This window comes from Haliaeetus leucocephalus, unplaced genomic scaffold (assembly GCF_000737465.1).
Source record: "Haliaeetus leucocephalus isolate CR32 unplaced genomic scaffold, Haliaeetus_leucocephalus-4.0 Scaffold741, whole genome shotgun sequence".
NCBI classification, from domain to species: domain Eukaryota; kingdom Metazoa; phylum Chordata; class Aves; order Accipitriformes; family Accipitridae; genus Haliaeetus; species Haliaeetus leucocephalus.
Genome location: NW_010973177.1, coordinates 3,663,055 through 3,734,724, shown reverse-complemented (window position 1 = coordinate 3,734,724; position 71,670 = coordinate 3,663,055).

Below are 71,670 nucleotides of genomic sequence, written 5' to 3'. Positions count from 1 at the left end.
TTTCATGAAAATGGCTTATTTCCAAAGGTAAAAAATACCAAGAGATACATGTGAAATACAAAAGAACTTTTTTTGTGAAGCTTTCAGAAAAATTTGCATGCCGTAACATTTCACTAAACTGATACACCAGGTTTTAAGTACTTGCAACAAAACCTTTATAGTTACCAGATCATACTATGATAGGAATTCTGGCAACTTGTCCTTTAACTTAATTCAGTACAATTTTAAGTGAGAATTCATAGATCACTGAGGGATTATAAGGTACCCTAGCAGCTACTTAGATGTAATTATTGAAGCTTATTTGAATAAGCAGATTATTGTAGCGTGCTGTGTGTTCTGAATTTAGTCAAGTGAAAACAGTCCAGGAGGCATTTTTTATTTTCATATTCCTTTGCCTTAGGAACAGCTCCATCTTTTAATACAACTGCAACTTTTGGTTTTGGTCAGATATATGTAACACAGTAAGAAACGGAATGAATAATTTCTTACAGTACACTTAAAATACTTATAACGTGTCCACACGGTCTCTTTCTGTGGCAGGAAAATGAGATTTAACTCCTGCCATCAAACCTAAGGCTAAATATAGTTTTATGCCTTACTGAAGAAATACATTTTTTACCTTTGGAAAATGAAATGGCTGAAATTTCAGTAAGCCTGTCAAAAAATGAAACACCTTTTAGGTAGACTTTCAGTACATGTTGCTACTAGCTGGCTCAGTGCCTGTGCTGTGGTGGTTTTACAGTGCAGAGGTGGAATTCCAGGTGCTGCAGACTGGGATATAGATGTTGATAAGGTTTCGTTACTAGCTTTCCTACTAGATTTAAAAAGCTGTCTGAATTTAAGAAATTTTTTTTGCACACCACGAGACTTTATAAACTACTTGTATCCTGTTCAAGTACAATAAAAGCCAGCGATTAGTTTGTGTTTCTAGGCTTTCTGGGGTAACCCATATTACAGGTATAGAGCATCATGATAAGGCTCGTGAGTTTATCTATGCATGGCTATACTTTAGTCTTAATATACTGTAGTGCCTGGTAGAGCAAACGTAGCTAGCAGTGGATTTGAGGGGCTAGCGGGTGTTTACAAACTAAGTACAGTTGGTTGCATGAAACAATTTATCAGACCAGGATTATTAGAGTACAAAATTCTGGTCATAACACTGCAATAAAAAGGGGCATTAGAAAGTTCTTAACAAATTATACTGCTTTGCCAATAAACTTAGTGTAAACCCAGTGTGCTCCTTTTCAGTACGAGTTATCTAATCTGCAAAGCCATATTTCTAGAATAGTGGTATGACTATGTAACGTCAGAAGAAATACCAGTGGTTGGGGCAGCAGGCACTTTGGTGATGCTTTGTCTCAACTTGTAAGTCAATAACAGAGTAGATTTAAGTGCAATTGATTGAACGATAGATGAAGATACTGTAGCTTATTTTGCTCTGCTGAACTCTTTTTAAGAACTCCAATTTGTGCAGCTCTTGAAAATAAATGTTGATGGGGCTAATTCATCTGGGGTTGGCATAACGAGTTGTAATTACAAGTGCGATGCCCTGTGAACAAAAAGGAAATAAGTATTCAAAATTGGCGTGCTACTGTGCAAATTGAGCTGTTCCTTAAAAACTGAAGCAGAAGAGCTCAGAACAAAGGCCTAGTATACTTATATACCGTACTGCATGCTATATGGTAATAGCTGTGTATTATGAAGACCTTTCACCATACTGGTACTATTTCAATTAATATATTTTGGTATTGAAGTAAATTGATTACCTCAATTTTTTTTTTTTTTTTTTAGTTTTTAACTGTGACTTTAAAACAGAAAAAATACCGAAATAGTGAAACTGTGACAATGGTATCCTTTAAACATAGTAGTGCCTTGCAGATGACACCATTTATTTAAGAAGCATAAAATAAATGGATGTCATGGGTTGTATTGCTTGCACCCTCTTTTTTTAAAGGAAAAACGGTTTTGGTGAAAGGACTTAAAATTAACCTAGTGAAGAATATTAGCACAAATGGTTAAACTGTTTAAAAGAAAACTCTTTGAGGACTAAAATGTGTAAATGCCTGATGCTGCTGATAGTTTAATAGCAGTTGCTGATTATTTTGGAGTTACTTCTAACAATCAGCAGCACTTTTTTTTTTTTTAGAAGAGCATAACTTTTGTACTCTGGTCAGAGATATTTATACTGTATCGAACCCCGTCTGTAGGGTAATCTGGTTTCCTCACTGTTGAAGTCGAGGTGAGGATGGAGATACTGCTAAGGATCTAGTTTTGAAAATTTTTTTAGCTACTGTAAAACTTAAAAAAAAAAAGCACCATTTCTAAACCGCAAATGTTTGGATACAGAAGAAGTGCCATTACACTGTTCCTTTATCTTTTACTGTATTTTGAAAATTGGTAACAGTAACTTTGTGTCCAGGCATTTCTGATATTGTGAAGAAGTGCTGAGAGTCCTCAAGGGGTTTACGTGCTTTGCTGACCTTCATGTTAGCAGCTTGTGGTGGTGTTTTTTTTTTTTTCCTCACCGAGAATGAGTGTGGTCAGAAGTTACTGAAGTTATAGGGAGAAAAATGTGATAAACTTAGGAGAGGAACATTTGCAACTTGAACCACGCTGCAATCTCGGAGTATTTTATATTAAGCTGTGCAATTTGTTATTAGTCCAATTTTACACTTTGCAATTAACAAAATTGATTGCAGGGAGGATTTAAGTTGCATGTAAAAGTTCCCTAATAAGTTTTTTTTAATTATTGTTTTTTAATTGAAACTTTTCTGAATTTGCACAGATTTAAGCTCTGGAATACTTTGGTATTCTTAAAAGGGAAAAATTGTAACTAGTATAGTGAATTGTAAACTGTGAGTTGTTAGAACCGCATTGTTGATCTAATTTTAGATTGTTTAAAAATGTACCTCAGAAAGCTAGTGAGAAATTACATCATTTTTACACAACAGTCAAATACTAATGTAACACTTCTCACTTTACAATGTGCCAAAATTCACTTTCATACTAGTTCTCAATGCTTTAATATTTGCAACTTTAAGTTAAAAACTTGTATTTACAAACACTACTGTAACTTCAGTTAAACTGAATTGTGTGATTGAAGCTTTTTGCCTGTTGTATTTATTACACAACTTGATTCAGTAAATATAAAATTACCTTTCCATTTATTTTTGTATTGTTTTACATGTTTATACCTGCAGTTCGTGTGACTTTTACACCTGTAACTCAGATGTGATGGAAAGAACCAATAAACAGTATCCATCTGCTGTCTGTCTTCGACTTCTTTAATAAACTCACTATTTCCTAAACTTGAATTTTTAAGCATTGAGCAGTTTTCTTTTAAAATTTGTTAGTTTTCTAAACTGGCAGAAAGGTGACTAGTTTATATTCAAACAAAAATGTGTAAGATTTAAGGAAATTGGGGGAGGTTAAGCTGTTATTTTAGGTTTAGACCTTCTTGTGTGGATTTCTAACTGGGTAAAACTTAAAACCAGTTGTAGGATGAAGGACCTTGATCGGCTTCCCACCTGCCATCTCCGTCCTTCAGCAGTTGTACTTATGGATAAGTTGATAGTTGCGTATACAGAAATGCAGGAGCTAAATCCTACTCCTTGTATTCATATAAAGGAGGATGCAGTTTCAAGATCAACTTCTGTTGATCTAAAACCAAGCTGCCATTGGGAGGGCAATCCCACTTTACGCTCTTTTTTTCTGCTTTGGTTGCTGAGCGGGAGGCTGTGCATGAGTGAGGTCAGTTTGCACGTTTCTGTCTCAGTTTGACAATGCTTTTGCTTTTTTTTTTTTTGTAGGAAGGTTTGCACTTGATTGATGTTTATGAACTGTTTACGTAAAACCAGCATGTTAAATTCAGCCTGTATTGCATACTCCAGGTATGCACACAAGAAATAGCAGCCTCAGATGCATAGACTTTTGATTGAAATCCAGGAATTTTCCCTTGCTGCGCCGCTAGTTTTGGAAAGCGTGGACTCTTCCACTTGTAAATGCACTTGGGCTGCATCAGCTGCTCTTGAACTGCTGAGTACGTGCAGTTTCCTTTGACTTTGTGTTACATGCCGTCAATGCAACACTAAACAACTTCCCTATCATTATATACTGCTCGTCTCGGAGAAGCAGCCAGTTATAGATTCCATACTAAACTACAGACCCCACAAAATCGTTCACGTGTCAGCTTTGCCAAGAGGGTTCAGATCCTGTTACTGCTCACGTGTGGGCACGTGTTCTCAAAACAAGCCTTTGGGCTAGATCTTACGCTGGCCAAGCAGCTAGAAGGGTTTCCACCATCCCTTGGGTGCTTGAGTAGGGAAATCTGGAGTCTCGGCTCACGGCTTAATTCATGTCTTACCATGTGGTTATTCTTAAGATGCTCATCATATGCAGCTAAATTGCTGAAGGTCAATGAAAGAGAAGCAACTTCTTTTATTACTTTTTTTTTTTTAAGCCTGCCTGGATTATCTTTCAAGTTTCTCTGGTGTGTAACTGCTCTCTGCCTTTGTGCACTGGTTTCTGTGTCTTCCATTCACTTTGGTTTTTCAAGATTTAACCTGAGATCAATTTGTGGTTGATTATTAAAATGTGAAAGTCATCGTCTTCCTAGGATTTTAAGAGATGTTCTTTGCAAAGAAATGCTTTACAGAAAGGCTACAGGAGTTAGACTGTCAGCTCAGGATGTGTCAGTGCTTTGGAGCTCTGGCCAGGAGGAGTACCCCTCTAGAGCTCTGTTCATGACAGCCCTTTAGCTTGAGTGTAAAGAGAAAAATTCTGTGACCAGTGACAAGCTGTTTGTGATTTAGGAATTTCTAGAAACTACTCCAATACACAAGTATTGGGATCTTTTTCTAGAAGTGAGGCGTCTTTTACTGGACTTACTGGAACATCGGTGTTGGGGACCACTGGCTTAACTATCACCCCCTCCGTGAACACGACATCGTGTTCAGCAATTATTTTGGCCTGAATTCAGGATGCTCTCCTCCCCAAAACCCCAAATGACCGGTTTCTTGTGCCTCCATGTGATAGTAGGCACATGTTTGGTTGTATCCTAGAGGTGCAGTCAGCTGTGTGGGGTGCTTGACAAAGTCGAGAGCTCAAAATCTGTTGCTCTCGTGCTTCGCATTGCAGATATCAGCCCTGAGCTTAGCGAAGGCATATGGTGACAGAGTTGTCTGAAGGACTTAAAGGAGGAAACATCACCTACAAATACAGGGCAAGTTTTTTTTTATTCTAGATACCAATTTCTGTCTTTACAGTTTTATTAGTTGCATACACTTGCAACGTACCATAAGATTATTGGTGAGGAAGCTTTTAAAGCAAGCACCGTGTTGCCTCTTTACATGCTCTGCTAGCTACTGATCCCCCAATTCTGTGCTTCCAATATGACACATGTGCCTTTTTTCCTGCTGCTTTTGCCCCCTGTATTGTAATCCTGCGGTGCTCCATCCTATTGGATTATTTTTCCATGGCAAAAATAAGGGAAAATAATTTTTCTCCACCCCAAGAATACTTAGCTTAAAACTTTCCGAAAGTGGTGGTTATAACTGATAAGCTTTGAATCACCCGATGGGCCAGTGGTGCTTCCTCCGAGCAGATTCAGGTTTGATTCTGCTCCTGGTGGCCTCAGTTTTGTGAATATGCGCTAACGCAGCTCCTGAAATCCCTCTGGGTTGAAGTTGCCTGTGAAAGTATAAAGCTGCATCAACAAATCTTGCAAGAAAAGAGGTTTGGGGGAAATTTCTGTGTTATAGGATCAGAGGAAATATCCTTGCGTTGGCATGTTAGCAAAAAATAAAGCAATAAAAGCTTTGAGCAAGAGAGTACGCAAGGTGAGATTGTTTTATCTGCTCCCGATTTTAAAACACTTGCCCGTCCTCTAGGAAAACCGGCAGTGCTGACTCAGTGCTGTATCTCACTCGCTGCCCAGCCCCGTTGCCCTCGCGTTGAGCCCTAATCTACAGCTCTCTTCTTCAGGCTGAGGCTGTTGAAATGTCGATTTATTTTTAGCAGCCTAAAACTTTAGAGGGAGAGCGTGCAACGTGTTTGAACTATTGTGAGCGCACTTATAAGCTTGTTGTTTTTACGGTCTCCTTTTTTAGAAACAAAATATAAAGGTCAAAGAAGGTCTCTTCTGTGATCCAACTCCTGTAAGGGGCTGTGGAGATGAATCCTTTTTCATTTAAGTGGCTTATTCTTCTCCTCTCTCTCATTCTCTACTTACTGTAGAGCAGAATCAAACCTTCCAGCTAATGTACATTTATTCTTCTCTCACTGCCATTTAGCTTCAAAGGTATGGATCCCATTCACCCACAAATCCTCGCTCCAGTCCCCTTAAACTCGAGGTCTCTCTTTTTTCCTCCTCATCAAAGGAGGATCTCTGGGCATTGCTGTGCATCTCCCCGCTTCAACCTCTGTCCTTTCGTTTTCTCTTTCAGATGGGTCATCTCAGCTGGTGGGATCTGCAGGCAGAGCTTGAGTTGTCTGACCCATAGGGTGGATGCCAGACGCTGACCCCCGGGCTCCTGGGCTTCAGCTGCTTCCAAATCTGCCCAGCTGAGAGACGTTCATTTACGTAACGTGTCTTATGTCCGCACATCAGCGCTGACGCGGGGAACGTAACGGGTAAAATTTCTGTTGTGGCAGGGCAGGCACGATCCAGCTGAGACTCTCAAGGTCTTTTCTGCCTTAAAAATCTTAAAACTTAATTTGGTATGGAGTTTTTTTTCTGGTCTGAAATAACTTCTTGCTGCTACAGGCATGGATGCAAGGGATGCACAGGTGGGTGTCCTAGGAGCTGCAAAATCTCGTTTGGGAAAGATCTCATGAGGTTGGTCTGTCCCCTTTATCATTCAGACTGTTCCCTATCAACTTGAGTTGCTCCTTCAATAGTTCCTTTTCTAGGCAAAGGAAACGTGGAAGATCTCATCTACCTGGACTCCGGCAGTATATTTGGTAGGTTTTCAAGCTAGGAAACTGTTAATTTGGAAACCAAGGGGGCTGGTGGAAGAGTCACAAGGTCAGTTAGGAATTGGCAGAAGGTTTGATGATGATGGTCAGTGTTCCAAGGAGAATTGGGCTGAGGAAAGGTTTTGTGGTGGAGCTCATGAGGGACATGCACAGTGAATACTTTTATGAAAATTATCTTAGTCACAGGAGATTTTATACAGTAAATTCACTAAGGATGTGAAGTAGAGAGGACTTATACAGACAGAGGAGGGTCAAGTAATGGTGGCAAATGAAGAAGGACCCAGGGGTAGCACTGAAAATCACATAATGAAGATATTGCTAGAGGGATTTGAGCTCTTGCCACTCAAAGAACCGAGAAAGAAAAGCTGAATGTGAGGCTGGTGCAAAAGCATCTCTGAAAAATGCAAATAGGTTCTGGCATGTGAATGGTACCAGTATTTCCAGTGTGGTAGGGGGTGACCCAGGCACTTGTAGATCACTGGGATAGCTTGTGCTTTTCTGGTCACTTGTGCTCAGAAAAGAAATACTCCAAAAACGTCTAAGCAGGAGTGATCAGGGTGGATGGAAATCCTGTCTCATCCAGGGACACTAAAAATGAGCCTTGCTTTGGCCTGACCACAAAGGGGGCATGCAGTGGCCAAGGATAAACACAGATTAGATGCTGGGAGGAAGGTCTTAAATGACCAGCAGGAACACCGTGCTCCCTTACTAATAGGAGTCAGTGAAGAGCAAACCCCTCAACTGATGTAAAGCTTAAAATCCTTTGAAGGAGAGTAGATAACAGGGATGCCCCAGAGTTTCATTTCCAAGGAGAGATGAGTTAGGTTTTCCTAGATAAATCTGAACATATCCCTTCGGTCAGGGTTTTTAGTCTTGTTCCTTGCTCTCAGTTATCTCTTTTTATTTTGGCGAGTCTGGTAGTTATCTGCAGGGAGAGGTTTCTAGTTCTGCTTAGCGTGTCGTGAGCTCCTCTGCCTTCCAATGTGAATTGATCTGGAATTTCTTCGCCTACGTGTCTGCAGACAAATGGTGCCTTGTTAGCTTCATAAATTGCTAGCCTAATTAAAGTAATGAATTCACAACAGGAATTGCATGAAAATGGAGCACTTGTTAATTGAATAGCCCTGGGTTCGGCTCCCATTGTACACTTTCAACAAGGTGCTTGTGTGATCCCTCCTATTGAATTTGCTTAAAATAAACCTTCGGGGTAGTTTGATGTCTTGGTAGGAAAGAAAACACCCAACGGGCAAGGCCTGGAGGATTTCAATAGCTTTATTGCTCCAGGACAGACAAAAAAAAAAGCATGGAAAGTAAAATCTGAGTGACCCATTCACGGCTAGGAAATCATTAGGCACACAATGTATTGTATAGATCACTGTAAAACCGCCCGACACGAGTGAAACAGGAAATTTATAATAGTTAAAATTGAGCCTTCAGTTAACCCCACCAAAAATCTTCTATTTTTCTGTGTTATCAAAGTTAGTCCAATATTTGCTTTATATACATCCTGTTCCGGACTTTGATTCCTCTATATAGCGCACCTTCCTGCCTTCTAATATCTGATTTATTACATAACTGCTTTTCTTCCAAAGCTTTTGCTTTGCCTGCTTTAACTCTTTATCTTGTCAGCCTAAGAGCTGGTTTTGTCCGGGGTCTTCCCTTGCGCCTCTGCTTGCTTTGTGAAGCCCTGGATCAAAAATAACTGAGGAGCTGGCAAAGAGGGGAGGCTGCGGGGGACGTAAGGTAAGGATGGGTTGCAGGATCTTCTGGAGAGAGATGCAGAATATCTAAGGTGGCTTGTGTGCATCAAGTGAGAAGTCGGGTGAGTTTGTCCAGGTGGTCTTTGAAGTCAAAGGGTTGCAAACCTGCAGGATGTGCTCAGTGTCCTGCTGCTGGAGCTTGGGCTGTACGAGCATGGGAAGGAAAGCAGGTCCTAACCCCACGTGCCCACCCTCTACGTCAGTCTCCTCTTCCCTAAAACCCGGCGTAGGACGCGGAGGCTTCACGCCCTCTCCTGGCTGTGGCGCTGGGTTGGGGATCGCTGCCTTCCCGATGCTCTGGGGCTGTTTGCAGGCTTCGCCACGTCGCGGGGAAATGGGGAGGAAGAGCTTTGCTCGAGGTCAGAAGGGATGTCACCAGGAGACGGGGAAGGTCCCGGAGGCAGGTTTGATGCCGAAGACTGTTGAAAGATGTGTTTCCTGTGCAACAATAGAGAATTTAGTTGTATTTCCCTGTGGAACCTCTTGAGATAAGGGCTGAAGTTCATCCTGTACCAGCAGACACATCCCTTCTCCCTTTGTTGGCACGAAGAAGAACACAAAGGCAGAATTACAAATTACAGTGCCTCTTGTATGCCTTGCGCTGTCAGAGGTGGCCTGCCCCTATTCCATGTATTCCATCCTGAGCGGTCCACCAGGATGACACGCATCTACCTCACACACATCTTCATGTGCAGTCATGACTACAGATGCTATTGGAAGTTGCCTTGGGGAGAACAGAAGACTTCTGCTTTCAATTTTAGGAAGAAAATGAAGAAATTGCTTGCTGTTCCTGGATTTGGCTGGTCCTGAGCCCAGCAGAAAGAGGAGGCAGCAGCCGTCCTGCTCACAGGGAAACATCTTCGCATTCTCCGACCCCTGCGGCGGGGATGCGAGGGTGTCTGGCTCAGGCTTTCTGCTGTTTAGCAATGCGTCCCCAGTGGTGGGCACGGCTCGGATCTCTTTCTTCTGCAGGTTCAGGTTGGCCGGGAGCTCGGAAGGTATTAATGGAGAGTGGCAAAAATACAAACCCCTCCCTTAAGGAAGAAATTTTTTGTGATGAGGGTGGTGAAACCCTGGCACAGGTTGCCCAGAGAGGTGGTCGATGCCCCATCCCTGGAATAATTCCAGGGCAGGCTGGACGGGGCTCTGAGCAACCTGATCGAGTTGAAGATGTCCCTGCTCACTGCAGTGGGGTTGGACTAGGTGACCTTTAAAGGTCCCTTCCAACCCAAACCATGCCATGATTCTCTGCAGTCCCTGCAGCTTTATTTCTTCAGGAGATGAGGTTAAAAAGTTCCTTGAATTATGCCTTTTTTTTTTTTCCTAAAATTAATCTGCTAAAAGGCTAAAAGGCAATGTTGTCCCCCTGCCCAAGGACCTTTGCCCTGGCAGTGGGACAGGGTCATGACGGAGTGGGACTGATAGGAGATTTCTCTTCACAAAGCAAAGGCCTACAGCTTTTTTCTCTCTTTGGCTGCAACACCGGAGAAATAACTAAAATCCCTAAATTCCTCTCCCTAAAATGGGAGAGGGAAGCAGGGAAGGGATGGCTGTGCTTGCTTGATCTGTGCTGCAGATTAAAATCGCTGCTGCAAAGCAAATGAAACACAAACATTTTAGGTTTGGCTTGGTTTGGGAAGGGTGTCCCTTTCCGCTAGCAGCTGTTTGTTTGGTTACGTTAGGTGGGTGCAAGCTCTAATAATAAACTTTCCTGGGAACACGACGGCTCACAAAGAGGTCAAAGCAAAGGAACAAGCCAGCACCAGTGGATGGGATGCCGTGGGGAACGTGAGAGGATGGGGTGGGCACAGAAAGAAGCGTGGTGTGCTCCTTCCCACTGTCCTTGTGTGTTGCCTGTCATCTTGCAGGCAGTGGTGGGCGTTGCTTCGGCTCTTGAGTCCTTTCAGCCTCTTCTCCCAAGATAAGTGGTCGTTAAAGGGCTTAAAGCAGTGTAGAGGGAGAGGAGAAGGATGGGAAGACCCATGAAAAGCCATCTGGTTTAGCCCCATTGCCCCAAGAGAAGGTCTGCCCCAAGAGATGCTCCTTGGGGCATCCAAGTGTGGAATTTTCTCCACCTGAACTGGGTATTGCCTTATTTCTCCCTAAAAAGCTTCTCTTGGTGTCTGACTCGCCTCCCTCTTGAATGGTAGAGCTGAATGGAAACCCCAGGAGGAGGACGAGGGGGGCTTTTTGGTACAGCCAAGCAATTTGAGCCCCCACCGCACACAGCAGCCCAGCTCCTGCGAACTAATAACAAACTGTTCCTGCCGCTCCTCGACAAACGCCCATAGATCAGCGCTGGGGCAATATCACCCGTGTAGGTTGGGAGAGGGTGGTGTGACCCCTCTGAGCCCCCAGCGATGGGGCCGTATGTCAGGTTTTGCTGTCCTTGCTGGGGACGCCGAGGAGCTCCACGCTCCTGCTTCCCACCGACTTCAGCACGAACGAGCAAACTATTTCTTCGTTCCTTAATGAAGTGGAAATATGCTCCAGATTTGAGAACGTCGTTGGTGCAGATCTGCCAAAAGTGGACAAAAGATGAGAGCAGCATCCCTGGAGTGAAGAGGGGCAGATTGGCCATGGTGAGTCAGGTATGGCTAATTGCTAAGATTCATTGGAGTAACGTGAGATATGGGGGTCTTACCTGGTTTGGGTTGGAGGAGACCTTTAAAGGTCATCCCGTGGACATGACTGTCTACATAACTGCCTCTACCCAGCACCTTGCAATGATGCTAGCACGAGGCCAAGCCCAGATCGAAGCACCCCAGCAAGGAAAGTCTCTGCCTCGATTTCCCCTTGCAGGAAAACCCAATGGGGCTGCTTTGCTAGGTGTGGGGAGGAAAAACGTCAGGATTCACTGCTAGAAGCAATGAGATGGGCAGCATCAGCCTGGTGGGAGCCTGCCTTGGCGGTGCCTTGTTGGGATGGACATGACGTCCCAAAGTAGCGGTGAAGGGCAGAGCTCATCTCCCGTAGGAAGAAGGGAAACCAGGAACCTTGCACGCCCGGGGTGTTGATATCTAGGAAGGGATTATGGCACTGGGAAGCAGGGTGAACGTCTTCTTATGTGACTAGAGCCATGGGGTTTCCTCCTCCCTGCTTCAACCAGAGTCTAACTGCAAGTTTCCTTCCTTACAGTTCTAGATGGCAGCCCAGTACCCGACGCTGTGGGACATGGTAACAGAGGAGGGACACATCAATGTCATCCAGGATACACTAAACTCTGTCCTGAACTTGCCGGTCCCTCTGGGATGCATGGAGGAGTTCATTTCTTGGAGAGCTTCTGATTCAGCTGGCTCGCAGACAGTGCTGAGTTCACCTATCTGCCACTTTTTTGGCAGCTGGTGAGGGTAGGAAAATAATGATCGTTTTCAATCAAAGTTTAATGTGTGCAAAAAGCAGCTCAGAGGATTCCTTTGGCAAAGCCTGCCGCGGGGGAAGACAGCCACTGGAGTGGGCCAGGAAGGCATTTTCCCCTGCCCTGGGTCAACTTCTCTGTTGTAAGCGAACATTTCTGATTGTCTGCAGCAAGCTTGCCAAGTGTCTCTTGCTCGCCACGGAGGTGCTCTCATCCCTTTTTTGCCTTCAGTAGTCCTGTCCATCTGACATTTCAAGCACGATTTGTGCACTGTTGCAGGCAACCTTCAACGGCTGAGCCATGAAGATGCTGGTTTTGGGGCCCATGGTCTTCTTCGTGGGTCTTCTCCCAGCAGCTTTCCCATTGTTGTCCAGGCTAGCAATCTGCACTTGTATCCTACTTACAGAATGGTGAGGAGCAAATCGTATTTTCTTTGTGATCTGAACATTTGAGAGGTTTTGTAATTGTTTAATTCCATTTTTCTGCTCTGGATGTGTAGTTGTCTATGCAATGCTGTCCATGTTCTTCTTCCTAACCATTGCTGCCAAAGTCTGCTGCCGTGAAGTACGGGGGTTGCTGGAAGTGGCCATGCTTGAAGGTGAAAGGGAAGCTCAGTAAATGTGAAGGATGCTCTTAGCTTTACCTGGGGAAGGCATTCCTTAGTGCATTGCAGTAAGCCTTGAAGCTATCAGTCAGCCCTTGAAGGGTTAACTGATACCTGCACAGGACTTAAGCTTACAGAAAGCTGGCCTCAACCTGTCAACTAGGGCATCATGCCACAGATTAATTTTTGTAGCTTAATTGAATTGGCTTTTTTTTCTTTTCTTTTTTTTTCCTTTTGTAAGTCAGAGTCTTTCAATTAATTACGTATCATATGCAGCCAGATTTCCTCTTTCATTTCCAATGGAAGAAAAGGGAGCTGGTGAACTCTGTTCAGAAAAAAAAGCTGCTGGGGTTTGGGGGAAATGATGGTTGCTGATTCAAAGTACAACCCTGGTGCTGAGCTGTTTGCACCTTTGCTTCATCACCAGCTTTTTGCTGCTGTATCGTGCCTGGTTTGCGTGGCTTGCCTGGTAGCACCAGGGTCACTGAAGGATGCCCTTAGCTCGGATGGCTTTGCCACCTTCTGGGTTCATCCTTCCCCCCACCTGCAGTGCACGTGAAGATTCATCCTTCTTTACATGCATGGGTTAAACCAGCCGTGCCACAGAGAAGTGGCTTTGATCACTTCTGCTGTGTTAGAAATACGCTCTTAGCCTGAATGCTGTTGTAGATCTCTATCCCATAGGAGGAAAGCAGGAAAGAAAGCAAAATAATGGGGAAAGGCCGTTGAGAGAATCTTCTCTCTGGCTGGAAAGGAAAAGCTCAGCTGAAGAAGACTCTGAGCACCAAAGCCCTTTTACCAGATCCTGCTTTCTAGTCGACCCTACAGATGATGTACAGAGGGTGGTAGCTTTGATTCAGTATGATAAATCCAGGTCAAAGTGCTCGAGAGACCCCAGCATGCGTCTGAAGTTCGCGTGGGGCTGCAGATCCCTGCGTGGAGCCCTTCCCCCAGATGAGCAGAGTATTGCAAGGTGAGGAGCAGAGGTTACTCTGTTCTTCTCCCAGGTGAAGATAAAAAGAAGGTAGAGAAAGAAAACAAAGTGCCCAGCTGTTTCCTTGCTTCTGTGTTGCCTTTTTGATGGCAGCTATTTTTGGGATCTGAGCTATGTTTTGTTCCAGTTTTGTGATACCTGAAATGTTCAATTCAGACTGTCTTTGGGGAATGCTTAGGGGAAAAAAAAAAAAAAAAGAACAGATTAAGCACATTTCTAGTAAAAAGATACTGAAATAAAAACTGAACTTCTATATTACACAGGAGCTGGGACTGTGACAATAACATGACCTGAAAATGGACCCCGAGCCTGGCTGTCCTCTCTTGTGGTGCCACCTTGACCACAGGGACCAAGTTCTCCAAGGAAAGGAGCATTTCTGGAGAAGAAAAGCCTAACAACTATGATAAAACAACCAAAATTCTTTCTGCTGTGTTTATAAAGCGTAGGTGAATGAAAGGTCTGTGTACAGAAGCTGGATGTTCCCTCATGTCCTCTCTCAGCTCTTGGAAAGGGGAAACTAGACATATGCTTGGGTGTCCTTGGAGTCTAAGGTTAGAATGGGTCCATTGGGGTTAAAAAGTCTAACGAGGAGGTTTGTTCACCACTGGCTCCCTTGTTGCTGCTTGAGATCTGCCACCCATGAGGTTCAGGGGTGCTTGGTCCTTACTGCTAGATCGTATTCAGCTGTGCGGAGCTGAGTGCCGTTACTAGCCAAGCTCATCGTCGTGCCAAGTAACGAGAACACAACATGCTCTCCTTCAGCCAGATAGTCAGCATTGCTGTTAATCCATCATTACATGCAAGAACTAAGTCAGTTCTTGCTGTTCCTTGCAGCAGAGACTCCCTCGAGATCAGAAGACCCCACTGTGGCTGACCTGCAGAAGCAGGGCAGGATTTCCCAGCAGGGCTGGGTTTAGCTACCAGGAACCTCTTTGGGATCTCCTTTGAGCAATCTGCTGTTCAACTCAGGAACTCCTCGCCATGTTACACAAAAGTTGCAGAAGAAACGTTCCACCAAGAGCCAGTAAGGATAACGGAAAGGAAAACTTGGTGTCGGCCAGGGTGGGGACTGCAGGTTGCTGGAAGCTAGAAGGGTAAGGCGAGGTGACCATCACCGTATGGCTGTGGTCTTTCCACTAGCACTGGTTCTGGCTCCTGTCTGGCCTTGGTGGACCCCTGGTCTGATCCAAGACAGCTATTGCATCAAAAACCCCTTGAGACAAAAAGCTAGTTAGCCATACGGCCGTAACAGCCTGGGTGTCCTTCTGCAAATGCAGGTCCTGGGAAGAATTGAGAGGATCTATCCCAGGGCTGTGGCTGCGTTCCTGGAGATGTTGCAGCAGCGTCTAGGGGACAGCTGGGACAGCTGATCTTGCCGAGGCACTGGCCACCATGTGAAGGTTGCCAACCTCTGGAGCATCTCACCCCAGGGTACCTGCTTGTTTCTTGGCCGCAAGCTCTGTTGCGGGGCCCCCGTCTTCCCGCGCTCAGGGTTTCGTACAATGGAGTCCTGTTCCATCCGAGGATATGCTGTCAGAGCATCACCGAAAGAGGGAGGGGGAATATCGCTTTCTCTGGGAACAAAAAAATCACAGGAGCAAAACCCAAGTAACCTTGGTTACCATGCTTTTATTCATGGTAAACAGAACGGTTGATAGCAGAAGTCCTTTTCTTGTGTATGTACTGAGTACGCAGTGTACCCACGGATGGAAAACAGCAGAGCCAGGGCAGTGAAGACTTTGGTAAAGCAAGCAAAATGCTGTAAATGTGATGTCGTGGTTTTCTCATCACTCCAGTGCTCTTAGTGAGTGTCTCCTAAGGAGGTCGGCTCTTTGATACAATGGGAAGTTGTTCCTTTTCTCTTTTGTTCTTGCCCAACTTACGTCCCGTGGCGATTTGTTTTTGCAGCTCCTAGAGATGAAACATCTTTGGCTGCAGTCACGAAAATGCTAACGAGGTGTCCATGGTTGGATAGCTTTGTAAAATGGGTTTGTAGCTTAAATCCTTAATAATGTGGGATTTGGGAGATATGTTTGCCCAGTGCTTAGCCTACCCAGGAGCTAATCTCTCGGTTCTGTTGTTATAGAAATGCCCTTTGCGGCTTTCCCACCAGCCTTCAGCTCTGGAAGGTCTCTCTCCTGCCGTGTGCAGAAATGCCTGCTCATCATATCCTCCCTTTTTCTGTGCAAAGGGAGACTTCCACAACCAGAGCCACTTGTGCTATATCCTTGTACTCCTCTTCAGGGATTTTCCAGATTCATCTTTTCTGCGTTATCAATATTACGTTGCCAGTCTGGAAAGGAGGAACGGTACCTCCAGCAGAAGTCTGTTTATCTCCAGTCCCTCTTGTACGCCAGCCTGCAGAGACACAAGCCACAGCCAAGCTTTCTCTGAAACATATTTTTAACCCTTCCTCCCTCCCACTCATCTTCCCAGCCAGATCCCCAGGGACTTGCTGAACAAGATTGTTCTCACTTCACATGTCTCTTGTGACAGTATGAAAGAGCTTAGCTCTGCTTTGAGAAATACACTTCTTACATATATTCTTCTCATCTATACCCATTTTTTTCTTGCATCTTTGCCATGAAATCCCAATTGTCAGGCCAAAGAGGAAAAGTCTGAAATCTACTTAATTTTTTTACTTGAAGTAGATTATTTTTTCATCTTTCCATATTTTGAAGACATTTGGGCAACGTAAGGCCTCTTTTCCCTGGCATATTCTCTGACCTGATTGAAGTACAGCATGTTTTGTGCTATTCTCATACTCATTGTAGGACTTATTTGATCACGTGCAGGCATTTAATCTGGTCCGGTCTTTCACAGCCAGTGAATCCTACCCCAGTGAAGATACCCTGCAGTTGGATTCTACCCTTGATACCAAAGCTGTAAGAGCCGTGCCGGAGCTGAGCCAGGCTGGTTCATGATGTGCACGGACATACAGCGCACATGTAGATGTACAGCCATGATCTGCTCCAAAGGTGGAAGAAGCCTCATTGTATTGCCATGCCGGCTTGCAGTACTGCAGCCTTGGCATGACCTCCTGGTGTAGAAAATCCATGGACACGTATGGACAGGGCTGGACTCTGAGCATACAACTCATCCCAACTGTAGCGTGCAAGTGGGAAGACTTTAACTCATGTCCTATTCTCCTGCTGTTCATTTGCTGCAGTCTGACAGCTAACGACACATCTCTGTGTGTTTCTGCAAACTCCAACACTCTCGATCCCCACCCAACACACTCAGTGAAGTCCACATACAGGTTGGAAAGGATGGCCATCTCGGGTTTTAATAGCACTGAAGTGACGAAGCACAAGAAGAAGCTGAAGAAAACATGATTTGCATGGACACCTCAATGGTACAGTCTCATTGGATAAATTCAGCCTAAACAAGCATTAACATAATTTCACGACAAGATAAACACAGGCACAGCACAGGGAAATATGTAAAGCCAAGGAGCCTGGGCACGTTTGGTGGACATAGCGTATGGGTCCATAGAGGAGGATAGAAGCTCAGTCCAGCTGGTGACTGCTGTCTTACCGTACTTAGTAAAGGCTTGCATTTTTAGCACGCAGGTTTCTGGTTCAGCCCTTCCTGGTCTTACCTGCTTTGACTTTGGTTTTAAGGGAGTCTCTCAACCAAGACAGCTCATTGAGTTGAGTGCAGCGTCCTTGTATTGGGTTGCATGGCAAGGTTTTGGTAGCGGGGGGGCTGCGGGGGGGCTACAGGGGTGGCTTCTGCACGAAGCTTCTGGAAGCTTCCCCCATGTCCGACAGAGGCAATGCCAGCCGGCTCCAGGACGGACCCGCCACTGGCCAAGGCTGAGCCCATCAGCGATGGTGGTAACGCCTCTGTGATAACATTTTTAAGAAGGAAAAAAAAGTTGGGACAGACAGAAATGGCAGCTGGAGAGAGGAGTGAGAACATGTGAGAGCACCAGCCCTGCAGCCCCCCAGGTCAGTGCAGAAGGAGGGGAGGAGATGCTCCAGGCGCCGGAGCAGAGATTCCCCTGCAGCCCGTGGTGATGAAGACCATGGTGAGGCAGGCTGTCCCCCTGCAGCCCAGGGATGTCCACGGGGGAGCAGATCTCCACCTGCAGCCCGGGGAGAGAGGACCCCACGCCAGAGCAGGGGGATGCCCGAAGGAGGCTGGGACCCCGTGGGAAGCCCACGCTGGAGCAGGTTTTCTGGCAGGACTTGTGACCCCGCAGAGGACCCACGCTGGAGCAGGCTGTGCCTGAAGGACTGCAGCCCGGGGAAGGGACCCACGCTGGAGCAGTTCGTGAAGAACTGCAGCACATGGGAAGGCCCCACATTGGAGAAGTTTGTGGAGGACTGTCTGCCGTGGGAGGGAGCCCACTGTGGAGCAGGGGATGAGTGATGAGTCCTGCCCCTGAGGAGGAAGGAGCAGCAGAGGCAACGTGTGATGAGCTGACCGTAACCCCCATTCCCCATCCCCCCGTGCTGCTCGGGGGGCAAGGTAGAGAAATCAGGAGTAAAGCTGACCCCAGGAAGAAGGGAGGGGTGGGGGGGAAGGTGTTTTAAGATTTAGTTTTATTTTCTTCTTATCCTACTCTGATTTGATTGGCAATAAATTAAATTAATTTCCCCAAGTCAAGTCTGTTTTGCCCATGACGGTAATTGGTGAGTGATCTCTCCCTGTCCTTATCTCGACCCACAAGCCTTTCTGTTATATTTTCTCTCTCCTGTCCAGCTGAGGAGGGGAGTGATGGAGCGGCGTCGGTGGGCACCTGGCCTCCAGCCAGGGTCAACCCACCACACTCCTGTTGAGTTTTTGGCGATCCACAGCTTGATGCCTGCCTGGAAGCCTCCTAATAACTTTTTGAATCAAGTTTGCTCAGAACTAGGTGTGTTTTATAGCTTCAGGTATGTGTTGTAATCTATCTTTACCTAATTTAATCCTGCTGGGCAGAGGGGGCGAGAGGAGGAGAGACATACGGGTTTGTTCTTTTGCTTATCATTGTTTTTTCATGAGTGACACTTGCCCCAGGGCTGTTATTTTTGGAGACTTGGTGCTCGTGTTTATTGCAAAGGCTCCTAGAGCTCTGGGCACAGGCTTTGAGGTATGTAAATCTAAATAAGAATGACATTTAAAATAGGTTACATGCTATACCCGAGTGTGCACAGAGAGGAAATATGAGTAGACTGACTTCAGATCCCTGAAGTAAAAAATCCCCCGTGGGAGTATCATTAAAGTTCTCAGCACCTCCAGGTAATTATATTCTGACATAAGTTGTTTGGACCCCAATTCAGGGTAACTCTAATGTGGACCTCATTATGATGGATAAAGAGGAATTAATCACTGAGCTGGAATCTGGATTTTCCCTGGAGGCCTGTGATCATGACCTGCCTGCTTAAATTTGGGCAAAGATGGGACAGTTTCAGCTAACAACGTGTGTGTACACACAGATACGTAGAATGGCTTAAGAGGGTCAGAGCGGTGCAGCTGAGAACAGTTAACAGCAAAACTGACTGGAAGGGAAAAGGACATGGAGAGGAAGATAGCAGTGGGAACTGAGAGTCGTTTCACTTGTCAGTCATTTTTGTTTGCCGAGCCAAATTGCTTCCACAAAACAAACAAAAATACAGTCTTCGGGAGCCTTCTGGGTCTGCAGATCTCATCTCGGTACCGGTGTTGTCTGTGGTCAATGCACAGGTTGGGAAGCACCGAGGAGGTCTGGAGCAGCATCCTCATTACTCAGGGAGCGCAGCGTGGTCAGAAGATCGTTGGTTGTGGAAGGTACGTGCAAAGGTCCTCAGCTGGTAGGGGGACTTCGGAGGACAACACCAACTACCAGCAGCTTTCCAGGCTCTGAGTTTTGGGGCTGGGCCCTGGATTGTCTGCTCAGCCTCAGGGGGAACAGGTTTTTTTTTGTCTATGGTTATTCTGAAAGACACACAAGGGAGCTGAGTCACACTGTGCTTCTCTTTCCTTTACCCATCCAAGTGGATGGCCCTTCTCTTTCCCTTTTCTATCCAAGTAGATGGCCCAGTATGGAGTAGCCAGACCATGGGTCAGAAGAGAAAGATATAAGGATCTGTACTTCTTAAATTGTTCTCTAGCACCACAGGCAAGAGTTTAGCCTGCATCTATCATTGCAAGTGCTTCCCTTAGTTCAAAGTAGTCCTTGTCATTTGTTCTTCGGGGTAAACTTCCAACGCATCAGTGCGGTTCCAGCAAGTTTGGTGTGAAATGTGGATCCTGATACATTAACTGATTTCCAGGCCCAGAAAAGGTTGAAATCTACTTGAACTTTTGGTACAAGTCAAATTTAAATTACCAAACCTGAAGAAAGCAGACTGTGTTCCCCCACTATCTTTTGCGCAGCATCCAAAAATAACCCACAGTTCTTGTTCTTCGTAATTGCAACCAGAATCCCCATTTCAAGCACCAAGCCAGTACAGGCATGGAGAAGTATTTCCGCTGTGTATCCTGTAGCCTACCTAAGTATGAAAATCGAGTTTGTTTTCAGCAAGTTGGTGTTTGTGGTGCCTTGCACTGTGTTTAAGAGCAGAGCTGCCTGTGCTTCCCACTCAGTGATGCTTTGGATACAGAGCTGCTTCTTTACCTGTTCCCTCTCTTTGTTTCAAGACCTCAATGCTCTTAAGTATATATCTACATGTTATTCTTGATAATGAAGACCTGGAAGATATTTTAAAGACATAGATGATGAAGTACAGCATCTCTTTACTTCCTTTCCCCTTTCCTCTGCCCAAGCACAGAGTCCCTCTGCAAGGAGATCTTACTTGCTTTACTATATATTTATGTTTTAAAAATCTTGCTACCATCTGAAGCTGTTGGCTCCAGTTTGGGCTTTTTTTTGTGTTGTTGTTGTTGTTGTTATCCTCTCAAGAGAAAGAAACTATGTGGGTTTCCAAGTTCTTGAATACATGTCAAATAAAACATTCCAAACAATTATTCAAGTTGGTAATAAGCAGTGAGACATCCTTCCTGTAGAGAAGCTGAACAATGGTTTCCTCTGACAGAAGCAAAATATTAGGAGCCTTCCATGTGTTGGTGCTGATTTAAACGGCGGCAACGTCTCCGAGTGGGATAGGAGGCCCCAGCAAGTATCTGGATATCCTCCGGGAAGAAAAGCTCTGCGGGTAACACCCAGACTCCCCCCCGATATGCCATAAAGTTCTGGGAGTTTTCTCCTTGTCTCCTCAATATCCTCCAGTTTTGAGAGTGTTTGCTTCCTTCCCTAGCTTTTTTTTAATCCTTCCCAGCACATCCAGCCCTTCTGTGGTTTACCCCGAACGCCCCAGGGAGGCAGGTGAGCCACCCTCCACCTCAAACGCCAGGATGACCTCCAGGGAGGAGCAGTGCTGGTTGAACTTGGCTGCCAGTTTGACCTGCGTCCCCACAGCCCCGGTGAACGCATCCCCTTCCCAGACCGCATTTGGGGTCTGCTGCAACACCGTCTTCTCTTGCCCGAGGACAACAGCTTGGTAGGCTTTCGGCACCTTGACCCTGAACCGGACCCAACTCCGCTCTTGGAGCGTCCCCGTGCGTGGCTCTAGCAACACGCACCCTCTCCTCCACGGGCTGTACACCTTGGGGAAAGGAGGCCAGCTGGGATCGGAGAAGCAGCGTATAACGTAGTCGCAAATATGTTCAAAGTCCTTGTGGTCCTTGCTTCTCCCAAAAAGCCCCACTTTGTAGGTGCCCGACTCGGGGAGGGCAACGCACACGCTGACTTTAGTCCTCAAGTGGGTGACCAGGAGGTACCTCTCCAGGGGGTACTTGGTGCGGGTGACTTTGTCCTTACTCAAGCTGGCGGTCACCTCGAGGTCGGCAGGCGTGTGGAAGGTGATGTTGCACTTGCCCAGCTTGGTGGTGATGATGGGGGCGGAGTGGCTGGGCTTGGAGAGGCCGTGGCTGCTGGAACCGATCCCACTTCCACAGTGCGGGCTCAGTCCCGAAGGGAAGAGCTCGTTCTGGTTGACGGGCCTCAAACAACGAATGAGGAAATTGGCGGCGTTCCTGAAGGTGATGCCTCCTAAATCTTTCACAAACACGGAGAGACGGTAGTAACCCTGGAAAGGGCAGAGCACGTGGAAACTCAGTTTCTCCTCCTCGGCTTGAGCAGCAAGGCATTTCTTGCTCAGCGCGGCGTCTAAATCTTTATTAACCAGCTCATACGTGGCAAGCAAGGGTCGGGATGTCTGGAGAGTCAAGAGCAAAGCTCCCTGTGGAGCAACAAGCAGCTCCCCTTTGTGGCTGCTCTCCCTGATGCCAAAATCTCTGACCTTTTGGTGAAGGCCCCAGAAATTAAAAGGGTTTTCAGGCAGTTTCTCTCCATTGCGTGGCTCCAGGCATTGGATCTGATAGGAGCACACCCAGTTGTAAGGGTCCTGAGAGCCGGCGTGGCGCGCGAAGATCATGAGGTCGAACAAGCCCTTGGTTGGGGGAGTCACCTTGATGGTCGTGTTGTTCTCGGACACTGTCATCATCCCGTGAACTGTGCCTACATCCTCTCCGGTTTTGGTGCCCTGGAGTTTGGAGAGCTGGTAGGTGAACTCTGTTGGGTGGGTGCTCCGCAGCATCACTGATACCTCCCCATGGGCTGTAGAAGGGTGAACAAAATGCTTTTTACAACCTCTTCATCAGCAGCATAACACATTCACTTTTGCAGTGTTGAACCAAATCACCTGCACGGGAAACAGAAACCTGATTCTCTTCTTTTTGCCTCTACCTGTTGAAGGACCTGAGCAAGACTCTTCCTCACCTTTTACCATTTTTCTCCCCTTGCTGAAAGAGAAATGATGATACCACTAGATCTGGAGATGAAGGGGACAGGTACAAATAGTTATCCTTTGGGCCCTGAGACACCCCAAACTAAGCTAATGATGTCCCATATGGGGTAATTCTTGCATAGCTTCTTGAGGTGGACTCATTCCTCTAAGCTGCAGGTCTTATACTGTGGTGTCAAACCAACAAAGCAGCTGGGAGGATCAAAATATCCCAGCCTGGCTGGTAGGAGATCCCACATCACTGCCACATTTTAGGAATACATTTAATTTTTCCCATTATTACTATTATTAAAATATTTTTTCTAAATTTTGGCCTCACCAAATCTCAAAAATCCACAGGCCTGTGGCTTAGAGTGTGTGCTAACCAGGGAGGAGGGGAGAGCAGAAGGTCCAAAGGAGACGTGTGTTGGTGTAGGTACAGGTACCTGGTGGTGGTACCATGGTTGGTGGATAAGGGCTGGGGGTCTTTCCCAATGATTTTTGTTCCTTGGGTGGACATAAGCAATCTCCTGCTCAGGGCCACCATCCAACCTGCTCCACCAGACAGAAGGGGTGGTTGGTTGATTTTTGCAACAGAGACAGGGTAAGGTTTCACAAGTGCTGAAGTCTTGGACCTGAAGAAGCCAGGACTGTCTAACCAGCAGGCTGCTTTCAGCACGTGGTGAGCTACATCGCCCCATGTGAAACCACAGGTACTGGGGCAGCCTGGCTAGAAAACCCCGGTTTAACGGTATTTTACACCTTTTTTTCTCCAGGTATAGATGAAAGCATGAGAAAAATGGCCACAGAGAACAAGACTTTGAGTCCTTTTGCCCTTGAAGGATCCCAGAGTGCTTCCCGGAGCCTGGCACCGGCACGTAGATGCACTGAGATGCGTGCTTAAACCCGCCATCCTCAAGGTCTGTGGAAATTAAGCCTGCTCTTCATTACCCAGGGTCCCTAAGTGTCCCAGGATGGCTTGTCTCGCGTCCAGAGTGCGGCTGCTCTGTATCGTCCTATCCTCACCACGTTTTTGTTGGAGAGAATACCGAGCACTGGCATTGCGGGAGCCTACGGTTGGTATCAGCACGCGTGCTGTGCACAATGTTCATTTGTTTTGGGTGCTAACACAAAATGACAAAAGACTCCAGATTCATGCTGAAAAAATTGTCCCTTGCTAATTATTAGATTATGAAATGTGTTTCATAATCTAATGAATAATGGGGGGGGATGACTTTTTTTTTTCCCTGTTTGAATCTGGATTTTTTCATTGTTTGCCCCACAGTTTTTGTTGGTAGGTTGAAACAGAGATGTGAAAAGAATGGGAAGGCTGGGTTTTATTTGTGCCTTGCCTGTTAAAGCTGTGACTTGGCTCACACAGTAAGTGCAAACAATTCTCTCCTGGCAAGTGTTCAGCGGAGACATTACTGATGACAGACTTTATTAACTGCAGGTTTGCTTGTTATTAAATTCGCTCTATGCTAGTTTCCGAAGCTGCTGGCCTGGCCGGCTGCATCATATTAGGATCTTTAGGAAGAAAGAAAAGAACAGAACATTGTATGCAGCAGAGCCAGCGATGATGAGATAGGGAAGCCAGCAATGCATTTCGCTTTGGGAAGGAGACCCAAGGAGATAATTAATGGCTACGTTTAAAACAAACATTTGTTTGTTTTATTGAGTTAATTCAAGCCATGCGCGAGAGATTCCTGGTTTCCAGGGAGGCCAGGTGAAGCTGGGGATGTGTTCCCATGTCAGCACGCTCAGTGCTGCAGGAGGTCAACGTATGTTGCATTAATTGTTTGGGGGAAAAAACCCCACCATTAAAGTGCAAGCATGTTTCTAATTTCTGAAAGCCTTGTTTAAAAGGCTTCCCTTCCCCTCTCCCACCCTAGCTATTGTATCTACAGCATGCCACCAATGACTGCCTTTCCATTAAAAAAAAAAAAAAAAAGTCTTAATTCCATAAGACTGAATACCCTTTTTTCTGTGGTTACCAGCCCTAATGGCCTGGGCAATGTTAGCAATTAAAAAGGCTGGGTTTTCAGAGGATGGGTGTCAGGTATTTCCTGAAAATCAGGTCCCTTTGCAAGGTGTCCTACCTTCAGCTTCCATCAGGTACTGATTTGTGGGAGGAATCTTGGTGGAAAGCTTTTAAGCTTTTTAAGCAGATGGGAGCTGCTCAAATATAATAGAGCAGGAATTGATCCACAGTAGCCAAAGGGGGAAAAGAGACTGATTTTGCACCAAAGATCTCCAGTGTTCTTGCACTGAGATTGCCTTAGATGCTTAAGTGTACCCTGTAAGTTGATGGCTTACTTCCATCAACCTAGATCAATATAACCATAGTTTTACATCAACAAAAGCAGACATCTGGTTTGGTTCACAATCTGGGTTTGCAATTTGGTGTTTTAAGCACAATTCTGATACGAGGCTGGCTGTTGAGGCTAATTGCAGTAGTAAAACTGTTTAGGTTAGGTCCAGGAATACAGTTCTTTCCCTCCACAAGATGAGAAATTCACAGAGGTGGGGGGGAAGTTGGCATTTTTTTTCCTGTTCTAATGGAAAAATCTAGTTTCATCTCAGTTTTGGAGGAAAAAAGAAAACTGTGTCTGATAGCCCAGGTCACCCAGTGAGTTTTGTGGTTGAGGGGCAGGAGTTCCTCCAGCCAAGGGGGTGCAAAGGGGTGATGTAGCTGGGATGTGCCAGGCATGTTTGCTTCCCTAAAATCTCTCCCCAGGTCCATTTTGGCTCATGGCAGCTAGTGGCCAGTGAGGATCCAAAGCCCTGAGCTGCTTCTGAGCTCCATCTCTATGTCTTTTGGCTATCAAAAAGGGGGTGTGGGGGGGGAGAATAATGAAATACTTATTTTTCCTCATTCTTCCCTTTGGGCTTTTGTACTGCCCCTAATGGTATTTGGTATGAGTCTATGTTTTGCAATTTATCACCTTGGCACACAGATGAAGGGACTGGTAGGACTACTGATCTCCTGGTTTTCCTCTGACACCACAAACGTGGTGGTGTTTGGTTTTACGCCTCGGAGCCTCCCTGGTGGCCTGAACCTGAAAGGGGTTTCTCCAAGTCTCCAAAGATCTCATAGTGCTTCTCCACCGCAGAACCTCAGAGCATCCTGGGGAGGGGACTTTGTCTATCTCTACCCAAGGTCACACAGCACCTACGTGGCAAAGTCCCCATAATGCTGCATAAAAAGCAGCACCAACCTTCCAGCTGTTCCCAGTTTAATTTGATTTGCACAGATCACTCACTGCCTAAAAGGTCCATGATAGCCCATCTTGGTAAAGCCCCAGCATCCTGGAAATACTGGAGGAGTTTGATTTCTGGGTAAGTAATAACCTCTCTCAATCAAAAGCTTTACAGTGTGCTTTGACTGTCATATTCATTTCCCCTCAATCTGAGATTGCTTTATCTCCTAGCTTGCTGTCCTGATAAAATAACTTGCAGGAAAAATCCATATACTCTTGGGACCATCCGTGGGACTGGGTGTACAAAAGGCGTCCAGGTAAAAAGAAGATGATGTTGTATCCAACCTGAAAAATCATCATAAAACTACAATCAAGGAAAACCAACTCCACCCCCCTCCCTTCATTTTCAAAAAATGGGACATGAACATCTCAGGCCATGTTTTATCTGGGAGTCTCCCTCCCCAGCCTATGAACACAATGAGGATTGTGTCTCGGGTACGTTGAAGCTACTTTGCTACCGTTGGTGAATTAAGATGGGAAAAGCCAGGCACAAAAGGGCTTAAGTGATTCGGCTCAATTAACTATAATTTATGAATCCTAATTCCCAGTTTACTAATCACAGTATCACACAATGGCTGTGATTTCAGAAATTGCTTAAATGTGTGCCTCTGCTCTACTAGATGTTCAACACATGCATAAAAATAGACAGATGGGCCATTTTTGAAGGAGAAATGTTTTTCTCAACCCAGACTTATTTCTCAAAAGCAAGTAAGTGAGCTTTTATATTACCAGAATTTAGCCCTCACTTTGCATTTACCTGTTTTGAGGAGGGAAGTGTTTGGAGAAAGGAGGGAGAGCTGAAGTCTGAAAAACTCTGAAGTTTTAAAAACTCTCTGCTCAAAGTCTTCCCGCAAGATGGGGGGCTGCAGAAGCTGCCATTGGGGGTCCTCCGGCCAGTGGGTCTCAATGAAGTGCTCAGGGTCAGTAAGGAAGAAAAAATCGTCATGCCTGCGAGGTGAGAGGAGAAGACACCATGGGAGGAGCAAGAAAACCTTCAGCATCCCGAGTGGTCATGATGCATGACTCTAAGGGAAGGGACCTTCCTCCACACCATCAGAGCTGCACCAACTTCAGTAAGGGAGGACCGAGCTCTCATTTGGCATTTCATTTTCTGCTGCCCTTATTTTCTCTCTACTTTTCCTGTAGAGATGCCCAGAGCTGAAACTGCTGTCCCTGGCCTTGTAACAGACCTTTTCCAGCAGCCAGTTAAGATGACCCTATGAGCTGCAGAGGAGTTAATTCTACTGAGTGACTCCTCTACCAAGGCCTGTTACTTGAGGATCTATTTCAGTATGATGTCTGATCTTGGTTTAAAGCTCTTCCAAGAATTTTCATACGATTTAAGAAACAAAATGCATCTTGGTTCCAATTTGAATGTGCCTAACCTGATTTTCCAAATATCACACCTGCTTTGGTGTTTGCTGAGTGGGTCAACCTGCAGATGCATGCTCAGCCTTGTATTGGGGTCATTGTGTGAAACCCTGTTGCATCTGTTGACCTGAAGGTTTTGAGGACACTGTGTTGGACCCACAAGAAGCTATTATCTCTGCCTGTTGCTCTAGGTGATGTTTCATTTTCCTTCTCCTCTTTTCCCTATGCTCAGCTAAAAACAACCCACACTCACTGGTGTTTTAAACTGTTCTCAGCAAGATAATTACCAATTAGAAATTCCACAATTATTTCATTATGCATTATTGGAGAAAAAAAATTAAAAATGCAATCCCATAAGACAGTTAATGGAAATTATTAAATTTTACAAATAACTTTCATGAGAGTCATTATTTGCTTAGCATGGGCTGAGAAATCTCAAGTAATTACATATGGAACCACATAAGAGCAAAGTTGCTGTGAAAATGAGGATTTGTTACTTCGTAAGTGACGCTGATTGCAGATTGAAAACAAGTTGCGGGGGGGGGGAGTTGTCATCTGAAAATTTACTGCCCCAGCTGAGGGAATAAGGCACTTCACGTAGATGTTTACACGTAGGTGATCTGCGTTTGCATGAGGTCCCTGAGCACCCACCATAGTTGAGGATGAGCAGAATAGCTCTCTGGACCTTCTGCAAGTAGCCTCTGGGAGTGTACCCAAAAACAGGGGCTCAAGGCCAGGTGAACCCAGACTTTAAGGAGTATATTGGAAGGGTTGGGATGGCCATTCTGGGGTGTATCCAAAATCAGGTTGAGCCTTGTCCATTTGTGTTGGGGACCATGTCTCCAGTGATGAGGCAGTGATGGCAGGGGTGTCTCACCTGGGCACGAACAACCTGCTCTCTTCATCCACGGTCCCTGCACCCCAGCAAGCATCCAGGAGGCACCACTGTCCTTCCAGCTCCACCGCATTCCACATGTGGCTGCTCTTCTGCTGCTGGCACTGCCGGCCTCCGCGGGATCGTGGGCTCCGGCCAAGCCCTGGGACCTCCACGCAGCTCAAACCTGCCTCCCTGTCCAAGGAGAGTGAGCAGGGGAGATAACCGCAGACCAAACATTGCTTTGTGCTTGCTTTCTTGGAGAACAACCCAACCTGCATGGTAAGTACAACCTCCTCCTTCTTAAAGCCAGGGCCCCACTCGTGCAAGCTGTTGGCCAAATTCAGATTTTATCCAGCCCCCCCCTGCTTTCCCCACAGCTACTCCCAGCCCTCATCCCTCAGATCTCCGGTTCTGGTTAATCTGTCAAAACCGTACATACTCCTCCATCCAAGTAGAGGAGGAAGGAGGCAGCTGCTGTGCCTGGGGATGTGGTGGGTAAATGATGGTGGTTGTGTGGCAAGCCCCGTGCCAGATGTATGTCCCTACTTCACATCTTCAAGAGGACAGAAGAAGAAAGCCCAAGGTGAGTTTTACCTGCACATTTCCTGGCATAAATGGGCATAACCAGAACACACAGCTCTTCCCGTTTGCAGGACCTGCTCTGGCATGTGGATCTTCTGAGACAGCCCCAGGAAGCCGTCCACGTCATATTCTAGGAAAGGGAGAATACCATGAAATTCAGGCCAATGTAAGGGCTTATTATTTCCATAACGATCCCATTCCTTCTCCTGCCCAACCCTATTTCTCTGGAATCCCACCCTGGAAGCCATGACAGCTCTTCTGTCCATCATTACTCAAGAGTTTGACAATTTCCCATACGAGCAAAGAATTGCCAAAGCCTTGGGGGAGCTGGGTTCCCAGTGCATGTAAACAGCCGTTGTGCCATTCAAGTGAGGTACAGTGACAATCATATTGTCTCGCACACATGGATGTAGTAGGGTAAAGTACCACGAAGCGACTGCATTGTGCTGAGATTCCTGTGTCCCCAGATGACTGCTGCCAAGCGTAGCTCAGCCTCACCGAATTTGCATTATCAGGGAAACAGCCTGCAATGCGTTGAAGCTGAGTGCATGGGAGGCAGGTGGGCTTTAGCGGGGTCTCTGGGGGTCTGGTACCCACGTACCAGTGAAGCAGGTGTCATTGCCAGGATGGAGGGTCCCGTGGTGGGAACCAATTCCTACTCCAGGCACTTTCCTGAATTCAAGAGGGAATTCAGTTCATGACTGCAACAGGAATACTGTGGAGTCTCTATTCTGCAGGGCACGAAGAGCCTAAATCCAGGAGGTGGCATATGAAGAAAGGGCTTTTCACGGCTCTGCAAAACAGTTGGGACCAGACTTACCGATGTTGTGGCAGAGCCAGAACCATATTGCCCGCATCGTCTCCAGTTTGCTCTGGGATTTGGCAGTGATCAGGGGAACGATGGCCTGGACGGACAACCTGACGTGCCCAGACTTCAGCTGCAATGGAGAGGATGGGTGAGTTCAAGGGAATCTGGGTGTCACCGCTGCGTGGGTGGGTGCCCGCTCCACACAGCAGGCTCACTGGAAAGAAAATGTACATCACAAAAAACTCAAAGCTGCATTCCTCCCCCCCCCCCCCCAAGTTAAAATGCAAAAATACTGTTTGTGGTAGAGCAGAGTGTTTTCCCCATTTTCTTAGGCACGGTTTTGTAAAAGCCCGAGGGCTGGAGTTGCAAGCTGGAGGAAACGGAGGTGGCATTTCCCATTCCTGTGGAGCAGCTGGTTGGGATGTACTGGTGCCCTCTCTGTCCAGTCCATCGTGTCCGCTGGCCCAGAAGGTCTTGCCCTAGAGGTGGGTTTCTCCAGTGATGCTATTCTGCAACACTTAACTAGGGACAGCGGGTTTCCAGCCCCGCACCGATTAACATCTCAGTGTATTTATGCAGAAGAGGACCAGACTTGGGGCTCAGATGCTCATTTTGAGGATGTGAAACCTCACTCAAACCCATGCACCAAAATGAGTGGAGAGAAGCATTTTGCCCTTAGTACTAAAATTTCACTAACTTTTTAATCCATACCTGACCCCAAAGAAAGTCTTTCTGTCCCTTTCCTCCAATTCACACATTCACATTTGTGGGCTCTTCCCTCCTTTGTGATAGCACAAACATTTTTAGCAGCAGGCTTTTCTTTCCCTGGGTTAAATTTAGTCCAGCTCCTTTCTGCAATGTCCTGCCCCTGCTATTTCATTCCTCAATGACTTTCCTGCCCCAACCATCTGTAAGATAGTTTCACATAGATGGAAATTTCTTTCTTTTTGCTTGTGGGAAATGTTGCTTTTGTAATGGCCAAAGATTTTCCTGGGGATGTGGGTTTAAAAATGATAGTGCAGCCAGGGAAGCACCTATTTCAAAATGATGGTGCTCCTGCTGGTCTCTTGCATTTCTGTCATGAGGTTGTTATGAGCGCGTAGCTTCTAGGCAAACAAATAATGTTAATTATTCCCAAGGAAAAAAATAACACTCAGCCATTAAATACCTAGCTACCTGCTTCCCTGTTGGCACATCTTGGTGCAAATTCAGCCCAAGTCCATGCTATTCTTTGTTTCAGTCAGAGATGGTAAAAAGTAGGTCCAAGACTGAGCGTTGCAACGTTCCCAGGTAATCCCAGCCCCAACTATGCCTGAGGACCCCGAAGAAATGGGTCAGAGCATCTTGTGTTGCAGTAGCTGCTGGCTCCACCTGAGTGTTTGGAGATGAAGGATGGAGCTGTTTTCTCCAAAACCACCCAGGCAATGATCCTGCCAAGACTTTTTCACATGATAAGGTGGATATATGCAAGCAAGTCCACAGGCTACTCCTAAATGGCCAGGGAACAGGTTTGGCTTTGTGCCTGCACTGCCTGGGGCTCTCCCATCAACCACCTTCTCCCTGGGGACTGGCCCCAGGGCTTGGTGGATGGGGAGAAGGGGCAATCCTGTATCCCTACAGCACCGCTGGCCAAGCAGCAGCCATCACCAGTGGTGCAATACCGTACTCATAGGTGGTCAGTAAACTGCTCTGCTACTGCTTTTGACAGCAGCAATTCACAGCTAAGCGGAAGAGATGAAATGCACCAGGTTTTAGTGCAGCTAGCACTTTGAATAAACAGGGAAACAAGTTGTTCTCACGACTCCTCACTGCCTTGGAGGTATTTTTGGTTGTTTATTACTCTCTTTTTCCTATCTTCCAACTCCCTCCCCCTCTCTTCTCTTTTTAATAGACTAGGTAGACTCTGAAATCCTCAAGCATCCTTCTTCCCAAGGGAGATTAGCCTCAGGCTAAGTAGAAATTACAGGTTTCAACAGTAACGGAGAGCACAATTATTCCTTGTGCCTCTTCCCTCTCACTAAGGAGTTGCTGTATAAGCTGCAAACACCGCGTCGGTTCAGCATTCGCTGCTTAGGCAAATTGTGTTGACCCTGGGGGTGAGATTACACTGACAGTGCGTGGTTCAGGTAACAGGAAGGAATTACAAAATTCAGCGCTCCCCTTCGGGGCTTTCAAGCTTCCAGTAAGTGGGAGCATCATATAACAGCAGATATCCTGAAAAAAGGACACAACCAATGCCTCCTGCTTGAGAAAAAACAGGGCTTGGTCTGCCACAGATATGAAGGGGTTGGTGGACACAGCCAGACTGGGTGGTTATTGCTGGCTCTGTGTGCTTTTTATGCAGCAGCATGCTGGTTCACCAGCTCCTAGGCTAACTAAACGCAGCCTGTGCTGCCTCCAGGCACCCTGTGGTCTGAGTCCCTTCTTCTCCCCCTTGCACCCTTCCTAGAAGGTTTCCCAGGATCCCTCGACCCCACTGCAATCCTGTTTGGGACCCTGAAAAAAATCCTACCCCATGATGAAACCAGCCCTTCTTCCCAGTTTTGCATGGTGAGCTGCAGCAAGCGCTGCATGTTGTAGCTACACACCGGTGCTGGCCTTGGGTGGGCAGCAGATCTTCAGAGGTAGCACAGCAATCTTTGGCCATGGTTAGGACAAATTCACAGCCAGGGCCTTGTGAGATCTCCTAGTTTTGCTGTAAGGCACCCTCTTGTCAGCCGAATGTTAGGATGTGGATCTGGTGATGGCACCATCTCTGCTCCTACTGAAGGACACCGGGACCTACCTGCTGGCTCACGTGTAGAACGTGGGTGTCTACGTGGCTGAAAACCTTCGAGTCAGAGAAGAGATCTCTCCTGGTCTTTCTCTGGGGATTTTTAACCTGTTTCTGTTCTTCCAGGCTGCGAAGCCCTTCCTTGGGAATGAGGGCTGGAGAGCAGCTTCCCGCAGTCACAGGCGACTTCTGCAGTAGCTTTTGGAAGGCAGTCGTTTTGCTGCTGCTGTTAACTTTGTTGGCCCAAAACGTGAAAACCGCTTTGGAGGGGGAATCCTTGGGCTCACCTCTAACTTTTTGTGTAGCCGAGACTTTCTCTACCATCCCCTCCTTGTTCCTGTTCATGTTGGTGACTCGGTGAGGGAATTTCTCTGAGGTCTTGCAGCTGATCTCTCCAGAAATGTGTCCCAGGGGAAAATTGCCATTACAGACGTCTGACATCTGCGCTTCCCTCCAACCAGGCAAGATGTTTTCTGCCTGGCATGGCATTGCATTTTCTCCGTGGTTCCTGGGATGGGCCCGTCTCGACGTGCTTTGGGCAGTTTGTTTTTCATGCTGGTTGCCATTCCTGGAGCGATGAGAGGGAATTGTCTCGTTTGCTTTGATAGTCTGAGATTTGGATGACTTGCCTCTGTCATAGCTGGTCTTCATCTGTGCAGTGGGTAAGGGGGTGAAGAAACCACAGAGGTCTGCGGGTGGAAAGACAGCTGATTTTTTTCAAAAGAAGAATGTGCTCTGCTCCAATTACTCCAGAGCCTGCTTATCTATATGGTTAATTACAGCAAATCAGGATTTGGTCAGCTGGGTTTAGCCAAAAGTACTGATTTTTTTTCTATTTCCAGAAGTAAGTTGGGACGGCAATGCCACAGAGAAGCCCTTGGCCTGCTTCTAAGTGCAAATAATTTTTTTTTTTTTCTGGATAGTTGAAGATCCAGTGATGGGCCATCAGCAGTTACATCTCTGCACTGGAAAGGAATGGAAAAATCAGGGTTATTCCTTTCACAAAGAAACGGCAAGGAGACATTTACTTGTGTTGGAAGGGTCTGCAAGTGGGTGCAGGGAATGGGTGGGTGCCTCAGGTTCCCTACATGAAACGAGGGACTAATCACATAGCATTTCTCCTTGCCCCCAGAGCCAGGAATCAAGGAGAATAAAGAATTAATATAATTAGCGTTTTGGTGCTCCAGAGAGGTACATCTGCCAGAAACCCTTTCCTTTAGGAGGACCCCCACCTCCCACCCAGGATGTTTTTGTTTTGCTCAGGTTCACTTCTGCCGTTCAGGATCTGCGGAAAAACGTCATTCTAACTATTGCTTTGCACCTGAAATGTAGGTGTGTTCAGTGAGAAGTTCACAGGAGAAAATATGTGAAAAAGTGGAAAGAAAGGTGCAGTCCAGGACTGATGAGGTTTGGGGGTTAAAGCTGTGGGTACAGCCAGCTCTTGCATGCCCTCAACATCTGCACAGCGCTCACTAGTTTTATCTTGGTTTAGCTTCTATTTGCTGTTGTTGTTTTTAATCATAAAATGACTATTTGTGCAATGCAAACAGCAGAGCCTGCTGTGAGCCACTTAGCGTAGCCCAGAAATGTCACTCTCCGTATTCATCCAGCCTCCCTCATGCGGAGGCAGACTGGGTTTTCAACAGCCGCACTGGGGCACTGGCCTCGCTCTTCCAGGAAAGTGGAATGTCACTCATCCCTCTCTTTGCTACCCTGGTTTTCCCCTCCCTGCTTGGGATTGAGGCTTGCAGAGGTAGGGCAGCCTTGTCCAGAAGGGATAAGAGATCGTGACCGCTCCAGCCTTGCCGAATTTTTTTTTTTTTCTTATTAACATACCCACGCACGTACAAGCACGGAGAGGATGCAAACGGCACCAATGAGTTAATCCAGCGCTGGATGCTCAGATAACCAGAGGATGCCCCAATGGGAGGATGTTCCCTAGATAGGTCCTGACTGCAGGGGCTGGTTTTCTTCGCAGGACAGCCGTACCGGAGCTCAAGCCATGGGGTTTTTGCATGGCCCGCTGAAGCCGTACGTTCTCTGTTTACTCCCGGACCACATCTGAGCCTGAAGAGACGAATTGTTCGTGCCCAGCTGTTGACACGTTCGAGTTGTCCTTGTGCGTGTGAGCTGCGGTCGCTGCTGGGCTGCTCTCCCATCCCCAGGCGCAGACTCCCGCTGTCACAGGCAGAGAGGGATTTTGCCTGCCACTTTCTAAGTGAGCAACAAGAGGCCACTTCTGAATCCTTCACGGTCATTACCTGACGTGAACTGGAGCATGGTAACTCAAAAAAATAAATCCCAGCAGATGCCAGGAGCCCCAGGGTTTCTCCGTGTGCTTCAGCAGGGCTTGCTTCTGCAAAGTCTACCCTACGTCGGAGGTACTGGGGGGCTCTAAGCCCAATTTTGCCACAGCTGTGCCTTCTGAACGTAAGTGTCTGTGCTGCCTTCCCACATGGCATTTTGGGAGGGGAGTAGCTTGGTACTGGGGTGGAAGATGCCCCCTCGGCGCTTAGCCACAGTCTCAGAAAAAACAGGTTCTCTCCAGATGACTGGAAATGTGAAAATCCCCACTTGTCTGGTTTTATTTTTTAATCTGAGCACTTTTTCTTGGGTTCAAACCAAACGTTTTATTTCAATTTCATGTCACTTCTGTATTTATGGCTTCAAAAGAGATTTAAGCAAAAGCACCGCTTTGATATTAGCCTAAACGGTTTCCTCTCCCCATGCCTTAAACACGATGCTTCATACAAAACCCCTACCTCAGAAATCCCTAAATCACTGCTTGCCGACAGTGAGAGAAGAGGATAACAGGGGACTGCTGCTTTCTGACTTTCCCCACAAATTTAATCCATGCTTGGAAAGGATGGATCTTTGAGAGCATTGATCTTAGTACAACCTCCGCTCCCACCTGCAGGGTAGCCAACCCCTTTCCCATGTCCCATAGTGCCCCAGAGGTGATAACACATTAATCCACGAAACACCAGCTCCAGGGGGGGATATTTCAGTCCAGAGATGCTGTTGCAGAGGACTCAGGGAGGGGTGGGAGAAGGACTGGCTGCTGCTGGGGTTCGAACAGGAGAAGCACCCCATGCCTTCCCCGGGATGGTCGTGCTATCAGCAGGCTCTTGGCTTGTTCCCAGGCAGGCATTTCGGTCTGCCCTGACCACACTCCAAACAGATAAATGGAATTTTCAAGTACCCCGGGCAACACGATCGCCAGCGGCTCTGTGCGGTTTCAGCGTTGGGAGTAGAGAAATTGCTTTGCCTTTATGAGCTGTAATGGCAGCGGCTTAGAGGTACAAAGGGTCGAGTGGAAAATCTCCGCAAGACAGACAGACAGAGATGGTCTGACATCTCTGTAGCATCCTTCCCATGGTATGTGGCCTGGCGGGGGGGTGGAGAGGGAAAGGGCAAAGCCGTGGGGAGTGTGCAGAGTGGGCAAAAGAGCTGTTGGGGTGCAGAGGGTTTGGGGGGAGGAAGGTGGAGGTGGTCAGAAGATGGGGGAGAACCATAAAGAGGTCACCAAAGCAGAGCCACGCTGGACCCTGGCCACTCCACGTGGGGAATGTGGCACTTTTTGTCCTGCTGTGGTACAGGCAAGGAAATGGATGGAACTGAGGGAATAAATGCAGAGAAATTTCCGAGGAAAATGTTCTCCGGTGGGTCTGTGCAGTGTCCCTGGAGAGACCCAGAGCAGCGTGCGCGGGGGCTAATGGCAGAGCCGTTTTTTTGGGGGGTTTTTTTTTGAAAAAGGGGCATGTTCCTACTCACCCTGCTTGCAACACAGCCGTGGCTCCCCACTGTTTGCAAAAGGCAGGCAGCTCCCGGCAGCCCCCATCCCTTTTATACACGTGCCAAATCGGGACAGCCTTTTTTTTTTTTTTTTTTTTCCCCCCCCCTTAATGTCGGGGGGGCTAAAAATACTGTAAAGCACCGGCGAACGTGCTAATGTTGCTGCTGCCAACCAAAGCTTCTGCAGGCCTGGCACTTCTGCAGAGCGTAGGGGCTAGGGTGTATTTACAGGAGGGATAGGGAGAGATAAGAGGCTTTCCCTTATCAGCGGCCAGGCTTTGGCAGGGTAGCAGTGGCTGGCTCTGTTTCTCTGGCTCGTGTCTGTCCCCCCTGCCTGGGGAGGGCAGCTGCCTGCGGGACGTAGTGCAGCCTATCAGTTTGGGGATTTCTGCAGGGTTGCTCCTGCCTTGTTTGGGGTTTTTGGGGTTTTTTTTTGGTTTATTGTTGTTTTTTTTTTTTTTTTTTTTCTGGGCAGCTTTCACTGCATCCTTACAGTGCTTTGAATTTCGCCATCCTGGCTTTGCCCTGGTAGGGATCTGGGGAAAGCCAAGAGCAGAGTTATGCTCTGGTGGGGTTGTCCTTTCTCCCCCTCTGCTCGTTAGTACTGCTTGGAAAGATCTTACTGTCTTGCGAGATGCTCATGGAACCAATTCACACCACCTTTGCAATCATCTGCATCTGTCCTGAACTTATTGCGTCCCTGATTTTCCCTCTCTTCTGCAAAATTCCCTGTGCCATCGGGCTGCATCTGCAGGGTTGGAAGGGGAACTTTTTATTCTGGCTTTGCACAGCACAGGCTGCTTTGCAGCCCTCGTCTTTAGCTTGGTACCCTGGGAAGTCCCCAGTTCACATCAGGATTAAGAACACCGTCTCATAGAGGTGACCAAAAATTTTAAACACAGATGTTGGAGTATTGTTCTTTATTATTATCTAACTATGTTCCACTAAGTGGCATCATATCCCTTGTTTCTGTTCACTCATCTTAACTCTGTCTCCAAATATTGAAAATTTTCTTCACCAAACAGACAGGAAATAATAAGGGAGGAAACATATTTGCCAACTGAATGGAAATGTATTTTTGGAAGAATTTTTCCCAGTTTTTGGCTGAAAGCGGGGAGGGGAAAAAAAAAGGAGAAAATTATTACTTTGGAAAAAAGAGAAACATTTCATTTAAACTCCCCCCCAGACCTTAGCCCCCAGGTTTGCTCCCTTTACCCGGGGTTCAGAAACCACAGCGTCCCAATGCTGCAGGTTCTCCCCAGCTCCCCCCTCGGTGCGGGGCTGGCTCTGGTTCGGGTGCAGCGGACATCGCACCCGGCTGCTGGAGAGCACAACGTGTCATTTGGGTCCCAGCAACGAGACCTTCCTCATTTACAGGAAAATGGTTTCAAAACGAAATTTTCGCAGAGAAGGGGTTTTGGCTGAGGGAGGCTGGCAAAGGAAAGTCCGGGGTCTTTGGGGAGAGAGCACGAGATGCTCCAAGATGTTTCCCGTTACGTATGGTCACTAATGGGTCTGTTTTGCTATTTGTCACCCTGTGCTGGTCTCTACCCAGTCCAGAGACCTACTGAAACACTGTAAAAAGCATTACACCCCCCTGGCTAATGTAGTTTTGGAGCCAAGGTACGAGTTCAAGGCTCTAGGTAGACCTATGGACAGCAGTCTGGCCATGGTGGTGCCCACTGTCGGCGGGACCCTGGTTCTTCAGTCTGGGAAATCAGTGACATCTCCCCTGGATGCTGGCCACGTCCTTCCAGTGGCTATAGAAACAGATTTGCCTCATCCACGCTCACCAATGAAACAAATAAGGTGAGGTTGAACTTTGGTCTCTGACACGCAGCAAGTTGTCGCCGTCCTTGCTGTGGGACTCTTGCTAGGTGATGCCTGAGGGGTGAACTAAAGCTTTTTGCAATTGAAATAGAAGGAAAAAACCCACATCAGACAGACCAAGGGGTTCACCAAAAAAGTGACGAGCTGTCGTGGTTTAACCCCAGCCAGCAACTAAGCACCACGCAGCCGCTCACTCACTCCCCCCACCCAGTGGGATGGGGGAGAGAACCGGGGAAAAAAAGGAGTAAAACTTGTGGGTTGAGATAAGAACGGTTTAATAGAATATAAAGAGAAGAAACTAATAATGAATGCAGACAGGCAAGGAAAATAGCACAAGATTGCTTTCCTGGAAATTCAGCAGCTGGTAGAGGGTGAACCAGGTGAGCCTGGAGATGGAGTTGGGATCAGGGTTGAGACAGGAGGGGGCATAGAGGCCTCAGATAACAATGGCAAATCACTTATTCCCTCCTTCCACAGGGGGAAACAATGCAAAGAGAATCAGGACACAGAAAGAGTTGACCTGACCAAGGCAAGGAGCTAAAAATACTCTTGCAGAGAGGTATTTTGCATGTGCAATGAAGGCAAATTTGCATCAGACGAGTCCAGATGAGAGGCTGTGTCAGGAACCCCATGCGGGGACAAGGGCTTCGATGAGCTGGTGGGCAGGAGAGGGCATTGCTTTAAAATGCCAACTGGGAGGGGGTCCAGGCTCTGCCTGTGTTAAGAAAACCTGCCCACACCAACTAAGGCTGCTACAGATTTGATCCTAATTATCCATGTACGGCAGGAAGGGTCAATTTCTATACTCAGTTGTAGCTGTAGGTGGGTGTTTGCAGATCAGGTCAAGGCAGATATAGTTGTGCTGTCCCTACCCTGGTTGCATGGCACGGTGGAGAGTGGATAAAACTGCCCCATTGCGTTGGATGCAGCCCCCAGGCTATACCCATCCCTGAGCCACAGCATTGCTAAAATTGCAGAGCAAGGAGAGATTTCAGACAGGCAAGTATCTCTCCCTAAACTGGGGCTGGTCTCATGCTGTTTGCTTCATCTCTGCAGACTCACGAGCGTCTTGGGATTTGCAGGACTGGAGTCGAACGTGGTGCCTCTGAGAGGGACCGGCCGTGGGCTCCCGACCAAGGCGTACGGATCGTGGCAGCAATTCTGCAGCCTTCTCATGCAGAGTGTGGTTGAGACAGTAATTTTCATTGTAGTCTTTTATTTTACTTGTGAAGCCTTCCAGACTCAAGGAGTCTCTTGGCTCAAAAGCCAGGAGCTGGTTTTTGGGTTATTTTTGGTTTTTTGTTTTTTGTTTTTTTTTTTATAAAGCACTCAGCAGGAATCCAGAATTTAAGAGACAAGAGAGAATTGCTCACTCTTCAGATATTGGCAGCGAGCTGCTTTTCCAGTTTATTTCCCTGGAAAGAGGGGACAAATACATGGAAATAAAGCAAAGGCAGTATTTTAAAATCCTCCAGACAAGCACCTTTACCTAATGTAGGTCTGGCTTGGCTTTTCAAGCCGCAGCCTTCCTAGCCTGGCAGATCCTAAGCCCAGAGCAGGCAGGGAAATCCACAGCTGGTTTTGCAGCCAGCAGTGAGCTGCGTTTGAACAACAGTATGTCTTTCAGGAAGGAACCCCAACTCAAATCAAAGCATCCAAGAGGGGTTGAGTTCACCCCAGCCACTCAGAAACTAACACTGTGTTGTTTTTGCAGCTAAAACCCCCGATTTACTGGGAGTCTGCAATTTTCCAGTCTACAAGGGACAGCTGCTGGACACTGGTTTCCCATCCATCTGCTTGATTTAAGAGCCATTGGCGAAAATGTGCACTCTTTGGGGTTCAGGGCCACCTTGGTCTGTTCGTACAACACCTGCTGGGTTGGGGTTAGTGTCCAAGTGATGCTGTTCATGTCTAAGAAGTCTACAGCAATCCCAGCTAGGGAAGGATTTGTGTTCTGGGGTGACCTTTGAAAGCATGAGGTTTGAAAAACAAACAAAAAAAGAGACAAACAGGTGATGTTTTCTGATTTGGAGGTCTCTCTAACACTGTGTTTTAAAGGTTTTTTTACAGTATTCATGGAGAAATTAGGAGACCAGAAAGCAGAAACTGAAAACTGGAATTCCTGGTTTCTCATGTGAGGCTGTAACATAAACCACAGAGGCTTGGTGTCTCCTAATCAAATGAGGAGCACGGGTGAAAATGCCCACGTTCCTCAGCTCCTCTTGCTGCACGCTTGCAGGGATTTGAGCTCACAACCGCCCGCTCTGCCTGTGCCTTTGACTGCTTGGCACGTGGGATCCAGTCCCAGGTGGGACCTTTCCCCGCTGCTGCAGTGCAGGGAACAGATTTACAGTGTTGTGAAAAGATCTCTCGGTGGGAGCGAGCTCCTCTTTGGTAGAGGCTCACCCATCTGCAACAGGGAGCTGTTGTGGTGCGAAGGTACGTCTTAAGGAACAATACGGGAAATAATGCATCAGACACGTCTGTCACCAAGTTGCCTCATCTTATGCATCACTGTCTTTGATGACCTTTTTCAAGTGCTTTCCCTTAATGAATAGTTGTTTTTCGCAGACTGAGGAAGAACACAGAGCTTTTGACAGTTCCCTTCCATCATAGTTTCCTTTCCTTTTCTTTGTTTTGTTTTGTTTTGTTGTTTCTTTCAGACGAATACTTGAACCAGAAATTAGTCAAATCTTTCTCTTTTTTTGATCAAAAGCACAAAACACCCCGCAGAGACTGGGCACATTGTGCTTTCTGAACTCACGGCGCTGGCATCTCACCGCGACGACGATGTGTTTGATGAGCTCCTAATAACGCTGCTAAGAGCCATCCCCCCTTGAAGCCCACCTCCTGGCACCAATCTAACACTAAAATCTTTGAAGCTTGGACAAGTATTTAATTGACATCGCTGAGCTGGCCTGGTATCATCACGCTGAAGCTGTCAGACTGCTGCAGACAAAGTGAAGGAACAATGTAAGTGACCTTTTTGTTTAGAGGAGGCTGGAGTGGTGGGGAAGCACAGCTGAGGATTACAGCATACAGGCTCTCTGGTGCATTTCCATGCTTGCTACCCTATAGCATGTTTTACCGTACAGAGCACATGATGGCCCATAGGATTTCCTGACGGTCTGGTAATATACACAGCAGTAGGGTCGTTTTTGGCTGTGGTTGTTTGCCTGGTGATGTAAAAAGTCCCCATGGCTCAGCTGATGCATCGGAACACGTTAAGGTTCTCTGCCAGGGAGAATGACTGTCCTTCATCTCCAGTTGCAGATCCCAGTCAGGAGCTGCTGCACCATGAAAGACTTCGTGATTACACAGTATCCCAAAAGATACGAGATGTTCTGGGTATCTAGTAAGGCTCTCAGCACTGGGAAAATTTCCAAACACAAGTCTCGGGGAAAAGGTGGGGAAAATTACGGACCAAGCCTCCAAGTTCTTGAGGTCTGTTTGCCAAACAAAGGCAGAGAGTCCATGGGGTCCACGTGGACCCCACTGCAGGTTTCCAGACACGGTGTTGGGCTCTGACAGTCTGCAAGACAAAACTGCTCATACCACCAGCAGCAAATCTGTCAGTAGAAGAGGCCACACCATGCCACCAGGTGTGTAATGATAAATACACCTCCCAGCTTGCACTAGCAATGTTGACTATGTCGTGTCTTCTGGTTTTGCGCTGGTTCTTGTCTCCTCTTCATCCGCCGTGGGTCACATCTGAGTCAGAGCAGACAGGGCAGGCTGTTACAAGAGATGCACTCCAAGAAATGTGCTGCTGTTGTTTATTTTTATTCATCCCTGCTTTGCAGGGATGGAGTGTGTGGGAAGAACAAATGATCTATCTTTGCAGATTGAAAGGGAGGGAGAAAGTAGATGATATTTTAATACAAGATTGTGCTTGAAAACCAGCAAGTCTGGATTTTAGGCCTTGATTGGGCTCAGAGGTGACTTTGCAAGAAAAATGGACAGCTTCCAGTCCCTGGCACAACCACCAGGCAGGAGAAAGCTCTGAGACAAGTAGCCAGCCCTTCTCCAAGAGGTGATTAATTCACCTTTCTCAGGAGCTTGGCCATCGACATGGCAGGCTTTGGCTGTTCTTGGACTGTAATTTTGACTTACAGTTTCCTCGGTGGCCTGGTGGTCCCAAAATAACAGAGAAGGGACCTTGGATGCCATCCATTGGAGAGGTGTAGGAAGGGAGAAGACAAGCTGGCTTCATCTGCATGCGTGATACACCACCACAAAGGGACCGGCTTTTTTGGCTCAAAAATTCACTTCCATCTGGAGTGGGTGGGTAATAAAGTGTCTTGTCTCTGTTCTACAGCAATAAGGCAAAGGTAGAGTCTGTAGTATGGGTTGTTCAACGTAAACATCATCTCGGTCAAACCCTTCTGGGGAATAGAGTAAGGAAACAGTGATTTCTTAGCAGCGTGTGGTTTGCTGATGCTGTATCTGGGCAAAGCAGAAGAGCAAAAGCCATGGCTGGCTGGTTCTGCTTAGCAGTTGTGGGGCTGTTAGCTCCGAAACCAGAGACTTGCTCCTCTCCTGGTTGGGTGACCAAGGACAACACACACACTACTGACGTTGTAGGACTGAGATGTGTCCAAAGTAATGTTCTCCTGATGGTCTCATCAGCGTCCAGGAGATCTGGGACAGAGAACTCCTGGCCAAAAAGGGGAGCAGAGGGGTGCTTTTACTATTCATACATACAATAAGGCTTAGTTTATTGCAGTGCCTTGTTCTTCCCCTCTTGGGTCATGCAGGTTTTGTGGGAACCTGTGGATGCTGCTTAGGTTTTCCAGGGGTCTTGCCCCCTTTAGAAGGACTATGTGTCTACTTGGTGCTTGAAAGCAGTAGTCTGATTCCAGCTGGCACCAGCTAGGGATCCAATATACACACTCCATGACTATTTTAATTGGACTAATTATTGTTGCTGGTGTAACAAGCAGCTCTGTAATCACAAGTCTTGTTCTTCATGGATCTCCATGGACCCATTAAACCCTACTGTAATCTGTAGGATCCTTGGAGTACGTGAAAATTAATAGCAGCGCCCATGCATTACAATTACCACCAGGCAAAACTCAGAAATTCCTTTTTGCTGAAAGTCCAATTCTCTGGAAAACAGTGATTCAGAATTACCAACTCTTAGGAAAACAGGAATCCTGAAATAAAAGTTCAGAAATCCTCTTTCTCAGCTATTTCAAAAACTGCATGTTGAGCTTCTCTATGAGAGATTAGCCTCTCTTTTTCTTTTAATTTACTCTTAGTGTTATATTAAAAAAAACCCCCACAAACCAGCTGCTACTCTAATTAGTATTGAGTAAAACAGTTTCTTGTACCATGTAATTCAAAATGTCAAACAATTCCCTTCTAGCAGCAAGACACACATCAGACAAGCAGATAAGATGTTTCATTAGAGCAGTAGCTGCTTTCAATATTGTGGAAAACTGATCACAGGCTAAAATAAAAGCAGAAAAATATGGAGCTGGACTGGCAGGCAGGCAGGAGAAATCCTAGATGAAGTTAGCACCCAGCTGTTTTCCCAGGCAGACCATTAGGGACAATTTTTATTCTCTTTTTTTTTCTTTTTCTTTTTTTTTTTTTCCTGGCAAATTGTTTTCCGGGAGAAAATTTCAGTCTTGCCAAAACTTCATTTTTCTGAGCAGCTGCAGTCCTGATAAACCTGCAGCCAACAGGGAAACTCTGTTTGCAGTGAAGTAAACACACCTCCTCTGCAGATCCCCAGGAGGTGGATAGGACAATCCATTTCATGCCCAATTTACAGGCAAAGAAACAATCCAGGTGTGACTTAGTCCAAACCTTCACCCGTGTTTAAGCACCGGCTTGTAGGAACTACAGTTCCTGCTATGCAGCATGAGCTTTCTAAATATTCAAAGAGGACAATCCCTACTTTAAAAAAATCCCAGTTTAAATTTAAACATAGTCAGGGATTAAAACGAGCAATGCATGTACAAAGCAGCATTATTCCCTATGGGTAAGCAAATGAATGGAGACTTTAAGGGTATTCCTGAATTAAGTATGCCAATGGATCTCCAAGCCTTGCGTGCAGTCCCTAAGGTGACAAGCAGAACCTCAACCTTACAGGTTTCCACAGCCGTGGAAAATGTCTAAAAGAGGATAACACAGTAGATACTGTGCTGAAACAGTAATTTAGTTGTGTTTGTTAAGGTGGACCTGGACTTCTGCTCTGGAGATGGGGCTTGAACCTTGGTGCCCAGCGACTGCTCCAGCCATCGGACGTGGCCGTGGGTTGAGTTGGGAGAGCGAGGGTGGACCTCTGGCACGGATCAGAAACAGTCCCACAGCCTGCTGATGACCTTTCTGCTCAGCACCATGCTTTCCCAGCTTTTTTTTTTTTTTTGACTAGTTGAGTTTTTCTGACAAAAATTATTTGAGGGATTCCTGATCTACTCCAACCTGTGATAGTTTCTACCTGCTTGTGCCGGGGATGTGGGCAGCAAGGGTCGGAGGGTTTTTGGCACCACAGATTGGGTGAAAAAAAAGATGGGAGGAAGCAGCACAGACTTGTTTTACTTGGCTGGAAGTTCTGGGAGAAGCTGGGAAGCCAGCTGGAGAGCTTTTCTCTGTAGGAGGTGAGTTTTCCTACCTCCCTTGAGTGTGGGGGGGTTGACAGCTCCTCCAGGTCTGACATACGTAGACAGGTTTGCTGTAGGATGCTTAGCCCACGAGTGCTGGTGCCTGCGGGGTAGCTGTTATCACTGGAGGGCTTGGTGTCCCCCTCTGCTGAATCAGCAATGGTCACAAGTCATCGTGCAACCACTACAGTCATCTTCGTCTCTGCTCGGTGGTGTCCCCATGGGACATTCAGGAACCCGAGGACAGCGGGGTGCACGCTGCGCATAAATAGAGGGCAGCTGCCCGTCGCTGCTAGGAGTGAAACCCAGTCTCTTTATATTGTTTGAGTAACAAACAGAGGAAATATCTGTAATCTCTCTTCCCTGCCACTCCTAGGGAGCTATCTCATTGCTTTTCCTGTAGAGTCCTCTGCTGTGGTTCTGCCTGTGGGAACTGCTACCCAGACAGATTATTTAAGCTTTGACCCGTTCTTCTCAGGGGTTTTCGCAGGGTTCCCCTTTTGCGCATCTTTCACAGCAGGAGGAAAAGACCTAAGTGGTCTCCAGTTTCTATCTGTTTCATGAGTTGGGATGATCTGGCAGCTCCTCTCCTGCAAAAGCTCAGCTTGTGCAGTGTTACCGCTTCTCAAAGGTCTGCCTTCTTGCTGACCCTTCCCCAGCTGTTACATGCTCGGAGATGTCTTTCTCCCAGAACGCATCCTCTTCAGTAGATCACACCTGAGCTGGAGGAAAGCCCTGCCTGGAGCCTAAACCATAGAGTTTGGTATTGCCTAACCTTTGTTACCAGCACCTTGTCCAGGCACCGAGGTGTGGGCTGCACTTCCATTTCGTTGGTTTGCAAAAATCAGACCCTTAGGGGACAGAGGAAAAAGCCTTGTTGTGGCGGAGAGAAGACACAGCAGCTGGAAACGGTGCTGTTTGTATGGGAATGAGGACAGGTCTCCACAACTCATCATTGCAAAGCCTGGTCACGGGAGCTATCCCTGGAAACCATCTGCAGAGTAGATGAAGTCCTAAAAAGAAGCTGTACGGCCCCAAGATCCGTGACCGAGGCAGGTAATGGAGGCAACATGCCAAAGTTACAGCTTTGCAATTCAAGGCAGCAGGGAGCAATCCCATACCCGTGCCCTGACATAGGAACCTTTGGATTATGTAGGTCTGGATGAGATCCTGCTGTCACAGATAAATGTGCTGAACAAACTTAAAGGCATCACGCCATAGCTGAAAGCAACTCAGGTCATGCCGCAGTCACTGAGCTTGGAGGGGCAGCTGAGGATCCTCAGTCCTCCCAATGTAAGATCCCAGTTAAATCCCTGCCTATGTTCTACCCTTGAGCAGGTTCCCATCCTGCTAGCACACTGCACGCCCGCCTGCCCCCAGCTAAACAAGCCTTCACCCTCGCTGACACAGAACTGCTTCCCTGCATGGTTTTGGGGAAAAAAAGAGTCTTTTCTAAGTCCTTGTTTGGGAAGTTTGGGATGACCCACGGCCATCCAGGCTGGGAGCATGGATGCCTTGCAGCCTTTCCCAGCCAGCGTGCTTCTCTTCCAGCAGCACGTACCTGGATGCTAGACACTCTGGGATGGAGGGAGGACATGTTTTGGCTCCTCCAAGTCCCCTAGCTTTGCTGCAAACTTAGATTTTTACCTTTCCTGCTCACTCTAGTACCAATCCAGCATCTCTTTCCTCGAAGCGCGACAGTTTGGGTTCAGCCTTTTAAAATAAGAATAATCAGAACTATTCAGGATGCGCCAGTTGTGGTCTCACAAGTCTGATACAACGGCTTCAAAGTTTCCTTACCAGCACTGAAACTCCTTGCCCAGTACATCCTAGGATGACATTTCCCACAAATGTCTCAATTGCCTAGGTTATAAATATCCCATATCTCCACATTTTCTCCTCTTCCTTTATTTCCAAACTGTAATTTTTTCCCTTTTAGTCAAACTTTTTGTTTGATCCCCTCAGTACACACTCTCATACCTTATTAAATTCCACCTTTTTTAGGTCCCAGGCTAAGGCATTTTGTCTTTTATGATAATTTCCAGTTCTTCCCTCTGCAGACTCTTTTATCTCTGTACCCACAGCAATCATCAGTTCCCTGCTCTCCCTTTAGTCAAAACTATTACTGAAAATACTTTTTTATTAAAAAGGGGCCCAATGTCTCACCTTTCAACTCCATTGGAAACTTTATACCCATCCATTGGTTTCCCTTCTATCAAAACCTGGTGTTGGCTACACCCTGTCCTCAGCTTGGTGTTTACTCATCTTCAGAGATTCAAAAAAAATCCTTTTTTTCAGGACATTACTGAATAAATAAGATGCCAGGCATGATGTCAGCAAACAGATCAGTGAGGCTGTCAGACCTCACTTTTCTAGGAAAACACTGTTTTATGGCAACGAATTAAGGAAGGAGGTATAGGAGGAAAGCAACTGCGGCAGCTCCTGCTGTTGGGTAACAAATGTTTGTATGAGCAGCAACTGATTTCCTACCACAGCAGCTGGGGCTCATCCTACCTGGTTTTTGATGTCCACGGTGTGGATAGAAGATCCAACGTAGCCACTTCGAATCCCTCATGCTCAGAGGGAGAGCAGGTACTGGTGGGCAGCAGTAGGTCTGATGAACGGCATGCAAGGAAGAAATGTCATGATAAACCTTAATCTTGGAATTAGCTTGTGAATCCCTCGACCTGCTGCGGAAATCACCTTCCTCCTCAGCAGACTTCTACCTTGGCTTTGCACAGCAGATCTGACAACGAGCCGCAGGATATCCATCTTTTCAGACATCTTTCAAGAGCAAAGTCTTTGAGGGCCCAGGTCCAGACCCACGGTGTCACTTGCTGATTGCATTAATGCGATGCCAGAGATTAATCTATCCCCTGCATCGTAAGCACTAAAGCCGCAGCTGCTGGGAAGAACTGCTCCAGGCTAAGTCTTGGCAAATATCTTGGCATATGAACGTTTTAAAGATGACTTCATAACTCAAAAAAATAAAATAAACCAGCCCCTAAACCGCGCAAGGACCAGCGAGCCGTTGCGTATTGGCAGGATTTTTGATGGGAGGTGGCCAGCACAACGCATCTGCAGCTTGTAAGGTATGCACAAGCCCCCAGGGTTGACTCTGTGGCCAGTTAGCCCTAACTGGGGGCTCAACAAGTAAAAAGCAGAACAGAAACAGCCAAGGATCAGAATATTGCGAGGTTATAGGCGGAGAAATTCACAGCCTAGCCCATCCAGTGTCACTGACTTTATCCGAATTCAGCCTTCTCTGTATCCTTGGTGTTTTTCCACATGAACCAATTCCCATTTTGTTGCTTAGGAGAATTAATTGTATCATCCAATTTTTCAGATATTTCATCCAGTCTCTCCTCTGAATGAGGAATTTAAAACCCCCGCAGGTTTTATTGATACCCATTATAAAAGAACATAATGCCTATAAAATGTGCACTGTAGTTTTATGTTCTTCTGCATCCCCACAGCATTTCAATGTGACGTAGCTGCATGTTGCCTCTGTCTTTCTAATGCAAGGCTTACATCAAGGCCCAAGATAAACTTTCCCACAAGGCACCACAACCCCAGAAAGAGAAGAAAATATTGAATGTGTGTGTGTCAAATGCAAGTAAAATATTTGCTGGGGAATGACCAAATTTATAGGGTCAGAAACCCCTTGCTAAAGGTGAGATGAGAGTTAGGGAAGCCTTGCTAAATTTCTCAGAGCACTGAATTTTCTTTAATTGGCATTTTCTCCATGCTGACATGTTTGTGAGGGTCCCCAGGACAGAGGAACTTTGCTAAATCTCTGGTCTTTTGTTCTATAAAATCTTTCAGACACAAGCTGAGGTGTATTGTGTCACCCCAGGTGCAAAGGATGCAGACACCACTAAGAATTTATATTTTCTATTACCTTGGATGCTTTCTTTCCAAGGGTTGGCTTCTTAACATTGCATTAATGAAGCCCACTCCCAGGCAGAATTGCTTCACCAGCCTCATTTGTATACTGCGAGATAAGGGAATGAATTTGGCTGGTTGTCAGTTAATTAACAGACCGCTGATGAATTTGTGCCACTATCAGCAGGGTGTTAGCACTCTCCTGGGTACCTGCTGTCAACGGGAGGTGGAGGACAGAGAGTTTCTGCAACATCCATGCTACGGAACAAGCGGCCCCCGGGTTCTGTACCCCTCCACCGAGGGCAAGCACTATTGCTACTCCCAGATATCACAAAGCAATGGATATTTCTAAAGAAAAAAAAAAAAAAAGAAAATCCAGGGCAGGATGCCCCCATGGCCTCCACCCAGGACAGAAGGGCTTGCACATACACCCAAACTGTAATTATTCAGGCTAAACACTTGCAAGAAAATAACTATTTTTCTTTTCTTTTTTTTTTTCGCTGTGAACAAACGATGAAAAATTCCAGCAAGTGGAACTTGAAGTTCTCCCTTTCCTGTGAGGTCCTGCACCCCCGGCTGCCACAGGGTTTGAATACTTCAGATGGAGAAATAAATGAATGGATTTTCCCTGATCCTCAGTCTTTGCGCAATCCTTTCACTCTTCTGGGGTACCAAAATGAGCTCAGCCCAAGGGTCAGGGTGGGTTTCATTGAAAATGGGCAGCATCTCCCAGGGTTTGGCAATACAAGCCTGCTGTCAGCGGGAGACACAGGGCTTCACTGTGAACAGATGTGGCTTTGGGGAAATCTCTTTCTGGTTGCATGTTTTGGGGACTGAAAACCCTTTGCTGAGCCCTTGCTGAGAAAAAGGTACATCTGCTAAGGGGTGAGCAAAGAGAAAACACGTGCAAGGGGAAGGAATTGTGAGCATGTGCTCTGTATGTACAGAGAATTTTCTGAGCTCAGGTATAAAAATAACAAGTGCCATTTCTGGTTTTTTTTAACCAACCCTTAATTCTTCAAATTCTTCCACTCAAAGAGCATATGTCTATCTTGTTCTCCCTCCTTTACTTCTACCCGAGAAGGAAAGAATCAGAAGAAATATATAATCAACATGAGACACTTTGGACATCCATAGCATCTGTATAGTGGTCCTACTATTCCCAACGGGCTCCTGTGCCAGCCCAAGAAGGTGCATGCTACAAGGGGAGTGAAACAAGTTTCCTCAACAGTTTGGTGTCCTACAAAACAGCACGTGGTATTGTGCAGAAGAGTGGCCTCAGAGACCTCAGAAAAGCCACTGAAATACAGGCTCTTGGTCGAAACGTGTTTATTTCCACACTGTCAGTTGTTGTGATGTTGGACATCGAGGAAAACCTCAGGTAAGCCATGTTTGTATGGTGGGGAATGCTGTGTGGGAAGCAGTGACTGAAAAGGATTTGGGGGTTGACCTGTTAAGTCCCAGTGCCCAATGTGATGCTATGACCAAAAGAGCTGGCAAGACTTTGTATGCGTGAGGTGGGGAAGCTTGGGTAGGAAGGTGGGATCAGGTTGGTGACCTCGGGCCACGGACGTCATCCTCACTTCAAGAAGCGGAGGTCTGAAAATGCAATTTTCCTGTACATCATCAATTTTTTTTTTAAAGGCTCCTCCTGATTTGCAGACCAAACCCCACTGCCCAAAGTCAGGACCGTGGCTGTGGTGGGAGGCAGCAGCGGGGACAACAGAGACAGGGGGTGGGTTGGGGCAGGGGAGGGGGCACAGGGACCCTTGGGATGTGGACACAGGGGTAACCCTCCAAGTGAGCTGAGTTCTCTTTGGGTATGGATTCTGACGGCAACCTTCACCCTTTTCCAAAGCAACCTCTTGCTTTGCTCTTCTCCCTGGCCCAGCCGCTGCGAACAGCAAAATATCCGTCAGGCAAAGAGTGCTCTGCACCCAGCCTGCTCCTGCCTTCACCGAGCTGATAAATGCATTGCTCCCTGACCGACAGCCTAAGACTGATCGTTTGCAACAGCTTTTTGTCTCTGAGGCTCTCGCTACCATCATCCCAGGGGCTGTGTTTGTGCTAAACACAGTCCCAAGCCCTCTCTCCGTCTTGCTGTTCGTTACATACGTTATTATCTCTGAAGTCCTTTGTAGAAGCAAAGCCCAAGCAGATTTGTACTTTCATTTATCCTGCCTGAGCCATCTGAACCGGGGCAAGACTAGGTCACACAGGAGCATAAGAGGGGCAGTGCTGGGTCAGACAGGACACCCGTCTAACCCCATGCCTTGTGTCTGACCACGGCCAAAAGCAGGATCCTAGAGAAGGGTGGAAGAGCAAAGCCTGCTGCTTCATGTCCAAGCAAGGTCCTCCCAGCCCCCAGGCATGTTGTCGTAGACACTTCCCCAGCTGAATGTGGCCTCTGCGCATTTAGCAACTCTCAGTTAATTTCTCCTCCGTTAATTTGTCTGGTCTCCCTATGAGCCCACATAAGCTGTCAGCATCCTCATGATCCTGTGGCAAGAAGATACGTGGCTCAGATGTGAAGAACCATCTCTGTAGGCCACTCTCATATACATGCCCCTCACTGTCAGCCTTCTCTGCACCTTCCACAGGCATCCCAAGAGCTTTCTGGGAACGACATGGCTGTTTCAAGCCAGATCTGTAGGATAGACCAGGTAATGTGGACAGAAATTATCTTTATCACACAAATGGCCTCCAAGGCCACTCTTTTCATCCCATGTAGATGCAGCCCATATCTCCCTGGGGTATCATTTGTGAGTGCAGCCGTTGTGTTAGCTTCATTTGGAGTTACAAATTGCAAGAAAAGGGCCTATACTTTCAGAGTTGATGCAACATCAATGTTGCGTTGCTAAACAGGACTTTAAAGGACCCACAGGGGGACTGACACAACCGAAACCCACGGGATTTCAGCAAGGGGCAAGTGCCTTATTCTCATGGGAAATAGGCGGCTTTTCTCTGTAATCTATCTTGTCCTCTAAGCTAGGTAAAAGAAAGCATTACATCTTGCAATGTGGAGAAACATTTGTGCAGGTCTCCTTCTGCTTGGATGATAATCCTCAGCCATTTCTGGTTTGTTGTTTACTTTTCTTTCTTCTTTCATTGAAGCCCTGCTGTAAAGAATTAAAACCAAACTTTTTTGAAGATGGGATACACTTGGTCATAAGCAAACCTGTGCAAGCTTTACCCACCCCTTTTGGAGCTGCTCGGAGCTCTGGGATTTACTGACACGTGTCTTTCTGTACTGAGTTGCTTTAATAGAAATTTGCTCTTTGCTCTTCTGTCTCCTAAATGCACCTGCAGCCCTCACTTTCATGTGCTCTCTGCTTGGAAATGCACCAGCTCCGATGGAGAACCTACTAAAGAGGGAGCAGAAGATGGACAGCAGCATCCCTTGAGGTGCACCGTGCCGGTGGTGTCCCACCAGCTGAACATCTCCCTGTCTGCAGCCCTTGCCTCTTTGCTCTCCCACCCGTGGCTGTCAGCACCCTGCCTCGAAGCACGGGGCCAGACGCCGAGGATAAGTAATGAAACGAAGCAGAAAGACTGACAAGGAGGCAGAAGTGGGGAGTAGGGAGGACGCTTCTACACTTGGATGGTAAGATCTAGGGTTCAAAGGAGGTGGAAAGGCCAACAAAAGGGGAGCTTTCAGGAATCAGAGCTAGTCAGCAACTCCCTTTAGCCCAGGGTCATCCTTAGTTTCAGCATGTGGGCTTGGCACGGAGGCGAGCGCCGATTGTGAAATCCCCTCTTGTGCTGTCACCCTCATGGACAGATTGTTGAGTCTTGGGAAGCCCATCTGTCCCATACTGCCAAGTCTGAGAATAAATAAGGCTGCAGTGTGGGGATTTCAGTCTGAGTGCTGCAGGAAAGCCAGGAGGCACCTGGCCATGCTTGCAAGGCTAGCATTTGTCTTAAAATCTGCTGAACTGTGGAAAGGTTCAGCCCCCTCCCCTCCGATACAGGACAGATCCTCCACCGACAGATATCGGGTGCCTCTGCTCGGTTCAGTTTCAGTTTTTATCTAATAAGACCTTGCAATGAGTTTTTAACTGCATTGGAGGAGCCAACCCCAGGCACCAGAAAAAGCAGAAAAAGGACATTTCTGCTGATGGCAAGGAAGAGAAGAGCGGCCTTTACAAGGAGAGGATGTACAAGGGCAGCCGTGGAGGAGAGCAGTTTAGCAGTGATTTCTCCAGGTTCACAGTATTGGGATATTGATAGCAAGGCTAATGGCCCAACGGTTCTGGATACAATGTGCAAGACTGTTTATAGCGTCTGCTGAGAGGCAGTTACTTTTACTCTCGTTGGCAAATCATTGTTTACGTCTCGTGTTTCGAAATGCAGCTGGGTTCCAGCCTTTCCTCACCAACTGGCGGAGACAAGTGAATCCATGCCCATGTGCTGCTCTTTAGCAACACAAACAGCACAGCCAGATTCCACTTAGCAGGGTTTGCTCACTCCCCAAACACGCAAGGCTTGGCTACGAGCACACCAGCGCGTTTCCGACGGCTCCTTGAGCACAGCGAGAGCCACGGGAGAGTCACGAGCGGGTTAAAGGGTGGCCGAGCACCTGTGAGATACCCTGGAACAACAACGGCCTTGATTCTCATGTCAAGGGGTGTGCTGTGGTTCATCTTCTTGGCGCGATCTGCTCCTCTTCCTCAGTTCCACTCGTGATCCTGGAGGTGTCTGTTGACTCGTGTAGCCCTCGTTTCATTTTGGCCTTCTCTCTACCTTTTCTGGGTCTGTCAGCAACAGTAGGTTGTGTTTGTCCAACCTAAACGTTGCAGTAAAGACCCTGAGAGCCCAAACGGCAGTTCGAGTTGTGAAGGTGGAGATGAAAGGCTGTAGCTCTGAGGAGATCTGCGCGGATATCTAGGGTGGGCTTGGATGAATCACACTCATCCTTCATGAGCTGCACATGGTGCCATCTCCCGCTGTATGTTATTTGGCATGGTGCACTAAAGCCACCCTTGCTGTGCTGCTTGTTCCTGCTTGGAAGCACTCTTGTTCCTCCTTGTGGGTTTGTCATCAGCTATGGGAAGAAGGGACATGGCATCCAGACGATGAGTAATAGGAGCTGTTGTTGCTGGACTTCACCTGCGCGCTGCCTAAAGAAGTCCCAGATGCCCTTTTCGGTTGGAAGGTCTTCTGTGGAGAACTCCAGCAGTGGTACAGACCGATACCAGCTTCCCAGTACATGCACGTGGACTTATGGCCCAACCAGCACTGCAGACATAATCTTTAAGATCTTTTATGCACGGTTAATCTACAATGTTTAGACACAACTTAGAGGTGAAGACCAAACTGAAGCCAATTCCCTGTTTATTGGTGTGAGCTGTAAATGAGATGGTGGTGTGCAAAAAGCAGAATTGTAGCAGAAGTGTTACAGTGATGGGTAAATGCTGTATTTTAGCCAAATGGGCAATGAGACATTATTCAGGGGCCAGATCTGAGAAACAGGGGCTGAAGCCTGAAATTTGATAGGGAAACAGAGGGAAAAGAAGAAATTTAGAGGAAGCGAGGGCAGAGCACTAAGCCAGCCCAAAGCTTGTCGGTTCATCTTGCACAGGTGGGAAAACTGAGGTCCATTGGCCACAGTTAGATCCAATTTCCAAAAGAGCTACATTTTGAGTGTTGGGGCTGCCCAGTGCACCGTTCCTCCTTGCTGGGAAGTGATCAGGGGTCAAAGGAGAGGGGAGGACCTCAAAGAAAATGCTGGGGTTTGTTTCCTAGTCTGGTCCCAGGTTCGGCTCGCTGATGCAGCAGTGAGGGATGGCTGACTTATCGTGCATTGTCCTGTTTTGCAGGAGCTGTACAGAGCTCCTGCCACCCTCTGATTTTGTGTTACGTAAAGTAGATACACCCCAGTGCCAGATGTACTATATCATATTCCCCTTTAGCAGAATCCTTTGGCTCTCCAAACCATGTCCCAAACACCAATTATGCAATCTTTCCCATTCTTTCTAGCCAACAAACATCCAATTAAAATGTGCAGTTACCATGGTTTCTTCCTCACCAACCTAGGTAGTTTAGATGTGAAGTTTGGGTTTGTGGAAAAAAAAAGGAAAAAAGAAAAAAAAAGTATTTTCTTGTTAGGAAATGTACTTATTAGACTGATGGTCTTAAAATGTTCTGTTCAGCCCACTTTGCGTTTGGGGATTTTGATGCTGTTATTTTGGGTTTTTTTCAGCACTCAAATCTGTGGAAAGGGAAGAGCTTGGGAATTGTTTACCATGACAAATACATTGTTTTCAGAGTAAATTTAAGCAGCCAGAGAGGAGGACTGGAGCTGGGGAATGTTTGCTGGAGTATATGAACGTGCTGTTGGAAATAGTTTGTTGTTGGTAAAAGCTGGGTTTAATTGTAGTCTCTTAAAAATCCCCGAATGTCATATAAAGAAAAAAGCTTTACAACAAAACATGTTTTTTAGGGCAGAGTTGAAAATGAATGTAGAGCCTAGAAACAAAGTTGCCTGGACTGGGTTGCAAAACCATGACTTTTGTCATGCAGCATGTCTCACTGTCCTGCTTTTCAGGATCCTTGCATGGCAGAGGAAACTGGACTCCAAACCCTGGCTCCATGCAATACCTTAGGGATCAGGCAATGTAATCCAACTAATTTCTCCAGTTTTCCCCACAGGAAGAACAAGAGGCCACTGCAGGCTGGTCACAGCAGCTGCAGAGATGGAAAGCAGAATGTGTCAGTGATATGGTGAAGTCAAGCTCAGCTGAATCCCATGGCATGTTGAGACAGGGAAAAACTTAGCCTGGGCTGTGATAGAGACAAATGGCATAATTCACAGCACTCCAAGCCATCGGTTCATACCTTCTCCCTTTGCAAACCTAAGGGAAGGCACAGGGAAAAAAGGTCAAGACTCACTGAAACCTTGGTAGGTCTGCAGAGAGTAGCAATTCATCGTAAATAATTACCAGCAAATAAGTGATAATGATAGCTGACCAGGCCAAGCCAGGTAGTTGGCAAGGCCCTGGAGAAATTTCATCTAGACAGATTCACCAACTTTGGCTTCCTCCTTTTTCTTCCTCCTGCCCATGTTCAAGATGAACTGAAGTGGAAAGAGTCACAGAGAGGAAGTAATAGGATGACATTAAAGGAAGCCTATTCTATAAAAAAAAAAACCAAACCCCCAAACCACACACACACACACACACACACAAAAAGATGAGAGTCTGCGGGCCAACAGAAAGCCATGACGGAGATCCCAGCAGCTGGCTGGTCTACAGGGCGAGCTGTGCCACTAAGTAGATGTAATGGTATAATAAAATAGGGTGGAGAATGGGTTAAAAAACTGCCAAATTATCATCCAAATGGTTTCATCTCCCCAGTAGGTTTTGGTCCAGTCTGTGCCAACTAGCATGCTCCCTAACAAAGCCTGGAAACGTTGCAGGGGACAGCAGGAGTCAGGAGCTGTCACCTGTAGGAAATACAGAAAAAACTATCCTATTTTGGAGTAAAGGGGAAGACTATGATCACAAGCCATGCTGCTCCACTTGTCTTCAGGGCTGGTGAAGAGGCCTTGGCCCTGTTTAATTTGCTAATCCACATTTTGCCCTGCCTAACACATTGTTTTTAGAGAGCTTGGTTGAACTGAGGGGCTGTGTTTGGGTTGAATAACAGGGCAGAAGAAGAGTTATGGAAGATAACAGACTGTCTGCACAAGCACTGGTGGTATGAACTGGGGAGGAGTATGTTTTGGATGAGGTTTAGAAGGTGGCTTTTTAACACCACAACCATGAGGTGGTGAAGGGGCTGCTGATGCGAGTGGTGGCTGGAAAGATCTCGAGTGGACAAAGGCGTGCGTGCCAACCGCCTGGTTTCCCCCTCCCCTTCCAAAGGGAAATAGCTTTGCAATGCCATTCCTCGTCCTACACTTGTCAGCAGGGTTTGAATTTGAGCAGCGAGTCTTTGTTTAAGCTGGGAGAAGAAGGTTGACTCCTGGTGCATCCTGAGTGTATTTTCTTCCCATCTGTGCTGATTTTTGCAGAACAGAAACCCGGGCGCAGAAACCCGAAGGAAGCTGTGCTGGGAAATCGGAGACAAGAGCTGGTTGCTGAGCCCAGCGTGAGCGTGGACCTGCTGCTTAACGGAGAGGTTGTCTGATGGGAACACAGCGCTGTCATGGTCTGGGGATGGGAACACGCACAGGATTGAAGCGGTACCTTGCAATGACACTGCTGGCGAACCGCAACGACCCTCTGGTTTTATTCCCGTGCAGAGTGGAAGTTTACTTTCCCGGTTGGAGGAAAATCAAAACCCACAGCCAGAAGTCTTCACCTTTGCAAACAAATCCAGGACAGAGCTGGCTTCTCCAGAGGCCAAGGCGTATCACAGACTGTCTTCTTCCAGCCCACTGGAAGGGGACTGGAGCTACCAGCTCTCCCATTTCGATAGGCTTTCTGGTAAGCGTGGCCTGTGCAGTTTCAGCTCATGAGATCATCTGCTTCCCTAAGGTTAGGATGGAACAACATTTCACCACTGGTGGAAACCTCAAAGCAAAGCAAACCCACTGAAGCCATAATTATGTCTTTATTGTCCAGGGCCAAGCCGTGTGCGGCCTGGCAACGTGCCTTTCATTCTGCAGAGACGATTACATTTATACTACATTACACATTGTGGGTTGGGGTTGGTAGTGCTGTTGTAATTCAGCGAGGGGCATCTCCATTCAGATCACTCGCTTGGCAGTGCCGTGAGGGCCATGTGTATGTAGATCCCATAAAGAAGGACTTTGTTGCCTTTCTCCCAAGCAAGTCCCTCCTGGCCACCACATGGAGTGATGTAAAAGGGCTTTGTGTTGCTTGTCAGCAGGAACGCTCCAGCTGAGGCTGAAAAGGGCATGGATGAGGTGGGCGTGCAGTAGAAACGAGGCAGTAGAGAAGGAGCAGTGCAAAGGTGGTTGCTATTTTGGCTGGTAAAGAAGCGTGGGGCTGCGGCGTGACTTGTGAAAAAGGAAATTTTGGAAGCGGAGCAGTCTAGTGAGGAACGTGGAAGAGCTGGAAGAAGGAAGATGGATTTGCTGAGGAGAAAGCCAGCCTGGTGGCAGGATTAAGGCCATATGGGTGGAATGATGGCAATAGCAGAGAGACGGATATGGGCTGTGAGCCAGGGCCGGTTGTGTAGACGAGTGTGGTGCTTGAGGACGCCAAAGGAGCCAAGGGCTCAGGTGTGTGGTGGGGGAGATGTCATTAACATGCCCAGGTGTGACCAAGAGGGACTCTGATGGAGGTGGCTGGAGAGGGAGAGGGGACAAGCTCTTGAGTGAAATGGTGAAAAGCAGAGTAGAAGGAGGGCTGCTCGTTAAATGAAGAGGAATGAGAGAGAAGAGCTGAGTCGAGATCCAGAGAAGATGAGAGGAGGGGCAAGAGGAGAAGGGTTTGAGAGAGGCTGTGGCATTGAAGTGACAGATGTTACAGTGAAGAGGTTTGAGGCAGGTGAAGAGATTTGAGGCAAAGGCCCTCAGAGAAGAGGAGAGAGGCTGGATGGGAGATGAATGTGGAGACTGAAGAAGTGATGAGGAACAGGCAGGGCTGTTTGTTGCAGGAGGCTAAGGTAAGGGAAAGAGGAAAAAGGAGGGAGCTGGGAAAGGGTCTGCATTTGACATGGCCAGCATGGGAACGGGATACAGGGAGAAGGGATGGGTTGAATGCTGCAGAAATGCTGTGGATGTTGTGCCCTCCTTATTCTCCCTTCTGCAGAGCTGGAGCAAGCAGTCCTGCACCCTTGAGGCAGAGGTTGTCCTTTCTGCTTGGCCCTACAGCCATTACTCTCATCCACAGCAGGCCTTCTTACTACACCAACCCTACTTCTTCCCTCTCCTGAAGACTTGCTCCAAAGTCAGGAGAATTCCAATGGACTCTTGAATTGTTTGGCACTTACCTGCCCAAACTCATCCCTCACCCACCCTCCAGACCCCATGTGTGTGTGCAGAACAAGTAAACCCCAGGCTCTTCCCCCCACCCTGTCTCAAAATTTTGAAGACATTGGAGAAGGAATAAGGTGTTGGGTTAATGCTGGACAACAGGCAATAGGGAAACAGTTGAATAACTCCTAGGAGATTGAGTTTTATGTTGACGGACAAGAGATGAAGAGTTTCCCAAGAGTGTGTAATGAGCCCAGGGTTTTCACGACCACAAGGAACTCCACTGACTTTGCAGGAGTGGCAAAGGACCACCTTTCAGTCAGGGACCTGTGGTTGGCCCTGGCTGAAGGGAAAGTCCAAGATTTGAAGAAGCTGATGTGATTTGGCAGCTCCTGTGTGTCTTGCTTCTGGTCAGAAGGCTGCAAGATAGTGGTGGTGGTGGTGGTTGAACCACAGAGCAGCGGAAGATGTTGAGCTGAACCCAGCAAGGGAGGGCTGAGAAAATGCCACAGGCTTTGTCAGAGGAATATGCAAGGTTCAGTGCCATGCACTGTTGGGCTGTGGACACATCTTTCTATGCATTGAATGACAATGCAAATCCAAAGTAAATGTTGAACTAGGCTAAGAATAGCATGTCAGCCTAATCCTCAGACACCAATGGCCAAGGGAAGGAGAACACCACACAAACCACACCAGATGTTTAGAGCGGACAAGATCTCTGCTAATAATCAGATATTATCATGCCATTTCTGCAAAATGTGTTTCTTTCCCGCAGAACAGGCTGTCCTGACCTCCTTCCTTGGGAGGGGTGAACAGAAACCGAATTGACCCTATAGGGCAGCAGTGGTCCATGAATGTCCCCAGGCTCCTCAGTGCATCTTGGTCATGCTTTGACTCCATGTCACGAGGCAGGGCCTTGCCCAGTTGAGTTTCTAGGGGAGATCTGGGTATGCGGGTATGGGATGAGATGCAGTGCACTGCAGTTGCTCCTCCAGGGGGATTTATTGGGGGAAGGACCTAGGGTGTCCTCTAAAGGACACTTGGGACACGTCTGGCATGTGCTCCTGTCCTGTAACATGGACACAGCCAGAATGAGTAGGGAAAAGCTCATTATGGGAAGATGCTGGAGATAGTAAGACTACTTAGGATGAAGAAGTAGTGGGAAGCTTGTTGGGTCCAAAAAAATGCACGGGCCGATGGTAAATTGTATTTAGACACTACAAGGGTAGTTACCCACCAGCCTGGGACTCAGAGGCTATTCCAAAGTTCCTTCATACAAACTTGAATTAATCGTTTCACCTTGTGTCACCTCAATAGAATAGGGACATTACTGCCTCCTTCAGCAAGGTTGTCAGCATTTCTATATGCACGTGTCCTGCTGTGCACCACAAGTGATGACAGCAGTCGCGGAAAGCAACAGATCACTTGATGCAACTGAAAGGTGACAGAGCTAAATCAAATGAAAGGAAATTTAGGCATCGGAGCGTGTTGTTTCAGGATGTACCTGAGCTGAGGAGAATTCATGAAAACACCCACTGTGAAATACTCAAAATGACCTAGTTTGAAGCAAAAGCCAGGGAGAAGTTCCTTGCAGAAGTGACCCGAGTTATTCTGCAGAAGATACCCAGATCCTCCTTGAGGCCTCTCCACCCAGTCCTAGAGGGAAGATAATGGGTGAATTGGCCTGACCCCTCCAGGCCATCCCCAGCTCTGTCTGTGCTGGCATGACAGGGAGGCTTCTCTGATTAGGTAAAATGCTTTGTGCAACACAAATGCATTTTGTCACATTAAGGGCAGAGTATTTCCGAGTGTCTTGGCTCTTCCACATTTAGGGAAAAGATAAATGAGCATCCTGAGTTGCCATGGTAAATAATACAGCAGCACCCCTGCTTAATGCCACTCTGCAAATACTTTAATATTGAATGACTGTAATTTTGCTTTGGAGTCTGGAAAATAGATTCTGAGACCGACGGAACAGTAGCTGATGAAAGTGATTTTGCAGTGGTCTCTTAAGCATCCTCTAACCCAGCCAGTCATGCAGAAGCCAGAAAAATAAGAAACCTTATAGTCTGACTTTTTTTTTGAAGTATCTCGAAACAGAAATTGGATTGTAGATGTGCTATCAATGCACTTACTGGGGATGTGGGTTTCCTAGTGATTAATGGCGGGAATGCCTTCAGTATACATCTCCATTATTTATTAAGTATTGACAGTGGGTTTAGAGCAGCACATGACAGAGGAGAAGTCCCAGTTCTCAGCACAGTGATTTAAATAGCTCTTAGGAGCAATGCTGCTTCAGGGGAAGTGTTGAATGTGGTGAATAGCTTTGGGAAAACAAACTCCTCCAGGACCTCCTTCCCTTTACTGATGCTTTCTCCCCAATTTCTCCTCCATTCCCCTCTCTCAGCAGCCTGAGCAGAAATGCTGTGGTGACTAGAGAGCATAAATTTTCCGCTCTGTGGCAGGGCAGAACGTAACTTCAGACTTCCGCAACTTAGCTCTTGCCTGGCGTGCAATCATTCCACGCTTGCCCAGGCTTCTTCCCAGGGGAGATGCTTCATGCCTCAATTGCAATGGAGAAGATGGGCAACTCCAGCAGACTTTGCTGAACAAGGAGTCAGGGGAGCTGGAGTCTGTCCTCTGCTCTGCCACTGCTGTCCTGTTTCTCCTTGGTCAAGTGGTACTTCTCTCTGTTGTCTTTTTGGGCAAGGAAGCTACCTATGGGTTCAATATCCCACATCCAGAGATGCTCTTCCTCACTGGGTTTGCTACCTCCCCCCGTGGTACTTGGGGTAATAACAGACTGAGGTGACATTGCAGCTGCCCCACAGTGGTTCTGCCTAGTTTCTCAAGACAGCAGCTTTTATCAGTGGTAAATACACTTTAAAGGTCAAAGGCTTCAAAGTGTCCCGCTAAAACTCAGTTCAGCTGAAACAGTTATCTTCTCCACCTGCCCAAATTCAGGCCGTGATGAATGAGAAGGTGTTAGGCATAGCAGAAAGCCCTCACAGACACCTAGCCTGAAGAAGGGGAGACCTGCTTTCCTCCAGCTGGAACCAGTTCATGCCATCAGAGCTGGAGGTGATGGCAGTAAAGGAGTAGAAGAGGGGACCACCTGCACAAGACCATAGGGAATTGGTCCTGGTCCTGGTCCTGGTCTTGGTCTGTAGGTACCACCTCTGTCCTGGTCTGTGGGTGGAGGAGGAGAGAGCTGGAGAAAGGCAGAGGTAAAGGGAGTGTCTGTCTCCTCTCAGGGCCAGGAAACATCAGGGAACATCCCTGGACTCACAGTGGAGCTGGAATGAAGTTTGATCCTAGCACCTTCTACGCTGTGGATGGGAGGACGAGCATCAGTCAGATCCTTAGGCTATATTCTGGACTAAGTGGGGGACCATAAACACACTGGAAAGCTAATCTTTAGCCAAGATATTGATCAGCCAACTGGCAGCCTGAAGTGGTGGTTTCTGGATTATACACATTCACTGAAAAGCATTAGCAAAGGGAAATACAAGAACTCTTCATAACGTCTTCTGGCTATCCACTGGATAAGACTCTGAGTGTTTAGTTTGGGGCACTGAAGAGATACTGGCTCCAAAGCCAAATGCATTTGGAATATATTCAGTGTCTTTTCCCATTGCTGAAATCAGCATCTCACAATAGGAGAAAGGAGAAGCAGGTGTTGGCTTTTTGTCTCCTGCCTCTGGGAGTCTGAGAAGGGTGGGAGATTGTGGTGAGCAAGGGTGCAGGCATATCTGATTTCTTTTTTCCTTTTTTTTTTTTTTAAAACAGAAGCAACTGAATGATTCATTTAAAAGAAAAAAAGTAATAGAAAAGTTGTGCACAAGGTCTAAAAAAAGAAAAAAAAAAAAGGAAAACAGAAAGCTATATTCTCTCCTGTATCCTGGTCTTGATAAAAGATGACAGATTCTTTTCCTTGACAAAACACCAGTGGCAGGGCTCAGAACAGCATGTTGAGACACCAGTTTCTCTGGGAGATTTCTCATTCATTCACAGGCCTGGAATACATGGTGTGCTTCAACCACTGGGCAGGCTTGTATTGTCAAGTTTTCATTCCTCCCTGTGGTTTCAGTGGCTGAGGAAGCTGGAATCAGGATTACTAGATATTCTTCTGCCCAGCTCCAAATTGTCCTGCTCTTTTCCTGCAGCAACCTCTTCCTTTAAAAAAGCACCACTACCAGTCAGAGAAAACAACCCTCTTAAGGACTTCAGAGCTGGTTGGAGACAAATCGGAGATGAGGACCTTGGTGTTGGCTGGAGCACTTGCGTGCAGGAGAAGACCTCACCTCTAAAATTTGGGTGAAGACTTGGACAGCAATAAGAGAATGAACTTTTATTTTCCAGGGCATTTTGTTGAATTTCTATATAAAACAGCCTGATCCTTTGAGTTGTTCAGCACTCCTAAAAGGAGCTGGCCTCGTTTGCCATGTCATTGGATTGGTCTTTTAATGAGTCAAGCCTCAGTCTCCCCAGAGGGACTCTCCACATTGCTAGGACCATTTTCTGTGATGGGAGTGCCCACAGCCCTTTAAAAGCACCAGAGCCGGTCAGTGCTACCTTTCACTCTGTGGAGTTACTCCAAGAAGGGCATAGAGGTAAAGCTGAGCATTTGGGACAGCACTGGTTTCCACCTTTTTCCTCCTAAAGCTGGGCAGACGTGACTCCTTATGCTCTGTAAATCACACTGCTTTGGAGGGCTGTAGCTTTATCATTCCTTGTCTCTCCTCTCTTGGCCTCTGTCATCGCTGGCAATGCATTTCATCATTTGGTCTTCATGATGCAGTTCATGTCCTACAGAGAGGGGTTTCTCTTCCTTGAAGGGGGCTTATAAGAAAGATGGGGACAGACTTTTTACTAGGGCCTGTAGTGACAGGACAAGGGGTGATGGTTTTAAACTGAACCAGGGTAGATGCAGACTAGACATAAGGATGAAATTTTTTACAACGAGGATGGTGAAACCCTGGTCATTCCATTGCAAACATTCCAGGTCAGGCTGGACGGGGCTCGGAGCAACCTGATCCAGTTGAAGATGTCCCTGCTCATTGCAGGGGGGTTGGACTAGATGACCTTTAAAGGTCCCTTCCAACCCAAACCATTCTATGATTCCTCTTCCCTCAGAGCAGCAGAGACTGCTCTCTGGCTTGTGGGTTGCACGCAGAATATCTCTGAGAAGATTTCTCAAGTTGGCAAGACCTTCAGTCCTTCTCCCGGAGCCCTCATCCCACTTATTCTGGTTGCTTCAAAGCCATCCCTGCAAGACTAGCTATGTCAACAAGAAGAGGCTGTCAGGGCTGCTGATAGCAACCCAGCAACCCTCAGTTACAGGGGACATTTGTTGCGGACATGGTTTTTAAGGCAGGTTTTCATTATGTGGAAAGTGTATCCAAGCTGTCCTGCAGGGTGGCGTGGTGCCTGTATTTACAGTGCTGGCAGCTTTCAATAGCAATCTATTTTTAATGAAACCAAGCTGGAATGTGGTGCCTAAACCCTTGATTTAAGGCAGATTTCTAAAGGGAAGATTTACGCAAATTTGCTTGATTGGAAATTAATTACTGCAACAGTCAAGTTCAGCTCAAATAATCTTGCAGAGACGGCCGCAGGAGTCAGATAATTCATGTCGGAGAGAAGACATCAATTTACATTCCTTACATTTCCATTTGGAAGGTTTCCTAATTCTGGAGCAAGCAGGAGGCATCACAAGGAAAGCGAAGGGTGAGGGGGACTGGTAGCAGATTGAGTCGTTCCCTGAAAGCCTCCCGAGAGAGGCATTGTGCCTGAGTTATGGCAAAGCCGGTTTCACGAGGGGAACGAAACACTCCAGACCCATTTGGTGTGCCAGTTCTGCCGGATGCTTCTGTGAAGTCAAAGGGATGCTTGGGGGCCCAAGTGTGAGAGGGAAAATACGTGTCGGTCTTGGTGAGTGAGGGGCTCTAATTTGCAAGTGTGGGTTGTTTTTTTTTTTTACTTATTATTCTTATTTTGCTGTGAGGAGCCCTTATCAGGTTTACTCCTAAAGTGGAGGGGTGTTGTGAGCATGGGGAGGCTCTCTTGGGCTCTGGTCCTGCTTGCATTTCACAGCTTCTTTCCCATTTCCTGAGCCATTAGACAAATTTGGGGAATGGGAGAGGAACTGACCCAGCTCCAGGGATCAACAGGTGATGGGGGTATGTATTGTTTAAAGTCACCCTGCATTACAGCATTGTCCTTAGCCACCTAAGTTGATTATTTCCCATTTAATTGCACTCCAGTCCTTAAAGTATAATAGGAAACCAGCAGTCTGGAATGCACACAGAGATGCGAGTCCCTCACCCTCCCAGACAGGGCATGCCAACCTGGTATTTCAGTTATTTATGGCAGGACTGAGACATGGGGCTCGCTCTCCTCCATCTGTGCATCGCATGATGAGCTTAATGCCACGTTGCCATCTCCTCACCGTGACTGGGGGTCCCCAGCACTTACTGGGTTGTGCACCCTTAATATCAGCTCTGGGATAGGTTTAATTGCCAGCAAGCATCTTCAGAAAGCTTGAAGGACGTGTTATCTCAAGTCCTGACCAGGATAGTCTCTGGTTTGGATTTTTCTGAGGGTCAAAATCTGCCCCTGTTCACAAGGTCTGAATCTGGGAACTGTTGTGTCGGAACCTGAGGCAGGAGGGAGGTAGCAGGGAGCAAAGAGTGGGGAGAAGAGGATCAGGTTGGGAAACCCGGCAGTTCCTTGGCAAGGTGCCTGCCCTTAGCCCGTCTCTCACAGCGGGGAGTGATTAACGAGACGAAGTTCTTCTCCTTCCCCTGCCGTATCCCGCTGGGCTGTCCGTGTTGGTGGAGACTGTGGTCTGGGTTTCTCTTGTTCTCTTGGCTGAAACGCAGCTCCGGTGATGAAGGGAGAGGCTGTGGCTAGATCACTTCTGCTGTTTTCAGCAGCATCTGCACCTCCTCAGCCTCTCCCCTGCCTCACATGCTCCAAGTCCATTTTCCTTGCCTTCATCACCGTGCTGCACTTCAGGAAACAGACCCAAGATAGGAAGGATGTTCCAAATCTCTGGAGCGCTGAAGGCTATGTTTCTCTTTGAAGCTGGCTTGTTTTTCCAGCCTTTTCCAGTTTTCTGTTGATCAGTGTGACGTCGCTTCTCCCCCGCCAAATGCACTTCAGGAATTTCTCTGATCCTTTCCATAGGCAGACGGGAAAGCAGGACATGTCATCCCTTCTCCTTCCAGAACTCAAAAATGAAAAGACTTCTAACCGAGCTGTTGCACCCTTGAACTAGAAATGACACCTCATGGATGGGTATTGAGGTTCCCCCTGTTTGCCCACAGTTATCAAGAGCTTCACGGTCATTGTGGCTGCAGACCACAGGCTGGGAGCTTCTGAAACACCTACCACCTCCTTGAGGGATTTCTCTGAGAAAGAACTGCTAGGTTTGATCCCAGACACCCATCTTGCTAAAATGGTGGCATCCTACTGAGGTCCAGCTCTAGCCTAGCGCAATGTTATTAATACATGAAAAAGGAACTGTTTGCAAATAAGGACAGAAAAACGGTCATTTGTCCTGGAGTAAAATGTCACCTTGCCCATTCTCTGCCAGTGGACAATAGTGATGATACAGGAAGCTTGTAGTGATACTTCCCCAGATACTCTCCCAGCCTCTAACAATTTGTTTAGGGTCTTCCTGAACCATAGGGCTCTTTATGTTTAATATCTTGTGATGCATTTTTCTTCCCTGAATTTCTCTCATCGCATTTTGAACACGTGTAAAGCACAGGCAGTATTCAGCTGGCGACGCAAATTCTGCCCCTACCTCTGCCATAGGTTCCCTCAGTGATGCTGGGCAAGTCAGCCCAAACTTTGCCCACAGAGTCTTGCCTCTAGTGAACACAGCTTGGGATGCTGAGGTCTAATCCGTCATGGTGCTGAGCAGTCAAGAAGATCCAGACTTTTCTGGAAGATAATGTGGAATTTAATCAGTGCTAGCTCTCCTCCAGTTTCTTAGAACTGACAAGTGGCTTTGAAACACATTGAGGGGCAAACAGATGGAGCACACCATGGGGCACAAACTGCATTTCCTAAGGAGATCTGGATAAGAATAAATAATGGTAATATTAACAACGATGAGTAGACAAGTATTTTGTTTTCCTACCATAGGATGCTATGTGTACAGCGAATAACACAGAACATTGAATGTGCTTCAAGAAAGTGGCTGACAGCATCTTTTTAAGCTAATTAAAGTAATTCTGGGTAGCTTTTTCCTACTTGAAATTAGACAGGGTAATTTTACTGATATTTAGGTCATTCTCAGTGCACATACTGTATTTAGCAATGCAGGCTTTTTGACTAATGTGACTGTCTTTGCCTGCATTCATGAATCTACAGATTTTTCTTTGTAGATAAATTTATCCCTGAACAAAAGATGAAGGATGAAATCTTGAGGATTGCTGCTGGTTGTTCTAGTCAATGAATATACACCCTCCTTTGAGCTTGAGGAAGGAAAGGATGACCTATATTTTGTATGGGAGATCATGAATAGTTTTACATAGATATAAAGATTGTGTTTTCTCTTTTGTTGTTCACCATGCTCTAATTAGTTCAGCATTAATGGGAATTAAGTGTCCTATTTAGCTGGAGTAGTGCCCATGCTAATGTTATTAGTGCAGTCAGCTGCATTTGATATTTCTGAGCACAGGGTCTTAGGCACGAGAAGGCACCTTGCAGTGACTCTGTGCTTGTTGAGGAGTCCAAAATTTCATGCGTAAGTGGACGTCCATGCAGGCACCACAGGCTTTCATGTGGCTTTGCCTTCTCATTCAAGGAGCAGTGCTAGCTCTGGAAAACTGAAAGGCGATAGAGGAGGGCATGGGTTTTAGCAGGCTTATGACACTTGGCTTTACGTCAAAGTTTGGGGAGAAGTGGAAGGAATGACTCCGTGGCTTGGGGAGGTTGCAACAAGGACAGAAAGCAAACAGACCCCGACCTGATGTGAAAAAAACACTTACTGCACCGGAGAAATTCTTGGCTAGCACCAAACAAAGGGCCAGGGACAAAAGGATGTCAAAACTTGGTCATCCCAAGGTCCATCTAGCACAGTATCCTGTCCCCGGGAGGTAAGGAGGGGATGATTAGATAAACAGTGGAAGAAAGATGACAAGTACAGCGGCCCATCCCCTGCTGCACCCTCCGAGCTTGCAGCAATCAACAGCTTAGAGCTCCCGGGCCAGAGATTAACAGCTGGAACATCAAATTTTGTTGCCAGTGGTAGAGCTATCGTCCAGCAATGGTAACCCCCCCAGGAGCCTATTCATAATTTTGTCCTCCTCAATATCCAAGACACTGAGTTCCACCAGATCCCAGCACACTTTATGCAAAAATAGTACTCACTTGTGTCTGTTTGCTCAGTGCTGCACCTTTGGCATCTTTGAATTAAATTAAAGCAGCATCTGCCCACTTTACCATGGGCTTATATCTTGGATGGATGGCTCCTGGTGACAGCTTGTCATCTGAGGAGGCTTACTGATCTCCTGAAACGCTACTAGGGTGACCTTACGCTTCTTCTGGAAGGATCTTAGTACTTACTGGTTTATTTTTGTCATCGTGGACCCAGAACTGAGCACATGTCCATGTTTTTTCCCTTTATGTATTCAATGACACTGGCTCACGGTTAAGGACTGCAATTTTGCATGGATTCCTACATCAGTTGCAGCTCTGGCAGTGAACCTGCCGGGTTGCTCCTGATCTATGTTCTCACTTACATGTATGTGAGAAAAAGATCAATTCCATGAGATGTAGGTTTGTGACAACTGGAATCATTAACTACATCAGGCAGCTTTAATCCATGTATACATCAGTTTACAAAAACAGCCAAAGTAAGGGCAGTAGTAGCTTGTTCATGACTTAGTGTGACATTTTCTCCATATGGAAAACTTGATTTTTTTCCATCCAAAAAAATAAAAATTAAATATTTTAATTGAAAAAAATCCCAAGTTTTGGAAATATCACTGAAAGCTGTCCCTTTGTGGGCCTTCTGCACTATTCAACTGCAAGGGCTCACGGCTTTTCCCATCCCATGCCAGGTCCCCTCAGGGTGCATGATGAGTTTTTGTGGCCATGGTACATCAGGGAATCTTTTGTCCAGCTGAAGACCTTTCAATGAGAAGTAAAATGCTTTTTTTCATGGGGGAAAAAAAAAACCAAAACTGTCAATTTCTTTTGTCTGGTTTTATTATTCGTATTACTGTAGAAACTCAAAATTACCAGCTGTGGACCCAGCTAGAGCTGTGCTAAGTGCTGTGTATAGGATGGAAAGAGAGTCCCTGTCCCAAATTGCTTACAATTGATGTGCAAGACAAGAGACACTAAAATGATTTTCTGGGAAGATTCCTGACCACTACCACTGATAATGAGGCTGGCACCTTTGTTGGTGGATGTCATGGGTTGTTTTATCCAATTTATAGGGCTGTTACGGCCTGGAAAACACAAAGATCATTGCAGTTCCTTATATTTACGACTAAGAGCAGCCTCTCTCTTCTGCTGTCAGATTGCTCCCTTGGGTTAAAATCCTCTTGAGTTGTAATCACCACATCATTGTGTCACCAAGGCAACCTCAGCATCCATTTTGGGAATCCAGGCACAGATAGCTTTAGCTTTGCCCTTTGGCTCTGAAACACTTCGTAAAACTGCCTCCGCTCTACTTCCACAGGAGGGTCTGTTTTTCCAGGGATAAGCCTTTGGAGAAGGAAATTTTCCGCACCCAGATGGGAAGTCCTTAAATTATAGGAGAACGATTTAACTCTGTCCTGGCCTGCTGAAGTTCTCCAAGCTTTAATTACTCAGTGACACAGAAATGGCTAGAGTGTGCCAGAACCAGTGGCCAGCCTTACTCCAGATCTTGCTTTTGACGTTAATCATTTCCAGCTGTTTCAAAGAAAGATGTAAGAAATGCTACACTTGATAAATTATGCAATTTTCCCACAGGGGAAGTTGCATCCTAATGGGCTGTTGGTAGCTTGTTTGTGCTCTGCAGTACGAGAATTGATATCCTTTTTCAGACCAATCTAATGTAGTTGAAGATGCTCCAATAGCTAGATAAATGTAATTTTCTTTCCATTTTTTTTTTCTTTCTCAATCTTTCTAACCCCTGAGCTTGCATAATGGCTCTTGGTGATGAGTTCCACAGCTTAATTAGGCAATGTAATCACACATTTTAAATTGATGAGGTGCTCTATTTGCCTTTTAACTGAGTTGGGTGGGTTGGGTTGGGTTTTTTTTCTAGATATGATGAAAACAGTGAAGTAAGGGATTCCCAGCCTGGCCTCTCAGAACCTTCCATCATTTTGTGCCCTTCTTTCATGTCACCTCTTCTCCCTCTCCGCTCAATGAGCTGTGAATCCCCCAAGGGCAGGGGAAAGCCTTCCTCTCTTTTCTGGTCTGAAATCCTTTTGAAACACGGGCAGAAAAATCCACCTTTCTCATTAGTGATCTGAATGCTGGGAAAAGCCAGAGAAAATATTTGATGTGTGCTTCAGCAGAAGGGCTCGCAGCTCCAGGAGGAGTTTTGCAGGAGTGGAGTGGTTTCACGGGCACGCATTGGGTTCGACCACATTTGCCACAGAGGAAGACGAAAACTTTTCTTTCAGTTTTTCCCTTTGAAAGGGGGAGGAGAGAGAGGGAAGCTGCATTCGGAGTTCATCATCCCATTTTATTTTGACTTCTGCGCTAAATTGAGTCAAAGCAGGATGAAGCAAGATGTTGTGAAGTTAAAATATTTTTTTTAAAAATCCCAATAGTTGATGAGATTTAAAAAAAAAGAGAAAGATTTCAAACTTACAGCTTGGAATTATTATTTTTTTTTAGAGAGAGATTTTACATTTTCTGGAAGAACAAATATTTCTCTTGCCCAGGAAGCCCAGACTAAAACCTCCAAATTTCCCTATCGGGAGATAAGATGAATTATATTGCAGTTAAGAAAACTTATTGAGGCTCAGGGAATGTGGATTTATTTCCTGGCAGGGTTACAAATCCCCTCTGTAGGTCTGAACATTTGGAAATAAATCTTAGCACGGATTTAAACATCACAGTCCTGAGTGCTTCATTACCCCTTTTTGAGGTGTTTACTGCCTGCAACGGGACTGAAGTCCCCAAAGAGAACAGAACGGAGGCCAGGGAAAACATCCATATGGGAACAGCAGATTTTGAGTACACTGGTTTTTCTCTCTCAATATTCCTCCTCTGTTCTAAGCTGGCAACCCTTTCCTGGAAAAACACCGTCCTTCCAGTCCCCTTAAAATGCACAGGGTAGGGCAAAATGGTAAGATGTGTATAATTTGTTTGTGCACAGAGATTTGAGATGCTGGGAGAGATTTTCTTGCCCTGCAGTCGTAATGGGGTTTGCGACACAGGAAATCTTGGGAGTCTCTTTGCTTTAGATTAATAGGTGTTTTAGTTTGTGGGGGCTTTGTTGACTTCCTTCTGTGATTCCTGCAGGTATCACAACTTCCAGTTCGAAAAATTACAAATTGTTCTTTCCTGTACAACTTCAGGATTTACCCTGCACTAATGTCTCAGGAATATGGGTCCTATACCTCTCCCCAGATAGTGTGCAGACCAAAGGGGAGGTTACGCTCGGTTGTAGGACGGGCACGCACAAGATCAGCCCTGCAGCTCACACTACAGAAATAGCAGATGGGCTCTAAACACTACCACCGTTTTGTATGGTGATAGATTTTTTCATACTGGAAAAATGTTCTTGGGCAGAAAGATGACCTGCAAAGTTGGACAGCAAAGGAAAATCTGACTGCTGTGACATGGCCAGCTCTTTCCTGCTCTCCATGGAGGGATGCCATGGCCGAGCCCGGGCGCCATGGCTGGGAGAGCATCTCGATCCTGCTCCCGCCTACCAAAAGCAAGCCAACACACAAGTTTGTCTTTGAGGCAGCAGATCTCAGCTGCCAGGGCTGGAGATGTAAGACCTAACTTTGCGGTCGAGGCAGGACCTTCGAATTGGGGCATGTTTCTTCTGAAATATTTAATGCGAACCAGAGCTGCGGGACAGGTCTGTGCTCCACCATGCCTTGGGCTGAGCGATGCGTCTTGCTAGCAGACGAGAGCTGCTGGGGGCCGGTCCCTCTTGCTGAAGGGTCATTTAATTTGAAACTTGCTGCTCTGTCAGGGCCTAGAGCCACCGATCCCCTGGGCATGGTGAGACCCATCTGTTTACTGAGCTCTGCATGTCCAGGGCATGACAAGGAACTTGGCTGGGTTGGGTTGAGGAGGCTGTTTTGAATCTTGCCTCTTTCTTGTGGGATTGCGTCGGGGCAGAAGTGAATCCAGAGATGGTCTTTGATGCTGCCACTCGCTGGCAGCGTGCTGCAAATGTGGACGGGTGGTTCCCGCGCTGCGAATGTGCTGAGGGCATGGGCAGTGGGCACAGTGACACTAAAATAAATTAAATATTTCTCAGGAATGGGGTGGGGACATCAACAAAACCTCTGCCTTATGCAATTGCCGCCAGCATTACAACAGATTTAAAGCAGCTGCTCTTGG